This window comes from Ipomoea triloba, chromosome 13, assembly GCF_003576645.1.
Source record: "Ipomoea triloba cultivar NCNSP0323 chromosome 13, ASM357664v1".
Classification (NCBI taxonomy): Eukaryota; Viridiplantae; Streptophyta; class Magnoliopsida; order Solanales; family Convolvulaceae; genus Ipomoea; species Ipomoea triloba.
Window position 1 is genome coordinate 25,478,950 of NC_044928.1, and position 59,208 is coordinate 25,538,157.

The 59,208-nt window shown below is 32.1% G+C and overlaps 4 protein-coding genes across 9 annotated transcripts; 1 reads left to right on the plus strand and 3 right to left on the minus strand.

Moving 5' to 3' along the window:
- Positions 1-17,222: 17,222 nt before the first annotated feature.
- LOC116002751 (auxin-responsive protein IAA4-like) lies at positions 17,223-18,670 on the plus strand. The gene is made up of 3 exons (XM_031242916.1): positions 17,223-17,584; positions 17,678-17,983; positions 18,073-18,670. The coding sequence occupies exons 1-3, from the start codon at positions 17,379-17,381 to the stop codon at positions 18,146-18,148; spliced, it is 588 nt and encodes a 195-aa protein (XP_031098776.1). The 5' UTR covers positions 17,223-17,378; the 3' UTR covers positions 18,149-18,670.
- Positions 18,671-21,591: 2,921 nt separating this feature from the next.
- Positions 21,592-30,888, minus strand: LOC116002499 (alpha-mannosidase I MNS4). Of its 2 annotated transcripts, none has more exons than XM_031242646.1 (17): positions 30,692-30,888; positions 29,957-30,076; positions 29,777-29,869; positions 29,223-29,309; positions 29,002-29,092; positions 28,466-28,521; positions 27,894-27,966; positions 27,024-27,133; positions 26,455-26,505; positions 25,607-25,695; positions 25,289-25,370; positions 25,079-25,192; positions 23,951-24,030; positions 23,560-23,695; positions 23,134-23,204; positions 22,766-23,000; positions 21,592-22,328 (listed from the first exon to the last, which is right to left on the minus strand). In XM_031242646.1, the coding sequence occupies exons 1-17, from the start codon at positions 30,815-30,817 to the stop codon at positions 22,083-22,085; spliced, it is 1,860 nt and encodes a 619-aa protein (XP_031098506.1). In that variant the 5' UTR covers positions 30,818-30,888; the 3' UTR covers positions 21,592-22,082. The 2 variants fall into 2 exon arrangements, with proteins under 2 accessions (XP_031098506.1, XP_031098505.1); XM_031242645.1 differs by having other exon boundaries at positions 21,592-22,340.
- Positions 30,889-31,616: 728 nt separating this feature from the next.
- LOC116000961 (rRNA-processing protein efg1) lies at positions 31,617-35,692 on the minus strand. Of its 2 annotated transcripts, none has more exons than XM_031240842.1 (8): positions 35,419-35,692; positions 34,207-34,336; positions 33,961-34,088; positions 33,397-33,535; positions 33,146-33,260; positions 32,619-32,682; positions 32,236-32,517; positions 31,617-31,864 (listed from the first exon to the last, which is right to left on the minus strand). In XM_031240842.1, the coding sequence occupies exons 1-8, from the start codon at positions 35,566-35,568 to the stop codon at positions 31,859-31,861; spliced, it is 1,014 nt and encodes a 337-aa protein (XP_031096702.1). In that variant the 5' UTR covers positions 35,569-35,692; the 3' UTR covers positions 31,617-31,858. The 2 variants fall into 2 exon arrangements, with proteins under 2 accessions (XP_031096702.1, XP_031096701.1); XM_031240841.1 differs by having other exon boundaries at positions 32,236-32,523; positions 35,419-35,691.
- Positions 35,693-37,321: 1,629 nt separating this feature from the next.
- LOC116002073 (putative ion channel POLLUX-like 2) lies at positions 37,322-47,432 on the minus strand. 4 transcript variants are annotated; one of them, XM_031242080.1, is made up of 24 exons: positions 46,976-47,426; positions 46,210-46,286; positions 45,671-45,786; positions 45,176-45,462; positions 44,905-44,976; positions 44,593-44,668; positions 44,385-44,483; positions 44,155-44,309; positions 43,970-44,074; positions 42,243-42,329; positions 41,758-41,842; positions 41,519-41,666; positions 40,742-40,818; positions 40,584-40,664; positions 39,968-40,156; positions 39,774-39,887; positions 39,517-39,609; positions 39,294-39,420; positions 39,126-39,202; positions 38,461-38,508; positions 38,297-38,366; positions 38,147-38,220; positions 37,645-37,755; positions 37,322-37,559 (listed from the first exon to the last, which is right to left on the minus strand). In XM_031242080.1, the coding sequence occupies exons 1-24, from the start codon at positions 47,056-47,058 to the stop codon at positions 37,446-37,448; spliced, it is 2,565 nt and encodes an 854-aa protein (XP_031097940.1). In that variant the 5' UTR covers positions 47,059-47,426; the 3' UTR covers positions 37,322-37,445. The 4 variants fall into 4 exon arrangements, 3 of the variants coding, with proteins under 3 accessions (XP_031097940.1, XP_031097942.1, XP_031097943.1); XM_031242082.1 differs by having other exon boundaries at positions 45,176-45,467; XR_004094369.1 differs by lacking the exons at positions 37,322-37,559; positions 37,645-37,755 and having other exon boundaries at positions 38,186-38,220; positions 38,461-38,516; positions 46,976-47,432.
- Positions 47,433-59,208: the final 11,776 nt, after the last annotated feature.

Here is a 59,208-nt window from a genome sequence, read left to right on the forward strand (position 1 = left end):
CATTCACACATTCAAAACTCTATATTCACAGGTCCTATACTCCATATTCACAACTTGAGAACTCCACATTCACACATTACAGGGCTACAAGTTGCTAGAACTTCTTAACTCTATTACAGATTCACACATGCATAACTCTACATTCACGATTTCTATACTCCATATTCACAATTTGAAACCTCCACATTCACACATTTCTGGGCAACTCTACATTCACACAATCATAAATCTACATTCACGATTTCTATACTCTACATTCGCACATTTTTGGACAACTCTATATTCAGCAATATGTTTACTAATTTTTTAAAAAAAAAAAAAAAAAAAAAAAAAAAAGAAGAAGAAGAAGACAAAAACGACATAGTTTTGGACCCAGGTCCACCTTGCAAGGTGAACCTGGGTCCACAGCATAATTTACCGTAGTAGGCACTAACTCCATGCCAAATATTCCCAATTTATTTGTGCATAGGTCCAATAGAATTTGATATTACCCAGGACATCAAGAAACGGCCCAAGTCACTTGCCCAATCAATTAAGGCAGCCTAGACTGAAGGGAGAGAACTAAAATCAGCAGATACCAAATTGATCCAAAAGTTGTATCCAACTAAAATCTAGAGTTCAAATCCATGTCTCAATGTTCTCGAAAGAGTTGTTCGTCAAATGGGGTTCGATTGAGACTTGATTATAATGGTCAAAATTGTATACACCCTTTACATTCGGGAATTAACTTATTCACATATTTCTACATTTCATTTTATGTATATGATGGAGAAAATTGATTTCTCCCTAATAAAAGACGAATAATATAACATGCTTGTAGGAATACATAAGTAATCAGGACATAAAGGATATTTAACGTGAAAACCACAATTGTAATTCCCTTTCAATTCCCATGGATACCAAATACTGGAATTGAAATTCCCAATAATTCTATTCTTATAAATCAAACACTGAAATTTAAATTCCTACGTTATTCTCACACTATTCATCTCGCATGAAATTGTAACCCCTTTCTCCCTAAATCTTTCCTTGCAACCAAACACCCCGGTAAATCAAAATGTAATATTTAGGGGTTGAACAGTTACTTTTGAAAAAAAAATGTAATACTTGTCGGGATAAATTAATTGATTGTTACTCATGAGGGAAAATGTAATACCTATAATGAAAATATGTACTTTTAAGTCAAAATATAATATTAGGGATTGGAGAGTTATTTATGAGAAAAATTATAATACTTATGAAAAATTACACTTATTTTACGAGTGATGATCATGATACAGTATCATAGGAGATTTTGTCATGCATATACGTATACTTGAAATAATAAATAAACAGATAGTATGTATAAATAAATAAATAAAAAGTGTGCGTGTTTATATATGGGGAAGTTGGGAACACACTGAATATGAAGGAATTGTTATATTAGGAATATATTATTATTGTAATATATATTATGAATATATTATTAATCTGAGTATAGTACATGCTTAAAAGTATCTCCTATAGTTAGGACCTGTTCAGGACACCTCGTGGTCTAAAAAAAAAAAAATTTACAACAAGAGCAAATCTTATATATACAAGCCAAATTCCAAAACCAAAGAAGAGTACAACTACAAATAGAATTGTGCTACGAATAAACAAAATGAGCACAACTTGCTGTAGAATATTGAAAGCCTAAGAGTCAAGTGGAAGGTGGTCGAAATATGACATGTAACTTGTGTCGTAAAAATGTATATCTCTAGACCTAATTAATTATCGAATCTGATCTCTACTCCTTAACCTATGAAGGTTATTTAAATCATTTCTTTAACGTGTTAGTGCATTAGTTAATAATAAAGTCCCATACTATGATGATTTGGTTTGCTAAGGATAAACAAATTGTAATCACCTTAAAATCCCATACTATGATTTGGCTTGCTAAGGATAAACAAATTCTTGTAATATCCTAATTATTGTCACAATTAATATGGTTTGGAATTAGGGGTATGATAGGCCCATCCAGTTGAGCAGGTTTGTGGTGGTAGGTGCATGGACGCGGACTCTAGTAAACTCAGCCAGCGCAGCTATCCAATTCCAGGGGTTAGGGCCGGGCCCCATTTTCACCAACCGTTAGGCCATCAACAAACCAGTCCACTGAGCCGGCGTGTGCTCTACTCTGTGTTTTGACTCTCCACCAAATATTCAACACACACTTCCTCTTGTTCCCTAGCTAGCTACTTCCCTACATTTCATCTAATTACACATTTACTTGTTTTTTTTTTTTTAAGAAAAAGACTTAATTCATTAAATCATAATTCAAACAGTTTACAAGATAAGAAGGTGGAATGTCAAACCATTCTCCGCAACCTAATCGAGAAAAGGCCTCCCTCGCAACAGTGTGGGCGGCACAATTCGCAGATCGCTTAACAAAGTGGAATTCAACATCGTCAATCAAATATGCCAATTCTTTAATGTCATTAACTAAAAGACCAAAAGCAGAATTAAAGGATAAACTATTAATAGCATGAAAAACAATTTGGGAGTCCATCTCAACATCAACATTACCCATTCCAACATCTTTGAACCAACTTAGGGCCTCCCTCAAACTGACAGCTTCAGCCTTCTTAACAGTATAAGCACCCATAACACGCATGTTCTTTCGCTGCCAAAAACCTTCCATCATCATCTCGTAGAACCCATCCAAATCCCATTGCATTGTTAGTATGATCAAATGCAGCGTCTACATTACACATTTACTTGTTTCTTTCTTGAATTGTACATGAAAAATATGATTAGGGTAGCTAGTTGACTTATTGGCTTTCTTGGATTAAGTCGGTCAGTATGAACAGTTTAGACTGGTTTATATCCTTGTCGCCATCCTTTGTTAGTTAGGTTTATAATGTGAAGTTTACCTAGTACACACCCTCGGATAGTGGCTACGGTCTGCAGGTTTTCCTCATCCCTCAGAAAAAAAAATATAATTAGGTATCCTAGAAATGTCACATTATATGATTAGCCATTTTGGTTACTGATTGTGTATTTTTGTAAATTAAATCTTTAATTGTGTCACAATGTTACGTTTTTATCCTTTATCCTAATGTCTTTTATTAATTTGTTTACTTTTTTCACCATTTTGGAACGTGATCTTCAGTGTTATAAATCAACCAAGTGTTTACCAAAACACTAAAAGTTATAATTAGTACTGAAAATGTAAATTTATTTTTTATACTTGTGTAGTAATTAATCTATGCCATGTTTCGATGGTAAGATGTTGGATTCAACTCTTTAAGTAATCGCCCAATATATAATCCCTATTCCAACAGTTGTTGGTGGCCTACTCTAATATCAATAATTGTCAAGATCAAACATTTGTCACTATATAAAAAACTATAACCAATAGTCAAGATGTAATTTTATTTTCTTATACTTGCATGCGTAGCAATTAATACCACATTTCGATGGTAGAATGTTGGACTCAACCCTACAAATCGCTGCCAATATCCAGTCTATCTTAATGTTTAAAGTTTGTTAAATTATACTTAATCTAAACCTTTTTAGAAAATAGTTGATAAGTGTGTAATCCTATTATCAATTTAATATACACAATTTAATTAAAATAGCATATATACATCCTTTAATTTAATACAATCTCTCTATATGTTGAAATTTTGGATCAAAACAATAATATATATATAAAAAAGTGCAAGAAAAGAAAAACTAAAGGATGAGATATATTTCTTATTGTACTTGATTATATAAAACCATAAAACCTTGAATGAATACCAAACCTATCTAATGAGGCCTTTTACAGACCAAAAGTGCCGTTAAATAGCTAAAATCAGGATTTAAACCTTAACATGCCTGAAGACTAGCAATATAATATGACAGATAATAAAAAGTCTTGACTAGCCTAAAGAATATAATATAATAGGACTTAAACTTTGAGAGAATTAGAATTAAAAACATAACTAACACTATCAACTGTCAAACGATTCTCTTTTAACCGTTTAAACTACAAGTCATTTGCTAATTGGAACCAAAATATTTAAAGATATGGTCGTAAAGGAATATCACAAAATTTGTGGGCACTTTCTTAAATTAATTAATGTATAGTGGTCCTCTATCTACAAAAAATGGAATATGATCTAACAAAAGGATTTCATAATTTATACCCGTGGATTTACGCTAAGAAAAAAGTTTCACCACAACTGAAACGCATTAATTTTGGCCTTACATGAAGTAAAAATTTTCACTAAAATCTTTTACGTGATGTTCGCATTTGATTAATAAGTATATATATATATATTTGTAAATGGGATCGGTCAATTCACAATAATTCATGAAAAATTATTGCCACGTAAAATGATGAAAAATTTTGGTGAATTTTTTTGTTCCAATAACTTTATACTTAATTTTGCATTATTTCACTAGGGATTCCACTTGAATATATAACAATGTTCATTGTAATTCTAAAATTTCTAAATAAATATTCTTTTTAATAAAAAATTATTTTGATAATTATAAAAAGAAAAAAAAAAGCTGATATAAAGTTTGAGCATTGGAATAAGAAGTGCACCAAACCCTACATATATATACATGCCCATTATCATGGCATGTGTTATGCTTCTTGTTGTTATTGTTGTTGGGAGTGTGGAGTTCCATATACGCATTTCAAAGAAATGAGTTGGTTCCCTTTGTGGACTACTATACAATACATGTACATGCCTATCCAGCTAGCTTGTATTTGTCACTTTGTCTTGGATAAGGATAGATGATATATATCCTCATATCTTCAAATATAATTTAATTATTATTTAATTAAAATATCCTTCTTAAATGAATCCAATGTACTATGACACATTTTTGTGTGATGGTATTTTAGTATCTATCTATATAGGTATCTACTATTTGAAGATGTGCACTAAAAATCACACAGAAAAAGTAATTGCATTATGAGGACGTTCTGCAATGGTCGACTGAGAATCATACTTTACTCACTCTGTCACTCCTCCTGACAATGCTTAACTTTTTTGTTTGGATGACAAAAGAAACCTACCATCCACTACTACTTTAACTTATTGATCTTATGTTGAGAAGAGATATAAATTAAATATAGGGAAGATGTCACTTTTCATTTGTCATCACTTATTCCTAAATTTTAGGAAATTTAAATAGCATTTTTGTCTCTCAATTATACAATCGTCATTCGATTATCAACAAAGTTATTTGTTTAACATAATCCTAGCAAAATTCATTACGAAAAAAACAAAACAAAAGTCACTTCGCACACTTTTGAGCGATAAAAACTGAAAAGGGATGATATGTATATATAATTGAAAGACGAAAATTGTTATTTTCTAATAAATATATATAAGCAAATGCAAATAATGTATGCATAGAATGTATACCTTCTAAAGTGGCTTTATTTGATTAATAGATAACAGCAGGTTAATTAATTTATAAATATTAACAAAATATAAAATATTTTAAAATTATGTGAGCGTGTGTAAAATTATATTACAAATTTTGTGAGTAATGAGTATTTTTCCAACACGTACGTATTTTATATATATTATACTTATAAAGTGGTCTCACCGACCTGCGGGAGTGGGCATATATGAAGCATGATGATTTGTGTTATGGGGCCAATTGTCTCAATTTTACAGCCTGCCATTCTTGGGACACCAATTGTGTATCCTTGATTGTGTTCCTTTTTGCAAAGACATGACTAGTCCTAATTTTGAGAGAGGAAAAAGAGAAAGGATTAAATCATAGATTATATTAGAATTAGTGTCGAATTGTAATATATTTTTACAATTATATTGATACATGTAATTGTACTAGATACTATTTATATGTAATGTTAAAATTAATATTATCGATCTTGTCATTTAGTAATAAGATATTAGGTCGAGTTAGAGTAATTGTGATGAAAAGCCTTAGTAATCACTAATCAGGTTAGCGTGCGTGTTAGATTCATCCTCACTCAAGATGCCTGATTGACCTACTTACTGACTTGAGTCTATTACAACAATCATGTATTTACATTGACAACCATGCATATTCTCGAGAAAAATTGTCTTTGGACTCGTGTCATCGTCCCACTAAATCTATTCTAACGACTATGTGACATCTTAGCTTATAAATATAATTGAAATGTAATAAGAAATGGGTCAATACTCTTCTCAATTGGATACATACAGTTCTTTGGCTCATCTCAAGTGACCAAAAACCATTTCTTTCTCCCATTGCGTTGTCATTTACATTCTCTGGCTATAATTTTGTACCTAACTTAGGGTTTATGTTATGGGATCATAAGTGAATAAATACTAACAGATAGTTATACTTATAGTACTGTATATATACAATTAAACATATATACATGATTGTATTAGCTACAACTCAGTATTATTCGTGATAATATCATCGACACAATGACACCTTAGAGGAAACTAAAAGTGTGTGTGTATATGTAGTGAGAGTATTTTGGTCCAATTAATTAGGTGAGTAATAAAAAAAAAAGTCCTATTTTTTAAAAACAAAAATACATATATATCAAAATAAAAGGTATATATTGAAGAAGCTAAATCACACATGCATTCTTTTACTTTACAAATTTTATTGTATATACAATTTCTTTATGTTTCAATTTAGATGCATAGCACAGAAGTCATTGACCTAATTGAAAGTGACATTTACCACCAACTAAATCTATAGTGTGTGTTAAAATAATCAACTTTTCAAAGAGAACTTGTAAAAAAAGTAAAGTACTAAAAAGGAAGAAGTTTGGTTCACTCCAAAAGAAATGAGACTCCAAAAACTCTTTTAAAAAATTAGAGTATCAAATAATATAATTTTAATAAATAATAAAAGCAGCATTAGGCAAAAGCAGAAAAAGAATGAGGCAAAACAAGAACATGTATAATAATGTCTTAGAAAGGGTGAGAAAAGTTAAAGGGCCAATTCAAAGGAAATGCTTTATCTATTGGCTACATTGTAAATGATGAGCCTCAAATGTATATATAAATATTATTGTATTATATTACATACATCAATTAGTGCATTATATTCCTTCTGTCTCATTTGATATATTTTATTTACTATTCATTAGTCAAATCAATTATTCATGTAATTTTTTTAATATTTTCTTATAATTTTTAAATTCGATTTTTTGTATTTATTAGTAATTTTCATATAATTATTTTAAACATGCAAATTAAATCCACTAATAATAAACTAGACATTACAAAAATAAATTTGTAAATAATTTGAGTTAAAATCTCATTATCCTAAGATATAAAATGGGAATGATTGAGTATTAAATATGGAAAATGACACTTTTTAGAACTTTAATTGCATGTGTTACACACCAAAAATGGATGTGAATTGCATGTTGATATGTTCTTTCGCACATCAGTCTTAAAATTAAAAAAAAAATTAACAAAAAAAAATCTAGGTGTATTGCAAGGATTGCAAATTTTGCAATCTTTGAAATTTTGATATCATCACGTACTCTTGTGGGGACTAATTTTTTTTTTTAATTTAAATGTTATATTCGGTATCATATTATATTTTGAAAGTTCATTGTAATTGTAAACATATAAAGAAAATAATATTGGTGAATGATAAATGTGATAATATGACAGGGAGGGGTAATTTTAGGGATGTATATAGAGTATACCCAACTAATAAGAAACAAAAAGGAATAATTTTCTTATTAAATATAGAGTAAAATCATATCCTAACATAATAATATTATAAAATTTATTTGTAACACAACTGTGTAACTCTCCATGAAGGGCCGCTACCCCAAGTTAAAGTAGCCCCACGTTACGACACACACGTACAAATGACTGGTCGGTAATGCAAGAAATCTGTTTCAACTTTCAAGCATTAATGTTTGCAATATAATGTGGAAATCCAAAACAGTACAGTACAGCCCACGGACAGCCAAACACGTCGCATTTTTCGTACTAATTAAAGTTTTGTTTTTGTTCCTTAAAGCATTGCCTTGCCGGCAAGTTCGTAATAAATGGCAAAAGCCATCCAGGAACTCTCCTTTCTCCCAACTTGCATTGCTTGCCTTTCACTTTCACTTTATCTTTAATTTGTGCACTACATACGTGATCATCATGATGTTTAGTGTCTCTTTTCTCTCTCTCTCTCTCTCCATAACAAACACACATGCACATACATTGCCATGTCTAAACTAATTTATTTAATGTAACAATTTATTAGTAACAAAAAAAATACCATTTTACCATAATTTAATAAAAAAAATTATTTTTCTATATATAGTCAGCTGCTAACCCAAAACAAATTTACATGTCCACCTTTAGGTGTTGGATCTATCAAGCAACATTGTGTCTGACCTAGGGCAATGTCCTACTCTGCTTGACCCAGCATGAACAGTAGAGTTAATACTTGACTCGTGAGTTGTGTTCTACTCATCTGGTTACGTATGAGCAATGAATGAATGTTGAATAAATAAAACACTAGAAACATAATTAAATTGACAATACTTATTTTAATGTTTAATATTTTAATTGGGAATATTAGATAACTACTTACTATGCAATTAATGTGCCCAAATAATATAAATAATATAGAATGGGTGTCATATCCAAAGCATCTTGACATTTCTTAGCTCACACAAGTTATCAATTGAATTCTGCATCTATGATCTAGTCCATTCCCCCTATACATTCTTATACTTTATTAGGGGTTTTATGTTGGACCATCGTTTATAAAATTAATGTGGGTTATTTAAAATTGAATTGTTATTCATTTACATGGAGAAACTAACACTTAATTTCAAATTTTCAATACTTCATACTCCACTGATAACAATTAATTTTTTTAAATTAAAAAAAATTACTAAATTCTTTCCACTCCGCCAATTACTATGTAGTGTGATAGCATTCCCGATTATCCTTCTAAATGGGTGATCGATGAGGTGGTCATAGGTTCGAATTCTGGTGGTGGGGGTTAAATTCTTTGGGTTGAAAATGTTTGAGAAAGTATAAAATGATACTAACTTGTAAAGAATCATTCACAGAGTATTATATATTGGTAGTGTACATTATCCACTATAAAAAAAATGAATTTAGTTGATAACAACATGCAATGTTCGAGGAAATGAAAGAAATAAAATATTGATTTACTAAAGAGAATGGATTAGAAGCCCATCATATTCAACTATATTATTCAATTCAATGCACGAATATGATAATGAAACTGCATTATGTTCTTTGCGTACAAAGTGAGCTCAAAATTATTGTCCCGTAAACTAAACAATGATCCCTTTGGCAACACTATTTAAGAGAATTAATTGGATTAATCAAATTGATTACTGCCAAAAACTTTATGGTTTAGTGGCACCTGATTTATACTTCCATAAGAATGAGAGTGAGTTCAAATCTTAGTGGAGGCGACTGTTGAGATATAACAATTTTATACCTTCAATTAACATTTTTTGTACATGTAAACATATAATTAACTTGATAAACTGTCAACTGCATGCACAGAATGTGTCAACTACAGATGCCATCAAAGATTTATTTTACATGCGAAAAACATAAGTCAAGTTTACTATGTATCGTATCCTTAAGGAATAAAGGAGAAGACATGTTTTTTTCTTTAATTCTTTTAAATAAAAAATTTCTCTAATTATTCCGGTAAAGTAAAAAAAGAAATATTGAAAAGAAAAAGAATGGGACGGCGTGTGCGCCCGTGGGGGGTAGGAAGGAATCAAAAATAAATTTCGCAGCTTTCATAATATATATTATATTATATATATTCTACGCGGTGCAATGATTATTGGCAGTCCAATTCGTAGAAATTTCCAACATATTTCCATCAGACAAATGGTAGTAAGGTTGGTCGACGAAAAAGGTGTTTGGTTTTTGACTGATTGATAACAACAACACAATATGGGCCACGGTATAAGACCAAAAGTTAGGGAGTTGTCTAGGGTTATGTTTGATTAACGTTAACACGTGAACAAGGTGGCCCTGTCCTAACCAGGTTTGTGTAACATAATAGTGAGTGTAACGTAAGTCCTCCTCATTGTTGCCCAACTGTTTTACATCACAAAACACCCCACACATTTTCGTATTCAATATGTTTATGTTTACCTAATTTCCTGTTATATGGTTTGCCACTTTGCCAACTGCTTTAACTTCCGTGCTTGCTAGGAATAATTAAGATGGTAATTAGTAACGCAACGGATCAGGTATTATCAAATATTCAATTTTATCGTCGCAAAATTTAATTTTGAATCAATCTGGAATATAATAAACCAATAGTAGTGAAAGCATAGTACCAAACTACCAAATACATGATAGTATTTATATACTTGCATTTATATCTTTCTTTAAAATATATATTTAATGGCTTTCGAGATATGAGTTCATATACCTTATAAATAGTGTTAAATGGGTTGTTGTTGATGCTCTCAAACGTGGCTTGGTGTGGGAGGGAGACTTGAAAGAAAAACAGATACATTCCAAGCATGGCTGACCGTGTTATTAGAGAAGATTCCATGGATGTTACGCGTGTTAGTTAGACTTTAAGAACATAATATCCTATAAATAATAAGCTCCAGTGAAGAACAATCAGAATAATAATATAATCTTTTTATGCTTTTTTTCTATATTTTATATCTACCTATTATCTCTTTATACGGTCTCTCTCTATATTCTCTCTATCTTGTTTCCCTCAATATTTTAACTCCCTCATATTCTTCTTTTTCATTCTCTTCTTAGAGTTAACACTCACTTGAAGTGGTTCTTGTTTGGTACGGGATCATATAAATTAGAGTTTTGGCTTTAAAAAATTTGTTGCTTACACAAGACTTTGATATTGTTGAGCATATATACTATAAAAACATAAATTTGCAGACCAATTATTAGTTTAGACTTTTAGCTGATGAAACACATTCTTCAATTTGGTATCAAAGAAAACCCATGCAAGAGGTCAAAGACTTTTAGTTGAGATGATGATTATTTTACATTTATACTTTAGATAATGTTACTTAGATTGTTTTACGTTACAATCGGTTTAACATTTTCATTAGATAATGTTACTTAGATTAAACATGTATCATCTTTTATAATTTTTTTTTATTAACTCATACCTCAAGGACATGAATTATACCAAGATTTGTTTGGAGTATGATTGTGTAACATGGTTGAGGCCATCCCTAAATATAGAGATAACATTTCATCTAGTCCTATTCTTGAGCAATGTAATAGGTTACTTAGTTTCTTTTATAATCATATTTCTCATTTTACCTAACTAGGGACACTAGCTCTCAGTCCGATCGACATACTTGGGTTGATATCCCTCCGTTTTGTATTATGCAAAAAACTCATAATGAGATAGACTGAACAATTCATTATAGTTAATAAATACGAAATCATTATATTTCTTTACTCTCAGTGGAACAAGAAAAAATATATATTTTTCTAATCTTCAGTCAAAGTCAATAATAGAAAATGAAAATATTTTTTTAAATGGTTATTTCTCAGAAAACATTTTTTAAAAAATATTTTCTGAATTTTTAAATGAACCCCTAATGTAATATTATTTTCTATTTCCATCTATGACCTTTTATGCTCTCAAGGGGATGATGGGCTAAATTTGAAGAAGAACGACAAGGGGACAAAGGAGTTGAATAATATGGCAATAAAGGTAAAGAAAAAGAAAATGCACGTTACTTGTCTCAAGCATTTTACATCAAATCGCATTTTAAATAATGTAAGTTATTTCAAATACAATTGTATAATAATAATAATAATAATAATAATAATAATAATAATAATAATATTATTATTATTATTATTATTATTATTATTATCATTATTATTATTATTATTATACAATAAATACTACATTCTAAAGAATCATAAGCGTTTCAAAAATAATAAATTAATAAAGTTTAGAAACCATGGGCGATAAATAAGTTATGATAAACATAATTTTACATCTTGGTTGTAGTTGTCTATGTTAGAGGGGTCATCAAGTTAAAAAGTCAAATTTAAATTCTCTTTTCTTGCATTGATGTAAAGGAAGGTTCTTTGACCTTATGTCATGGATTTAAATTATATATAAAACGTGTTAAGTTTTAATTCAATTTGTATCATATTATAATTAAATAATTTGCGGTTAGTTAGTATAAGCATACGAATAGTAGTTGTAATTGAAATAGTGTTATTCACAGTAATACTTTAATAATTCTATTTGTACTCAATTATATTGATTAATTTTCAACGGAAAAATGGTTTGTATAATTGTATCTTCTAGAATACTCATAATATGCCTAACTCAATTGACCCAATTATGTATAATTATTGGTAGGGTCATTCAAACAGTCTAAGGCTCGAAAGCTCATTAAAAATTTAAAATCAATGAAAGTCATGTAAGTATAAATTGTACTTATTGCATTAATAGAAAATCGTCACTGTCGTAGTTGTGATCACCTAATTATGTTTTATAGGGAATATACGTTGGTGTAAGCTAGTCAATTACATTTCAAACTTATTACTGTATTAGTATGACTTTCGTACATTTCTGATTCCCAACTAGATTCGACTGATAAAATGAACCGGTGAGACGTCATTACTGTGTTAAGTTAAACTTTGTACTTTGAGCACTATTTGAAGGCCCTGCTTCTCAAGAATAAGAGAACGCGAGGAGATTCACCGCCAATCCAAATGTGACCAGTCTCATAAATCGGCTATGCAAAGTGTTGAGCACAAGCAAATCACATCAAACATCTTATCAGGTAGTCAAACCTATAATAAGGACACTTGGCTCACTCCGTCTAGCCACCAAACCACTACAACATGTGGAAGACATTACGAATGACCGGCATGTGTCATCACGCTTCCTCTATATAAGGTGCACTTATTGCCCTTGTGAGGGAAGATTTTCGGCCAGCCTTCTTATTATTACTCACATTCCTGATCAACTCATATTATGTTCCTTAGTGTAATCTTTACTCATTTGTTTTCCGAATACCATAATATTACAGTAATATAATTTTGTTACAATAAATAATAGTTTAACATATTAAAGAGGATTTAGACTCTTAGTAATTTTACTATTATTATTACTCTTTTTTTATAGGTAAATTATACTCAAATATTATACTTAAATACTTAGCAGTAATACTAATCACTAGGGGTGATCACGCAAATGAGAGCAGACTTGGGGTGCATTCACATTAAATTGGCCAAAGGTGGATTCAAAATTTTCCATTTTCATCCGTTAGAGGTGCAAATCCAACCCGAATTAATCTGTCAATAGTGGATTGGATTTTAGACCCTAAATTTAAAAGATAAAATAAATTATAATATAAGAATTCAAACTTTTGAAAATCAAAATAACAGTAATTTTTCAAACATCCCATTCCAAAAAAATATATATATATCTAAATATCGAATTATTACCAATTTAAAAAAATACAAATATTGAATTCAATAATTCAAACAAATTTAAATTATAAATCTTCATTCATGAGAGTATATTTGGGGTGAATTCACGTCTAATTCTCCAAATGCAAATTTAAAATTTCTCATCCATATATGCTAGACGTGTACGTGAATACAATCTAATTCGTCAATGGCAGATTTGCCATATCAGATATTCAGATTGAAAATTCTAAATTTTAAAAAATAAAATAATTTATAATATAAAAACTCAAACATTCAAAAATCAAAATAATAATAATTTTTCAAACATCCACTTCTAAAAAAAAAACTCTAAATATCAAATTATCAATTAAAAATACAAATAATGAATTCAATAATTCAAAAAATATATATAAATCTTCAAATGTAGTTTAGTAACGGATTAACAAAGAAGATAATATATAATAGATTTTGGAAAGGCAAATATGCATCTAATAATACACAAATGAAGCGAATTATTACTAATTGGATCAACATCACATTCATTTTTAGCTAATGTTGATTGAATCAAAGCGTATTTGATGAATATATCATATCAAATTAGAGGTTTTGACGAATCTATACTCACCCAATTATCCCCTAGTGATAATTAATTTATTATTTGATTTTCTTCAATAACATATTTTAAATGTATTTACGTAATATAAATTAATACCTCAAGTTTGACAAAATTATTTATAGTCTATTTAAGAAAGCCACCAAATAAGATTTATTCTAACTAGTGGGAAGTCCTAGTCAATTCACTTGCATAGATATATATATGTGTGTGTGTGTTTTCACATGTGTATGTAAACGTTTGTGGCAAATATAGGAAGCAAAAATTATTAGAAGCAAATGAATGAATTATTCCAAGCCTTAAAATATATATCACTGTCCCATCTTTCTAAACCTCTATAGGGGACTATATATATATATGAAAATGAATTATATTATTATTTGCATAAGATTATGTAAGAAATTCATTTATATAATTAACAAATAACTCCATTTATTTTTGTCAATAAAAGACAATTATGTTCTTCAGTAAGTTGAAAAATTAAAGTATATACGAACAGATACTACATTGTGACAGATTCAGTAATACTCAAAAAAAAAATTATGTAAAAATATCATTTACATAATTAATGATCATTATATTAGTGTTAGAAATAATTTTTTCTTTCTCATTCTCATTTCGTCAATAAAAAATCATCTGAATAATAATATAGTCTTTTTAAATATACAAATATTATTTTCCTAAAATATGTGATGTCTACTCACTATATCTTATTATCTTAAATCTTTGCCAAAAAAAAATAAATAAATAAATAAAATCTGAGTTCCAAAAAGCCCCGCCATGCTTTGCCCATTCCCAACGCCCATTCATCCGGACCCGTTCACATGGCAGGTCTCCCCCAATCTTCAAAACCAAACCCCAGATTTCATACCCATTAAAATTTATTTAAAAAAAAAAAACCTCAAATTAAATTGTAAATCAAATTATTGGCCCAAAAGGATGGTGGTGTGAAGTATGATTTTCATATATAAAAGTTATTAATATTCTCCTGGTCGAACCTGATTTACTTGTGTGGTTTGCGAGTTATTATGCAAGAGTGGAATTCCAAATAATTTTCATTACATTGTACTCGATAAAAGACATATCAGTTTTGATCGGCAGTTGGAATTTTATCATAAATAATATACTATCACGCAGTTAAAATTTTAAATAAATAAAGATTTTATTAATTTTGGGGTAATGGTGTTATCCTTTTCTTTTTTGAGATATTAAAAATAATGTGATGGTGGATAATTTATAGAATTATAGTACACTATTATTGTATTAAATTTTCATTAATAAAATTGTAGCATTGGATTCTGTGAATATTTAACTTTCCATTGGCTTTAGTAAATGAATGGAGTCAAATGTTGGCATGCTTGCCTAAAGAGTAGTGATATGATTAAAGATGAATATTTGCTAGTACTTTAAACTTTTAATGAGACAATTAAATTTTCGAAATAAAGGAAATAACTTTTTTAGAGTTGTATTTTCTTATTTTATTTTTCTGACAAAATTACAAATAACTATATATACCACAATATAATTACTATATTTTCTTTTTTTTTTTTTAAATACCATAAAATTCTATTTTCTAAAACCTTTTTGCTCAATATTTTTATTTTCCAATGATGAGGGAAACCTGTAACTATTATCCATGTAATCAAATAGTTTATGAATTAACAATATTCTACTTAGTAATCAAATATAATAAAGAGCTACTCAATTATTATTACATCAGAAAATAACTAACATTAAGATATCATAAAAAAAAAATCATTATTATTACTTTTATATATAAAAACCTATAATTCTCATCAGCTGTTTTAACCAGTCTTTCCATATTAGTATCTTTTCTTATGACCGCTCAATGGTTTCATGATAAGTTGCTACCTAATGCCTCAATAGAATGGTATAATTATAGACCCATCGGATTGGATTAGGACAATAACATTTGAGTTGAAGCAAGCAACTCTCTTTTAACAATTTTGAGTATATCTAATTTATTCCTTCATTACAAGTTGGCATGCATCATTATTTTTCTGAAATTTGAGATATGAAAGGTGATTATTATTTGTTTACGACGAAATCCTTAAAGTTAATATAGATAAATTACCCATTTTGCTTTGATAAGTAAATTTAAGCATAATACTCAGCACATAAATTTTTATTTAATTGTCTAAGTACATTGACTAGAGTAAAAAATAAATAAATATAATGATAACAGAGTAAATTTACTAGGAGATAACTTTTAACTTAAGGTCTCATAATTCACGAAAATAAGACAAAATTGATACGATGAACTAAATTCTAAATTGTTATCATGAAAAATTAAGTTAAATTATTACTCACAATCAAATAAAAAATATTACTACAATAAAAAATAAATAAATAACTCACTCTTCTTTTCATCATTTGGTGATTTTGCTATCACGTCAACAACATTGATGCTGATAATATCAGGTATAACTGCGACAATCCCAACCAAGTTAATCGAACAGTTACCTTAATAATCACAAGGTTCTAAATTTGATTCTCTATGAAAGTGGTTAATTAGCCTTTTTTGGTTTGAGATGACCAGTTATGAACAACTTAGGTTGGTTTACTCTATTGTAGTCCTTTACCAGTTAAGGTCAAAAGACAGACTTCATCCAAAACATACATTTAGATGGTCACTGTGAATTTTTTTCACAAATCAAAATATCATGTACAACCAAATATGATATACTTAATTTTTTTGTATCGAATATTTAACACTAGTACTAACAATATGTCAATGCTTATTACAACTAAAAATATGATATAAATGATTGTATTTATTTGAAACTATTAGAAAATCGCCTTCATTTGATATTAAAACAGTAATAAAATAAGTATAATATATAAATATATAATATGAGATCCTGTATCCATCAGCCATTTCGTCAGCAAGAGGTAGCTTGGTAATTGAATTGGTATGAGGATGAAAGAACAATAATCCAACGATCCAGATTTTGGTCCCAAACGCATCTTCCCCGTTGAGTTCCCACAAGGCTTTTCCATCTGGGCGGCTGGGCCTTGTCCCACTCTTGTCCCCTAACTGTTAAAGCACTTGCCTCAATCCTGCTGCTTATTCTGCCGACAACTTAGCTTGACTTTGTCACAATTTTATGCAACTTTTTTATTATTATTTTTATTATTAAACCCCTCTTCTCTTCATTCATCACCTCTAATCCTTTATATATCACCATTCCCACCTTCCATCATACTCATCATATTTTCTTCAATAACCAGAAACACCAAGAATTCATCTTTCAATTTCAAGTTCAAGTTCATCAGAAGAGCTTTTTGGAGTTTGTGGCTTTTGGGTTTTTTTTACTTGAATTCAAGAAATCATTTTGTTGGGGAAAATGGAAGTTTGTGTTGCACATGAAGATGGTCTGAATCTCAAGGCTACTGAGCTTAGACTGGGTTTGCCTGGAACAGAAGAGGGTGATGACAAAGAAATGGTATCAAGTGCCAAGAACAGCAACAACAAGAGGGCCTTACCAGAGCCAGCTGAAGAAGATTGTGAATCCAAATCTGAGTCTGATGCCAGATCTTCACCTGTTTCCAAGTAAGTAACATGGGCATCAATTCTTCATGTTTCTGGTTCAATCAAGGCATTCAAAATGTGGGGATTAAGTAACTCACCGTACTGTAATTGCAGGGCACAGATAGTTGGGTGGCCACCTCTGAGATCTTACAGGAAAAACACTGTTCAGACAAAGAAATCTGCAGAGACAGGTGATGGTGGAATGTATGTCAAAGTGAGCATGGATGGAGCTCCTTACCTCAGAAAAATTGACCTGAAAATGTACAAATGCTACCCAGAACTCCTGGGAGTTTTGGAGAACATGTTCAAACTCACCATAGGTGACTACTCTGAGAGAGAAGGCTACAAAGGATCAGAATATGCCCCTGCTTATGAAGATAAAGATGGTGACTTGATGCTTGTTGGAGATGTTCCTTGGGAGTAAGTTCTCTCCTCTTTCTCTATCCCTCTAAACCTAAAACTTTTACCCCTAATTGTGTTCTAATTTGGTTCTGTTATGGCTGCTGCAGAATGTTCTTGTCATCATGCAAAAGGCTAAGAATAATGAAAGGACAAGAAGCAAGAGGCTTGGGTTGTGGAGTTTGAGAAAAATGAAAATCCATAATCCCAAACTGAGCAAAACTATCAATCTGTCAGAACTGGAGTGGAGTGGAAAAACAAGGTTATCTCTCTCTCTGCAGGGAAGAAGAGAGAATTTGGAAGTCTGGGTTCTCATCCATATCAGAAGAACCTCGGCCTAGTTGTTTCAAACATCCTTTTGTATCATCAAAAACAGTTTTCTATTGGACTTCCATTCAGAAGTGCAAACAGCAGAAACCTTAATTAGTCATATAATGCTTTCTTTATTTGTTTCATGTATAAGTATTAGCAGGAGAACCATGGTGGTTTCAACATCCTGTGATGTTTTCTTGTTCTTGATTTTGGAATAATCCCATCAATTACATATATATAATACATATATACACACACAGAGTATTCACTTTTGAAGAAATTGTATAAAGAAACACATAGTATCAATTTGTTCATTGAGAATTTTGGTTTTTTCTCAATTATGCCTTGTACAAACTGTCTCAATCTGAATACATGTTTGAATGGGACTCTTTACCAGAAAATTTTATAGCACATTGAACTTCACAACCTGGGAATATGATTTGGAAAATCCTAAACAGCAATATCATACTCACTTAAAAATCAGATCTTAAGATAATAGTCACAGATATGCCTTCTGGTTCTGCAGCCAAATTTAGACATAGATATCCCCATCCAGAAGATTAAATCTGAGGAGAGTAAACAATCATTCTAATACAATATGAAAGGAAGATCAGTGGACGTCTATGCAAGATTGTATCCATACCAAAAAAGTATCATATTTGCAGAGCATTACTAGGGGTTGGGAAGGGTTCAAACAACATCCATAGCATTTGTTAACAGAAGCAAACATACTTTTTTCTGATGCTACATTCATTAGAAACATCTATACTCATATGTATGTATGTATGCATTGTAGCTGTAGAAGTTTTGGGTTGAATTTCACTCTCAAATCCCCTTTGATCAAAGTTTACTCGAACCCAACCCATTACCCCTACTCCCAAAAAAAATGTTTGTTAACCAACAATTCAATTGGTAATCAGGTGGTAGATTATGAACAAGGACACATGATCAAGACCTAACAGCTGCAATGTAGGAGTTACACCCAAGTGGCGGCAGAGTCACCGTAATTTATCACTCCGTCATCTTGTCGGACCAAGGTGTGAAGCCCTGGGGTGAGGAAACTTTACCTTTTGTGAGCGTTAATTGAGAGAATTGCATGTTTATTTTAATTTTTTAACTTTTGATTCTCTATTCTCTATCTTTTTTCTTTTTTCTTTTTAATTTGAAGAGACGTATAAGTAAATGTATTCTCTATTTTCTTTTTTCCAACTTTCTGTCTTCGAGAAAATTGAAGAATTTCTCCAATAGTAAACACACTAGGTCTTCTAGTGACTTAGATTTGATTTTTCCTCCGGACCAAGTTTCTGACTAGTAAAATACATTCAGCAGCACATGCCACATGATTATGGTCAAAGTCAGAATCAGAAAACAGAAGCAAGCCCCTGTTTTGAACCTCCATCTATTGGTCAAAAGTTTCACCATTAATGAACATGCTATTCCTGCACAATTGCCTTGCCCTACTAAACACAACAAATAATATAATTGAGACACAGACTTCCACTCCTAATGATTCATGTGGTTGGCTCTTAATTATACCATTATTTTGATCCCTTTAGCTATTATTTGACCTTAAAAAGAAAGCATCCAAAGTTCTCCTAACCAAACTGTTAGCTAATGGATCGACAACAGGCATTATCGAATAACTACACCTTTCTCAAGAATCTTTTGAGCAATGAAACAAATATTTCTTGTGCTTGCAAACATTGTACTTCATTCATTATTCCAAAAAAAAAAAAAAAAGTTTTGGTTATTAAGAAAATTTTCCTGGAGCCCTGTGCTTTATAAAATGACCAAAGGTTACTTAAAAGGCTAAAAAGTTAATCGATTTTATAATATTAACGGAATTTTATTTTTTTTACATAAAATATCTGGTATCTCTTAGACTAATCTAGATTCAGTCCGTGTCACACTTGCAAAGTTTAATTCTTACTCAAGAAAAAGCTGAACCAAGCCCCTTTAACATGGCACACCTTTTATAAAAGTGGACCCTCAAATCTTGCAGTTACATTAACAATTCGCTTACCAACTATCCCAAAGTGCTAGGTTATATTAAAAGAATTTTAAGGAATCAATTAGCACTAATGTTTTATTACACCATATACAACCAAGAGTTGATAGTAACAAGTACAATCCAAAAAGTATAGATAATTGTATCTTATATAAAATGCACTCATATTGATTAACATTGTTAAATTTCTTATAACCAACAAGTTGTGGTTTAAGTGAAAAGAGCTTGTGTTTCTCAAGCATAGTCTCAGACTCTCAGCTTCAAGCCACAATAGGTATCGAGATAGTTTCTCGAGATAGATGAAACTTAATATAGCTACTAAGTATAGTGGGTTTGTAACTAGATTAAAGAAAGCGCTACATTTTAAAATATAAGTCTCCACTCTCCAGTTCAAAGTAATAAGCTGACATGCAATGAACTTACACACACAATTTCACAAACACATGGTGGGGATGAGAATTACGAAGCAATAACATAATGGTCAGAGCAGGGCAAAGAAGAGACAGGATGCGACGAATAATCTATTTAAGAATTGGAGTTTTAACCTTACTCATGATGATGCAATGCACTGAACTGCTTTCCCCCTTTTAAAAAAATGGAGATCTCTCTCATGTGCAGGCCAATTCGTTGGAGTCAGAACGCTTCCAGGAGCAAGATTTAGCATGATTTCTTGGTTTGATGAACTCCTCAGTCTGCACACTGCAAAGGCTTTGGAATATTTAGGAGCCTGCCTGCGTGCCTGGATGCATGTAATCTAATCTCTCTATTGTTAGCAATTCTGTCAGATAATGCTTGGTGGGTTGGGATAGGATATGTTTTTTCTTGAGCAAAGAGTTAATGCAGTTGGTATCCAAGGCAGATTTGAGCATTTAGTTAGAACAGTGAGAAAGATGAAGAGAAACTCAGGAAGACCCTGGACTGGTTAGGCCAAAATGGCATACATGCTTCAGTATGCCCAGAATCTATGACCTTTTTGGCATGGAGTTAACTCTAATACCGAATTGAAGATTCGAATCTATGACCTTTGACACGGAGTTAACTCTAATACCGAATTAAAGATTCGAATCCATGACCTGAGATTAATTCTGATATCAAATTGAAATATGTGTATTTCAACTAAAAGTTTAAGCTGATAGTTGGATTACATATGTTTATGTTTTATATGCTCAACACGGCCTCCACCCAACAATGATGGAAGATGATTGTTCATCTTGCCATCTTTCTACAGAAACATAAATGTTGGATAATACATTTATAAAAAAAAAAAAATTTTTTAAAAAAAAAAAAAAAAAAAAAAAAAAGAGGAAGCTAATAAACATTATTTTGAAAATTTGTTTTGATTTCTGTTTCTAGCACTGCTGTGAAAGCCAACAAATGTTATAATTTTACTCAAATTAAAATCACAACTATGAAAGATGACATCCAGCTTGCTATCTATTTTACTTAAATTGTACATTGAACACCAGATGACCCAATAATCAACTTATCAGTACCTAAACTTGAGAATTTAAAACTCACTATGGTACAAAAATCCATTAAGGAAATCAAAGAATCGGGCGTTGGCCTGAACGACTAGTCGCGTGTTTTTCCTTTTGACGAGAATAAGTCTATTCTCAGCCTCCGAGTCCAATGATGTCCTATAGCGGGATTAGCAGCACCAGCTCTACAATCCAGTATTCGAAGCTGGACAAATGCGTGTATCTGTCACTTGAACAGTCTGCATCGCGCTTACTAGTTTCAGAAAGCTAAGCTCCATTCTGATGTAGCCTTGTGCTGGCCTTCTTCCAAACGCTTTAACAGCTACCCAGATGGTCTTTCTTCATTCTCAGGAAGAGGCGCTCTCTGGTTCTCGGTAGGTATCTTTTCATTATCGTGATCATTTTGAGCACTTGTTTGGGAGTGTTCGATATCAGGGTTAGTAACCAGTACTAATGAATGTCCCTTAGTCGCTGGAGCCTCGCTTTGGCTTGATTGCTCATCCTCCTTTACACTAGGACTCGTAGAGGCCACATACGATATGCCAAATCTTTGCCCGTGAGTAAGCCCCTGACACAGTCCCTATCAATGAAACAGTTGTTTTTACAGCACATAAGGAAACTATAACTTCAAATAAACTAAATGTTTGCCGGTCTAGATATGCAAGAGAGATCATAATGAGCAGTTGAAACAAGTCTTCAGATAATAATTCAACGTTGCTTTGCAGAGCTAAATTTTCCAACTGTATGAATTCCACGAGACAGACAAGCTTATAGTTCAACAGAAAATTTTGGTCTTTGTTCATTTTTCCTCGCGCAACATACTTAGAGCCTTTTTAGCAATCTTAAGCTTGACTTTTAGAGTGGAATGAATAGCATTAAACCAACATGAAGCCATATTAGGTGGATAAAATATTGTTTCCATCACAGTAAGATCCATATGATGAGTCCTAAGCTTGGGAAAGATAACATATTGATAAATAAATCTTTATGCAGCGAGTTTCTGACCTTAATCAAGCCAGACATGGGCGGAGGTTTTTGATAACTGGGGTGTGACAAGAAACTGGAAGCGGTGGAATGGGGATAGGATCCACTAGAATTGATTTCTGCAATGTGTGAAGCATGAATTGTCGGTTCAAGATCACTGGTCCTACAGTACGCTCCAAGGTATGAACAATGCTCGTGTACTAGAGATATTTGAGGACTCGCAGGCAACAAGTGACCTTCAGTGCTGAAGACGTACCTTGAAAAGCAAAAGAAATTCCCCCAAAATACAATTGAGTAAAGACAGCTTGTTTACTGGAGAAAGAAGAGTGAGGGTACATGATAATGAAAGGATTTTCTAATAAATACAAGGGCACTAGATAAAAGTTTACTTGTATGGGCCATTTTCAACTAGGTTATCTGGACCGGCAGCCAAATCAAAAAGCAGCCACAAATATTTGACCTGCAAAGTTTATAGAGATTTAGAAACATAAGATGATAGTGAAATAATGAAATCAGCATTTATGTAATAAAAAAAAAGGCACAAAAAAATTAAATTAGGGAACTCTATATATGCTCAAGTCCCAAAGTTCCATAAGTAAGCAGTCATTCATTGCCATAACCCAGCCCTTTTTTTCCTTTCTTTTCATATTCTTTTTGATCCACTATCCGAGTATACTCCATGAGGTCTTGTCTCAAAAGTGTAAGTCCAAAGATAAATAGAGACTTTTTACAGATTCCTTCTTTAAGCAAGCTTGCAAGGCAAAACAAAATCACTAATGTTTAAAGTCTGGTTAAATATGATATGAATTTCTTACAGTCTCTGCCAAGAAGAAACTCTCCATGTGATCTTCTTGTTTGTGAAACTCAACATCAGATATATGACAATATCCACAATTGCATCGTGCACCGTATTGCAAGCTCGCTAGCATGTCCCTTCCAGCATCAAGATATCTACATCGAGGGGTTAGATAAAGGTTTCAGATTGGAAGAATACCAAGATGCTAACCATGAAAGTTGAGACATCTTTTAAGAGGAGCTGAAATAAATATTTGAATTCTGATTCTGACAAGATATTAGTGCATAAATAATAACCTACTGATGTTTGCCAATACTTGATTTTTATTAAAAATATAATATGCTTGTAGGAGAGAAAGCTTTTCTCAATTATAACTGAGGAAAATCAGAATTTAACATAGAAGAACAAACCTGGGATCCCTGGTAGCTTTGTAAAGCCAATATGTGCTCTCGATTAATTCTGGACGCAAAGGGTAGCTTTTCTGGCCTGGCTGAGACAAAAAATCATATGTCACTATATAAAGAAAACTACAAGATAATGATGATACAGAAAGCATCTATCTAAAAAATATCAAAGAAAATATAGTACCTTTCAGATCCTACATAGAGATAGAGACAGAAGGAGGAACAGAAATGACAAATTGCTTAACTTTGATTTTCATAGTCTCACAATGATCACATGTAGAAAATCGAACTATGAACCTACACTCCCATAGGTATCTCATAGCATATAAAAACTAGACTATCATAATTGAGTTAATCAAGAAGTCCAGTCTCATATCTTCACTATATATATATATATATATATATATATATATATATAGAGTTAGGATCATATGAGATCACTTGTTTAGGTAAGATCGTGAGATCAAATCTTGTGCATCCATTTAATAATTTAATGGTCTAGATTGATTTAAGATGCTAAGTTGAAGTGTGTTCAAACGGAAATAAAATGTGTGCGAATGGTGATTAAGTGTGTGCGGACGGTGATTAAATGTGTGCAAAGGGTGATTAAATGTGTGCGAACGGTGATTGATGTACAAGATTTGATCTCAAAATTTTTTAATGGTCTAGATTGATTAAGATTTCAAGTTGAAGTGTGTGCAAACGGTGATTAAATGTGTGCGAACGAAGTGTGTGTGTGTGTGTGTGTGTGTCAATCAGTCTAGACCATTAAAAAGTATTACATGGATGCACAAGATGTGATCTCACGGTCTTACCTAAGCAAGTGGTCTCACTGGAACCCTACCCTATATATATATATATATATATATATATATATATATTATTTCCTTTCTATCAGAAGCTACAGCCTACAGGGAGCATATTTCCTTTTGTCTAATTCAGTATTCAAAATAGGCCTGAGACTCTATATAAGAGGTCTCATGACCTATCCAAATTCCTCTCGTGTACCAAAATAAAATATATAAAAGAAAGTGTGACAGATTCCATTAATCTAAATTTTGTGTGCCCAAGCTCTTTGATAAAAGGATAACCTGTAAACAAAATAACTAGAGATTATAAGAGCAAAGAAGATACTTGAACATTGAGTGTTGCAAGGTTGAAGCCCTCTGGAGTGAAACCATATTTTTTCCACACACTAAAGAAGGCAGCATGTGTTCGAATGGCAGGTTCGATGTCCCCAGCTAAAACCTTTCAAATACCAAGTATTGTCAATTTTTCGGGAATGTAATGAACAAAAGACATTTTCCTTATTTAGGTAAGCAACAGCAGTTATAATAGAGTTACCTGAAGACCCGGCCAGAATGCTTGTAGACTGTTGAACAGTGGCCACACAAGAGCAGCAGAGTTCATATTTACCTCTACATACCTACAAATAAGATTAAAAAATCAAAATAAATATATAAACTCTGCTTTTATAACTTGAAATAATAAATAAGCTCAGCTTCAAACAGGATTAGGAGCTTATCCCAGATTGGATGTATCCATAATATGCAAAAAAAATTCAATGATTCTGCATAGAGCCTAGTCAGCCGACCCTCCTAACACTAGCAACTCAAAATGGATAAATGACCTTACATACACCTCATAACCTCAATTATTTACCAGGGATCACTATATAGATAGTTCATTGCAGCTTTATATGCTTCCTGGAATATGAATAGATACTCTTCATCTCCAAATAACAGATGAGCCTAAAAGTCAATTAGAAAATCAAGGAACCATTAGAATGCATTTTGACAAACCATAACAACTACTTTTTCTGGATTGAAGAAAGAGCAGTATATATCAGTTACTGGCAAACAACTGCAATTAAAATAGATAACAGTAGCTTATGAAATATGACTAGGGAAATTCCAACATTGGCAGTGTTTCACTTCTATAGTAACAAAAACATGTGCAGAAGGATTGCTTTGGAGATTCAGTAACAGGGGAAATATATATATATATATATATATATATATATATATATATGTGTGTGTGTGTGTGTGTAATATACATACATACATACATACATATATATATATATTTATATATAAAGCTTTCTGACTTTCAAATGCAAACCAAATTCCTAGTTGCCCTTGTCTTAGCGATAGCAAACAAAATTTGATTATCCACAATTGGAATAAATAAAATGTTGCGAATTGTATTCCATTCCAGTACAAACAAGGCCATGAAATCATAGCTTTATTATCACTGGAAAAGCTATCTGATTCTTACCATCCACATATAATAGGAGAATGATGCTAGAGCCCAACCTGCCAACTCACTTCAAAATTTTAACAATTTGCAATGTGTTGTCTTTATTCATACATATATATCAATATACTCTCTAGGTTAAGTTGAAGGACTAGATTGACTAATTCAAAAGTTATCCTTAAGTAGACCTTAACTGGTAACTTGCTAAGATATGAGATATCCGGACTAGTACTTCTCTAGTATAGAGAAATCACCTTCAAAAGGTACTCATAGAAAGAGTCTATACTTGTACCAATTCCAGCATCCTGCAAAGCAAGAAAGCAGGTTTAAGACTAATAAGAATATGTCAAAAGGGAAGATTAAAAAAACAAAAAACAAAAAACAAAAGAAAGGATGAAAGCTAAAAGATATAATAAATAAAATGAAATAAAAGCAAATCCTAGCTAGTTCTCAAGATAACAAACAGGAAAAAATAAAGTCTTGAATACAGCAAGTAAACTTTAATCCTGTTGTTGCATGGTAGGCTTCAGTAATCAGTTGATTTTCTTTAGGTCATCAATGTTACTTGGGTGCTTCAGTAAACATATTTATCAAAATATCAAAGAACAAAATAAAGTCAATCTAAATAGCCAAGCAACTCCTATATGAAAAAACTTCATTTACATATTTGTCACCTTGACTTTAACCAATTGGAAATTCAAATCTAGAGTCTTATCTTTGATGGATGGAAGTGGCATTACAGATCAAGCATAACTAAATTTTCTATAAAAATTACAGAAATTGGAAGTACTATAACAAGGTTGTTAGTATAAGAAAGTATGACCTTTTGTGTCCATTCACCAGTAAAAACATCAATATGAGCACCAACTAGATTAATCTTTGATCGGCGAGCCCATAGCCCCCGAACTGCATTCTTTGCAACTTGTTCAAAAACTGGATATTCATTGAGAAAGTTATATGCAAAACTTCAAAATGATTCAAAGGGAGAAAGAGACAAGTAGCATAGAAGGGATGAGTAACAAAAACAATATGTTCACTTGGCAAATTTATGCAAACAATATTACCGACCAATTTGACTCTTTCTAAAAGATGTCTCGTCACTTCAGCATGCATCAGAAGTAACCTTATTCTTTTAAACATTTATCACAAAAATATACTAAGAGGATAGTATTTATTCTTTGGGCTACATACTATTGGCTCTAAATACCATATTTAGATTGGAGATTGTAGTTCATTTTTTTCATCATTAAAGCAGTATTTTTAAGTCATTTGTTCTAGTTTTCTTACTCCAAGGTCTGTTGCCTTATAGTACATAATATATGCATATTCTCTTCATAAAGCTACCCTACATCACCTGCTTATCTATATCCCTAACCTTCTAACCAGAAATCACATGCTTATCAATGCCAAGATCCAAGGTCTGTTACCTAATAGTACATAGTATATCCATGGCCGCAATGTCATTATTATCCTCTTAAAGCTACCCTATTTACATGCATAACAATGTCCTTAACCTACTAACCAGGAATCTAATGTTCAACTTATATTATATGATATATTCATGCCCAGAATCTGGCAGTCAACATTTAAAATGAAAGCTCACAGCATACTTTGACACTGGAGTGTGGTAGAATAATATACTAACTTCAATACCAAAATTGTCAGATAATAATCAAATTGCAGATATACTTACCGGGATTATTTGTCAAGCGGCTAAGCACACCAAATTCTAGTGTAAGAGTCCCACCACCAGCTGTGGATGTTACCTAGACCCCAAGAAATCTAGTTATAGGATAATGTATACATCAATCCTGGGAGCAACACACATACATACAAAGAATAGAAACAAATAAAGGCATCAACTAGTTGCAATTTACATTCATAACACTTAACTCTCATAATTCAAAAATTTGTTGCATATATAAGTTGTTTGTGCCATATGCAATTGGAAGTTGGACAAATAGAAACATCAAATCTGAAGAACTAGAGATTGAGAGCTTTTAAGGTTTCTTCTTATGAGACTTAAATTTTGAACAATTACATTTGTTCATGTCAAAGTCTTCAATTTACATGCTTTGCATATTGCTAGAGTAATCTATATCACAAACAAATGCAACACTTCAATAAGTGAGGGTGAAGGACAACACAAAGTGTTTTGCCTTTGCAATATTATCTATTTGTGCCAACCTATCCATCCTAAATCAAATAAGGTCAAACATTCAAAAATATAAATAAATAAATAAAGAGAATAAAGATAATATTTGCCTTGCTTTCATTTTCATCAACTCCATGCAACAGATTTACAGAACCAAATGGTATTCCTGCATCACAAATATTATAAGCATGTCAGCAGTCAGATAGGAGGGTAAAATTCTAAGACATAGTATACTCCCACAGTCCAAAGGGGTTCATTATTGGCATGTTTGGAGAGGGCATGTATTTCTAAATGTAGGCCTTCATTGGTTTGCATATAGTTGAACAGTTAAATTAGCACTTTACTACTTACATGTTCGCTGAAGTAACTGTTTCCATTAAAGAAGGAAATCAAGCCTTAAAAGTATTTAGAATTAGAGATTGATTGGTTTCTAGGGATGGTTACATTTTCAAAAAAAAAGGGATGGTTACAGTTAAGAAGTGCTTTTGTCTAGCAAAGAATAGCAACTAAAAAGGAAAATATAAAACAACCAATTAAAATAAAAATTGGCAAAAAAAGAAACAAGAGCAGAAGAATATTCCCAGAAATTGTAGTCAAACAATATACTCCGTATTAATGTGGCCACCAAACAACTTTGTAACACTACCTGTAGGAGTATCAAATGCAGGCAACATTCTCTGTGCTAAATCCACAGCCAAATAAAGCAATTCATCATCATAGGAGGAAACCTTCATGCCCTGCAGTGTAAATATTTTGGCAAAAATGTCAAAGCTACTAACATCAAGGCATATTAATACACAAAATTAAAATTGACAGGAAAAAAGAGCAAGAGAACAACTACATTGATAGCTGGTATGCTTGTAATACCGTATTGTAATCACTTGCAATGAGATGAGCAGAAAGCAGGCCTCCAAGAATCCGGATTGTAGTCTCAAAAACTGATACTGTCTTGTTCTGTCAATATCATGTAAACATGCATCAGTCAGAAATTTAATTTTTGGGAAAAAGCAAAAGGGACATCACTCTGGGCACAACTTGCTCAACTTCTCAGCTCATACAAGAAAACCTTTGATAGAATACAACATTGAAGTAATCAACAAATAACTAGACTTTTAATGGAAGTTAAAGCAAAATCATATCAACAACGTTATGTTATATCTATGTGAGAATGGGAAAAGCTTAATAACCCACCACCAGATGCTGTGGGCTCATTTAACATGCTTCCAATTTTAGTAATAAAAATAAGGATAACATAGTAGAGGAAATTATAAATTAACTTCATTAGTTAATTAAATTTATCTTTCTTCATTAGCTTTGAAATTGGGGGATCCCAAGGTCATAGAAAATTGATCTTTCCTAAATTTGTTTTTTTTTAACAAGATTCACACTAAATTACATCCTTTAGCAAAGTCCATACTCACAATATCAAACCGAAGATTTTTACCAATCCATTCAACAGAAGTAGAGAAGCGCTCCTGATCACCAAGTAAAGCTAACGTGTCCAATGAGTCAATCTGCAACAGTGCATATATAGCAACATTAGTTATGACTTCACTAAGTCTTTACACACAACATTTGATTAACCACAGCAGTTCTCTTACAAGTGTCAGGGCATAGCCACCAAGTGTATCTTCTCCTTCACATGATAAAGGCTTTAACTCATCACGTGGAAAAGCATGCTCCATGTACCCATTAAAGGCATGAAAAAACATTTCGCGCACCTAAACCATGAACGAACTTTTTCAATTGAAATTGACCACTTGACATCTCATTACAATTTACAAAGGGAAAATAAACAATGTTGTGAATGATTTTTTTTTCAGGAAAGAATGATGCTAAAAGTCTCTCAAATACTCTGCAGCCAATAAACCACATTAAGAAAGAGAATAACTGAACCCAAGGTCAAAAAAGTTAAGATCTAAATATTGGTTCTTTCTCCCTACTCTACATTATACCAGTAAATATAAATAAATAGTAATTCTCAATACCTAATTTATTGTTTTGGTTATCTATATGCCTTTTCTTCTACACTCCGCATGTTCCCACGCAAACCTCAGACAGTTCAGTCAAATGCAAAATAACACGCCCATTCTCTAACCAAAAAGATAATCTTGAAACCTCAGACAACTAATGATTATCAAAACAATACCTTTTCTTCAGAGATTAAACATAAACAAAAGGGAACTAAACTTGGGTTTTTGTTGCCAAAAGTAACGTAAAATAATTTCAATATAAATTCTTCGAAATCCAAGGCTAAAATTAATTGGGGTAAACTGAAATTGAAGAAATAGTTTGATCTGAGTTAGAGTGAGGCAGTGAAATCGAGGGAGAAGTACCTCATCTCGGAGCTCTCTAGCCTCCTGAGGAGTGACACCCTCGGAGAGAGTGTTGCCTACGAAAATGTCGGAAAAGGTCAGCAGACAAACGAGGAGAATCGGGAGCTGTGACTTCGGAGCTTCCATAGATCACTCGCACGCTCTGGTCGTCCCGTTCGCTGTACAATTTCAATGATAATCCAAACTTTTTCGTGTCAATATGAAAATGGTATGTTCAATATGTAACCAAGTTCTACAGTCTACTTCTGTTGCACAATTAATTTCAATTATGAGCTAAAATGTCAATTTCTCTTTATATTTTCGTGCTTTTAGTTAATTTTATCAAAATTTTGCAATTGGGTTCTTTTCGATAAAATAGTAATTTTAGTGTATTAATTATACCTTGTAAATTCAGTCTATAAATTATTACGTACTATACATAAATATTTGATGTATATAAAATGACAATGGCAGTCCACCACTAACAAATTATGTTAATATTAATAATTCATTTAAATTTTTAAATTATTAAGGAACACAAATTATATTAATATTTTTTTTGGTAAGTTCACGGGATCTTTCTCTATCCGTTTAAAATGACGTTCACTCTGGGAAGCACAAGAGTTGGTCCAGGGAGAATTGTCACTTGTAAGAATCAAACCTGGGTTCTAGGAGCTCACTTGCCACTCGAACTACCCCATTGGGTTCACAAATTATATTAATATTAATAATTCATTTAAATTTTTAAATTATTGAGGAGCACCTTAGTCATTTTTTATTTATATTTGTGTAAAGTAACAATTTTAGTTCACCACTAACAAATTATGTCAATATTAATAATTCATTTAAATTTTCAAATTAATGAGGGACACCTAGGTGTTACAACAAGAGAAATTATTTTGTTGTTGTTATGTGTATAAAACATTCAGTAGCAACAAGAAGAAAATGACTAATGTAGAATAACTCCAACAAACATGGAATCCTCTTCTGCAATAATAGTACAAACGAATTAAAGTAATCCTCAAAATGATTAAAAAAGAGGAGGGGTGGGGGGGTGGGGGAGATGAGATTCGTTATCATCAGATAGAGGAATTGGGTAAAACAATGAATGCTTTGGTTAGAATTGAGCTCTCAAAATCTTGTACAGACATCCTGCAGCCTTGTACTTGATGCAAATGTGAACTTCATTCATGTCTGTATACAAACAAAAAAAGAAGCAAATGTAAGGAGATGTACAACAAACTGAAAACTGGAATCCAAAACCAGCATGATATTTGCATTAACTCAAGAACTTGCATTCACCAAACATGTTTTGAAAGAAATCCATAATAGACAAGTTCCTTTACAAATCAGAGATATAGATGATCAGATTCATGTATACAAATGGGGCACATTACACATTATGAACAGCAGATTTAAAAACGCTTGCAGCAGGCTAATGCCAAAACAGTTGTCCATTAAACCAGAAAAGGTGTTTTAGATATCATCTAACATCCTAAACATTTCTCTAAAGACCAGGACTAGTTAAGCACTAAAATAACAATTTTGTAAAGAGCATGTTATACCTGTTGCTTTTTCTTTTTTGGCCTCCTCTTTCTTCGCGGTTTGTGTGCATCAGAATTTGAACTTTGATTCCCACTGTTGCCTGCAAGTGAATCCAAGGAATGTCCTTTTCTGAAGGAAGACCTATTGATGCTATCTGATGTGTTGCTGGATGATGACACTTCACGCCCTCGGTAGGATGATTTCTTACTTGAAGATCCTCCAAACCTCGATTTGTTATGGAGTGAACTAGAGAAGGATTTGCTAGATGGCCGAGGAGGAGGCATTAGAGCACGAGCAGAAATCTGCTTCTGCATCAATGCATTACAGAAAAAGAAGATTAATATATGTAAAACTGTCAGGGCATATTGTTTTAGCAGCAAAATAGTATTGTTCAATGGATGACCTGATTCCTTTCATCACTTGACATGCCTGACGCAGCTTTACCTGAGGCACTAGAAGCCTGCTCCCTTTGATAACATCAAGAATGTAATAAAAACTTATAAGTTCAAGATCAAAAGGCAAGAGAATTACTATCCAGCTATTGAATGAAGGGTTCTCTAACTATTCTATTCTTTCTTCTTTTATTTTCTTTTTTTTTTCCCAAAAAAAAAGAGGAATAAATAAAGGCTTCATTGATAAAAGCAAAGTGTCAGAGCTGATTGACTAGGCAAAAAATCTGAAGATTTGCACAATATTTGCTGCATTACAGCACAATGACCAAAGAAACTTGAAAAGTTCGAAAGAAACTAAATTTTATGTGCCAATGATCTCCATTGACTCTATTCATTAAAAAACAAATCAAACAGTAATGCAATGACATAATACTAAGCCTCTTTCTCAATCATGACTATTGACAATTGGCAGGAAAATGTAGTTTCTATATGAAGCAACTATAATCAAACTGTAAATTCTTCAAACTAAGTATCTAACCTTGTACTTTTATCAGTCCATTCATCATCAGCATCAGCTTCATCACTTGAGCTTCCACTCACAAAGAAATCATCATCACTTAGATCTAGAATCCCATCATCTTCACTCCCTGTCTCTGGTAGCAGTAGCACAAGCTAACACATTAGTTCCGCAAATACAAAAACCTCAAGCAATATCAGTTGTGTCATTTACATAAGTCAGAACTCAGTTTACAAAGGTGAGCTGCAGATTTAAGCACTTCAAGGGCCTACCTTCCAAATCCTTGCCACTAGCAGCGGCAGCAACTAAGTTGGCCTTAATCTGTTTGCGCAGTTCAGTTCGTTTTTCAATAATCCCTTCATCATCACCTCCAGTGAACAAGGATACATATTTCTCAGTTTTAGGAAAGAACTGCAATTAAAGTTAAAGATTTCAATGTAGATATGGCCAGCTAATAAATCAAAAGGATATACACCTTGAGCAAATAAACTGATTCTACCAACTATAATATGATAAACCGCACTTCTAAGAGTTCTATTCTATGGTATTCAAAAAAAGTGTTCTATTCTATGCTATCAATGTGGAATTGTAATCATGGATGTAAAGCACCACATGCTGGCACATTGTTACACTACTTTCTGGACTATGCAAATTAGACTAAAGTTTGAAAACCCAAAAGGAAAAAAAAAAAAAAAAAAAAAAAAAAAAAAAAAAAAAAAAAAAGGCAAGCAAACAAACAAACAAACTGCAAAGAAAAACTTGCTTCAACCAGCTCAGGAACAGTGTAAGAAAGCAAACTTCACAGAACACCAGAAAGAAATTGATAAACAGCATACCCTAACATATTCAAGGTCTTCCTTCAGTTTAGCAAGTTGCTCAGCAATCTGCGTTTCCTGAGCCTGACCAGAAGAAGTGCGCTGCTGTTTTTCCAACCTTCTTATTCGTCTTTCAATCTTTCTTCTGTCTGACAACAGAAATTTGAAGTTCACATTCATTCAGAACCTTTAGACATAATATTCAATGTATGCAACACCAAGAGAAAATTATCAAATGCAAAAAAAAGCAATGAAACTGGTCATTACCAAAAAACTTGATCTTTCTGTTTCTAAGGAATATTTTGCGCTCCACAGCTAGACGATTGTGAATCTCTTGCTGTTTCTTGAAATCTTCTAACTTTTTTTCTTGAGCCTCTCTAACTTCCAGGGGCAGATCCTAGAAAAAAAGATTATGTTTAAATGCATTATAACTCAACTGAACCAACCATTAGGCAAGACCAATATATCCAGAGACGTCATTTAAGATATGTTCAAGATTTCTCATGGCATATAAAATCTTCTAATAAGGGTAGGCACTTGGGCATTGGCATATTTTAATATGTACATTTTATTGATATCACTTAACAAGTGCAGCAGCATAAAAAAGAACTTCCATTAGAAGGAACTTAACAATCCAATAGTTCCTCAATAGTAGTCACAAGTTCCATAATATCTACCTATATGAGATCAGTTTTCAAACCCTTCAAAACGTCTGGTGTTGACTTCTTTCCAAAATGACTACATCATTCAGTGTGAAATTGTTACCAAGAATATGTTACCATACCTTTTTCACTCAGCAAGCTCTCCAAATAAAAAGAGACCCCTTCATGCATACTCCATTGGTATATAAAATTGTAATATTTTATTTCAAGTATCATGCATTGAGATTTTGGTACCTCACTTCCCAATTTCACTCTGTGTTTATACCCCTTTTCTCCTTCTATCAATTTCAATCTGTCCATCCTTCCCCAACCCCCGCCCCCTTGCTTTCCTTAGAAACCGGAGATAAGAAAATGACTACCCCACCAACCTGCTAAAAACTCCCATTTTTCCAAAATAAATTCCATAGTGAAAACATGGCACATTGTGCTCAAAGGGAAACCAACCTAAAATTCAACAATTCATCTGACATCATCCGGATACTTGATCAATAAGGAAGTGAAATCCACACGCCAGAATACCAAAGTTGAATAACAAAGACAGAATTTTAAGCAATTACTGATGCACTTATCAGCTTAAACCTAATTAACAGCTAGAGTTCCTTTTCCTATAGCAAAAACGGGGCAGTAGGGGAGGGGATTGCAAAAACAGCAATATTTTGAAATTCTTACTCTACAGTCTACCCTCAAATTCCTTATCCAGTAAGCTGCCAAGACATAAATAAACTCAATATGAAAAACGAATACAACACTATATACAGACACTAACACATACATAAACACAACCACACACTACATAGAGAGATAGAGAGGAGGGTACTTTGCGGAGCATGCGCTCGACGGATCGAATTTGGTTCTTGAGAGAGACAGCCTTGGACTTAGGTTTGGACTTCTTCTCGGGGCCGAGTGATTTGGGGCGGCGGCTGCTCCTCTCGGAGACTCTCCGCTTACCGTACCCACCGTGCACCATTCTTCTGTAAAATATATAACAAATTAATATCGATATATATATAGTGAAGATGTATGAAAGGTCGTAGAGGTGTTGTTTTATTGAGTCGACAACTCCGACACAAAAGTGCCAAAGGAACGGTGACAGCCTTCCATAGGTTTTCGGATATCCAGTTTTGATCGAGGAGCGGGCAGCGGGCAGCTCCAAGTTTTAAAATTGCATAATAAGGACATACCTTTTCAGAAATTACTAAAAGAGAGTTTGAGAATTAAAATATTTTTAAAAAATCTTTTCTTTTCTTTTTTGCAATAATCTAGCCTATTTATAATATTTGCTCAACATTACATCAACATCCTTTGGTAGGGTAATAGTAATAATATCAGAAGATACTTGACAAAATTTTTTACTTTTAAAAACTTATTAGTTGATAACTATTATAAACAATGACCTTGTGCTCTAGTGGCTTAATTTGGTTCCGTTAATATACAAAGAGTCAATATCATCTGACCTCCCATTTGGGTGAGTCACTTCGTGTCTTGATTTTATTATTGTAATTGTTGTTGAAAGTGAATTGCAATTGTAAAGAGGTATTAAAAAAATAATGAGTTAATTGCAAATATAATGATATGATACTAATGTCAAATTTTGAAAGTGATAATATTGTAGACAGAATAAACTTACAGGGTGTTTGGTTGGTAGGAAGGAATTAGGGTGGAAAAGAATTATAATTCCGTGGAATTGCAATTACATGAATAAAGTAGGAATTGAAATTACAGTGTTTGGTATACAGAAATAGGAGTACAGGGAATTGAAATGTAAGAAGTGACAAAATGACTAAAATGTCCTTATGTTGTGGTAGATGTTGTAGTAGTAGTAGTAGTAGTAATAATAATAATAATAATAATAATAATAATAATAATAATAATAATAATTCTTTCAAATAATAATAATAATAATAATTCTTTCAAAAAATAATAATAATTTTTTCAAAATAATAATAATAATAATTCTTTCAAAATAATAATAATAATAATTCTTTCAAAAAATAATAATAATTCTTTCAAAATAATAATAATAATAATAATAATAATTAATATAATAATAATTATTATTATTATTATTATTTCATATTAAAAAAAAAACAAAGGGTATAGGAGGAGGGTCAAAATTGTCTTTACAACAACAAATTGCTCCTCCTCTCCACCGAATTGCAATTCATCATTTGGAGGGAATTGCAATTCTGCGAAATTGCAATTCCCTCCAACCAAACACTGCAGTTTGGAAATTCACTGAATTGCAATTCAGTGAATTGTAATTCCCGCCAAATTACGTCCAACCAAACAGGCCATTAGTCTTAGCTCCCCTTGTTACATCGTCATTTACTTAAATAGGAAATTTGAATTTATTTATAAATAAATAAATTTAAAAAAAAAAAAAGAAGAAGAAGAAGCGAGTGTAAGATTTTTACAACTTCAATATGTGAATCACGCAATATTATAAAATAGAATGTAGAAAGATTTATTTGATCTCCATCATTTTACCATTAAAACTTTCTTTCATATTATTTAGATTGTATCTTCCTTCTTCATTGTGCCCTCTTTATTCCCACATATAATGATAGCAAGAGGAAAAAACACATATAGTAAGAAACTAAAATATTATTACTAACTTTGCTTTTTCAAAATTGTATACCAAAGTGGTTGGATTTTGCCAAGTGAACTTTTTTTTTTTTTTTTTTTTAAGAATCACAGACTTATATTTCTATAGTATAAAATTCAAATGAAGGGTAAAATGTATTAGAAATTAAGGGGAAAATAATCAATAAAATGAATGGGAATAATTCAAGAAAACAAGGGCAGTTTCCTGGGATTACATGAATCTATGTAAAGTTAAAAACTTTAAGACTCTGCTTCAATGACCACAGGCTGTTCTCCTTCAAGCTCTGATATGACTATCAGGGAGTCACCAAGTTGAAGATTAAGGGGCTCTGACTTGGGAATTGGGTTCAGAACCTGCAATGATCATATCAAGATATGAGTTTGAGATCCAAACAGTAAAGTATCCTCCTCCAAACAAGCATATATGTGCAAATTTTACGTTTTTGTTGTTCTTGACATAACCAATGGCAACTTCTCTTCGCAAATATGCTCTTTCACTGAGCTCGGCAAATGAAGGATTCTCCCCTTCCTTCATGTAGAGGCCGATATCCTAGAAGGGGAAGAAGAAAAGCAGCATAAGTCAATAAAGGATCCGGGAATGATATGATTTTTTGGAAAGTTGTAATTATCAGATCAAGATATGAGTTTGAGGTCTATACTTCAGGAATCTTGATGAAACTATTTATGAATTATGATGTTTTTTTGAGTACTACTTACTCTGTTACAATGTAGTATCTGTTCATAGCTACTTTCTCAACCTACTGAAGCTTTAAAGACTCCCTTCCATGAGGGAGTGTAAACCGGGTGCCACTAGACCACAAGGTCTTTGGCTAAATGTTGCTCATGAATTATGATGTTAAGAATTCACGATGGTTCATATTGAGATCCAGTTCTTTCACCGTCATGAAAGATATCTAGAACAATGGCAAATTAAGCTTTACCTTGATGTATATTTCATCCCCATCGGCATCTAAAATGTCTTTCCAGACCTCATCCAACTCACAGTTTTCTGCAACTGTGAACAGAAGCAAGTCAATCATTAATGTTGGACACATTGCACGAAGAGACGTGATAAAGAAAGGATTTCAAACCTTGAGCTGTCACAAGGCTCATTACTTCCTCCGCCGCAACGTAAGTTAAGGACGGCCTGATTCTTGTAATCTATCAGGCATCAGATAAAGTAAATCAACCCCGCTTGATAACAAGGAAAATAAAAGCACAAGTTAGCAGAGCATGAATTAAGAAAAAACAATACCTGTTTCCCAAACTTGGAATCAACCATTTCTGCAACTAGGTTTTGCACCTGCAATGCTCCAAAAGCAAAGTTTTCAACCATTTAGTAGCATAATTAACACGAAAACACATAAAAATAAGAGTTTTATGTAAAATAGACTGTGTTTTGGATGCTGGAATAGAATATACTGAACTACAATTTCATTCTATGTTATAGAACCAGGCTACAATCTTTATTAAGTACACAGGCATTATAATGCTAATTTATTGAGTGGCATATCTGATAGATTAAATAATATGGTAAAGGTTATGGCATAACATGTAAAGTTTCAACCAAAAATCTTGAACACTAGCAAATGACACTATCAAGTCTATAGAAACCTAAAAGAAATGCAGATGGGAAAATGAAATGTGAATTATCCCAATTTAAAAAGCCAATTACCTAGCAACTGGAAGTAATCCAATAGCTATGTAGGCACTAGCATCTTTATTCTTTACAAACAAGATTATGTCCCAATTGCCACCAAATACACAAGAAAAATTACATAAAATTCCATATCTTCTGTTACCATAACCTCCTTTCTAGTAAATGATTGAGAGGAGGTTTTGACAAAGTAGAATAGATTTTTTTTAAAAATAAAAAGTGGAACTCTGAAAGGTAAAATGATAACAGCTTATTGTAGATACCTTCACCCCAAGTTTATTGCAAATGTTTTCAGCAAGGAGAAGAGAGTATGCAGATTGCTTTTCTCCCTTGGATGGATCTGAACAGATGAAATATATAAGATAAATGTATAGTAGTATAGTACTGTTATGGACCTGTTAAAACTTTAGGATAAAACCTCATTTTGTTACCTCCAAGGAGCCATTCTCGATCAGATATCACAACAATGGAGAATGTGATATCTTCATCTTTCTTTAAAGATTTTTGAATGCTTACAATTGTGTCCTTCAGAGTGTCATAGTCCATCGGATTTCCAATCTGCAGCAGAGTGTTGAAGATTTAAGAAACTGTTGAACTATTCTAATATATGATTGGACAAGTAGTGTTATTTTATTACATTGAATCAGGAAATACCCTGTGAGAAATTCGCACATTCCTTAGCTTCCCATGACCAGTAAGTCCACTAGCTTTATTTCTGTCATCCAAGGGAACATAGGACAAGACTTCCTACAAATTTTGCAAAAAGATGACATAGGACTTGATTATATTAGTAGCAATAACATGATTAACAATATGCATTCCTATAGTCTCACTAAATTTGGCTAGAAAGTAATTCATCATGCCATTTGATTTGATATAACAAAGACTACTAGAAGAAGAATGGATCTTACCAATACACTGCCGGGACCCAGGTAATTGTCATATTCTTCAATCATTTCAACAACATCCGGCCGCCATCCCAGCATTAGTATGCACTCTTTTGGTCCCAAAGACCAATCTGATGCCTGCGTTCAATAAGAAAATTTAGACAAAAAATCTGTTATGCATGTTGACAGATGTAGAGACTGTTACTCAGGCATTGGACCTTAGAACCAAATCTTGTTCGTTTCACGATGTTCTCAAGCCTTGCTTTTCTAATGTCCATAGTATGATTTGTAAATCTACCATCCTTCTCCACATTTTCAGAATCATCCTTACCGTAATCGCATTCTTCTCTATTCAAACAATCAAGCTGTAGATGCTTCTTCCCATGTATGGGTGCAATAAACAGAATCTGTATAATTCAAGTATTAGTAGGCTATTTCAAATATGAATAGATGACACAATTCACATTTTCCTTGATATTCACAGATAAAGCTTATGACTGTTACGTAGAAGCTTATGATAGTAATCCTGAGACCCATAAATAAAGGTACAAGTTTCAGATTTGGGATTAACTGCTGTAGTTTCTCTGCTTAACTTGAGAGATCAGTTTTTTGTCATTTTATTGTTCCAAATATCTCAACTAAGATAATTGCAGGCCTATAAGAAATAAATTGTTTCTTCTCAGAAGAGTAAATTTCTAACCGAATCGGTCAGATACAGTCAGAAAATTCAAAAGGTGAAGGGATCTACATGACTACATCAGAAAGGCCTATCAATTATTTTTGTGTTGGTTGACAGAAAAATAGAACAGTAATATGCAGCAAATAGGTACATACCTTATCGCTTTGTTCTAATACTTCATCATCATTTGGGTGGAAATATATCTTCCCTCCTCGATACAGACCACAAACAACTGCCTAAAAAAGGTTTATCAATTGCTTAAAAAAACATTAGAGCCTGAAACATGCAGAAAGGTTCTTAGGAGAATAACTACCTCTTGAAAGCCACGTCTCAATTGCTTATATCTCAATCCTGCTAGGTCGGGGAAACTGCATAGATTAAACACATTCTCTGCAATATGAAGCACACTTTATTAGAACTTCTAGATAATAATTAAGAAATCCTGAATTATGAATAATACACTAATATAATAACATAAATAGTGGTGATGCATCATTGAACATAACATTATAGCAGTCAAAGTTAGAACCTGAGTGAAAATAGGCTTCGAATTCAAGTGCAAAAGCACCACATTTTCCAGTTGTGAACTATGAAATAATGATCTACCACCAAGCATTTTCTATGAAATATTAAATCACATTTTAATTCAGAAACATAAATGGTTGAATTCTTTAGGAGCTCATGGTCTGGTCCATGAAACCTCCATAAATTCCTTCACTAACTTATACATTTACTTTATTAGGAACTAGAGACATCTAAATCTGAACTCCAACATTGCTGATGGGTTTACAAACCAGCAAAGCCTTAAAAAGTTAGCTTGAGAAATTAACTTAATTAGTGAACACAAATGAAGTATAGAAAAAGCTAAGTGTAGTTGTATGTACTGTGCTCTTTAGTCTTATTTTCATACAGTTGATTACAAAATCAGTATAGTCTTGAAACTTAAGGAGGAATTCATGAAACTTTAAACAGCATGCTTAGTCTCACAAAAAACATGCAGAGGTTCTCTATCAAGTTAAATGTATTATATATTGACAAACTTTATTGAAATATGAAAGAGTGTTCATTTTAATAATATTTTTCACAGTACTTCGATAGTTAAGCAACTGTCTGTATATTTTTATAAGTCCCTTCTGGCGAGAACACTGGACAAATAACTTGGATGTAACATTCTGCACAGGATGTACTTTCAATCCTGAAATTGATTTTAAAAGCTCACAAGTGTTGGAACTTGAAACCTGCATGCAATAAAGGCAGCAACAAGTGAGCTGTTTGCTAATGATAAGGGGTATATGGGGTAAACAAAGTAGTCATTAACCCGTGGCATACCTCAACTATAGTGGGCACAGAGGCCATTTCTGGAAGAGGTTGAAGAGCCAGTACAGATAGAAATGCATCAGTATCAATTTCGTACCTAAGCCAATCAAGAGCATTCAAATAATTAAACAGAAAATCAGTGAATTTTAATTTAAATATAAAAGTTGCTATTACTTGATAGGAAGGGATGTGTTTATCAGATGCATCACTTCTGATTTGTATCTCTGTCTGTTTTTTTTTTTTCTTTTCTTTTTCCAACCATTCTTGTATCTCAGTTTGGCAGCTACTTTTATGGATTATTCTACAGCTATACCCTAGTTGCATTTATCTGTCAGTTTTTTCAACCCAAAAACATAAAACCTCAATTGGCCTTTTTGAATATTCAAGTAGTGACACAAGAATTTCTAGTTGAGAGCAAATAACAAGCAATCTCTGATATGAACATAAGAAAGGAAGAAATATTAACCTCAAGTATCTAAAGTCTATGAGATTCTTACCGATCTCCTTTAGTTGGCAATATAACAATTGCGCGCGCCTTATTAGCTGCTGCTCTTTCAAATGATCTTGTCAAACTTAGACTGCAACTGTGACAGGAGAAAGTCTCAAAGTAAGACTCAAGTTGGACATAGTAAGCTCAGAATTAGGATCACTGTCTTAGCATCCAAATTCATTGGCACACAAGTGATGGGCAGGTTCTAGTGGCTTGTGGAGATAATAAAGGCTCCTCTTAGCAGGACCATGCACTGGGTTAAACCCAATAGTCCAATACCTTCCTTTTCTCACTTCCCCTCCTCAGGCCCTCTTCCCATAAAGAAAAGGTTAGAAAAATGCAAACTGAGCTGGGAATAATAAAGAGAAGTGTCTTTTTCATTTATACATGGAGAAAGACATGTGGAAAACCAAGCTTGGAATTTGCATTAGAAACTGACAGGACAAATAACCTTTCATCACTTTCTTATGCTATTTTGCAGCATAATTTTTGTTTGTATGATTTATTTTTACATGTTTAGGGTTGGATGAGAATGACCAAGTAAAAACTATCTTAGTATATTTTCTTTAAGGCCACTCAGTGAACAAAATAATTAGCCCGTCAAACAGTCCTCCAGTAGTGGGGGTTTGCAAATCTACTCCCCAATATTTGCCCAAGCCCCGAAGTGGCAATTTCAGTTTGTTAACAATCCCACATTGATAAAATAAGAGAGAAAATATGGGTTTATGAGGCTATGGGTTAGACTAGCTAATAGGTTGGATTCAATCTTTCAGTGTGGTTTGGCCCATGTGCATTATAGCCTAGTTGAGTGACCCTAGCCCAATCTTCAAATTTAACATGGCATTAGAGCCTGTTCGGTCTACTTTGTGTTCACCCGGTTCCATAATCCCGCTTGTTCGGTCCACTTTGGGGAGGGTCAAGTCCAATTTCAAGTGGTCAACAGGTTAGACTAGCTAATAGGTTAGATTCAATCTTTGAGCGACCCTCGCTCAATCTTCAAATTTAACACAGTCCATAGCGCCATTAAAAACCCTAATTTTGGGGGTTATTTTGGTAACCCCTAAAAGATACACATCATTGGCTAAATAAGTCCCTCACTTTTTAAGTATATTATATCCTCATATTTTCTGAAAATTCCAGACATGCCCTAAAAATTTTCAAGACACTGATCATCCTCTTTCTCCATGATTAGGTTGAAATTCTAACTTACAGATCTTTGGGAGGCCAGAAAAAAAATGATGTTTTGAGATCAAAAGTCTAAAAACAATAAGAACTTTGGCTAATGTTAGAGATGATGGAACATACTCCTAGGTTAAAATGCAGTTCTGATCAGCTGTAAGCATTGGCCATCACCAAAAGGCCAAGAATGAGTGTTACAAATACACATAATACAAGTGCTATGAAGTATGTAGCCAAATAAATTATTCAACATTTTGTATTTACAATAATATTTTGTCAGACTTAAGCAGTTGATATATTTCTTAGTAAAAAATAAATGAGGTATTTACTAGCCATAGATGGGTATTTTCACAAAAAATAGCCCCTAAAATTAGGTTTCAACAGCTGGCAGCTGCCATTTAACAGCTATGGCTTAAAATTGCTGCTTTGGGAGTTTGGGTGAAAGTTGGGCAGTAGATTTGCAACCTCATATACTTGGTGGAGTGGTTTGGCTATTCAGCTCTAGGCCTCTAGTTGATGGAATAAAATACTTTTCAACAAAAGTTTATAGTTTACCTTTTTGAAAGAACATCAATATGATTGAGATCTTTTGCCATGGTGTCAACCATTTTGTCCATCTGCCTTCTAGGAAGATCAGACAAAAGAAGGATCCTCTGTCGTCTGCAAGAAAATATAATACACACTCACACATGGCACTGTTTAAACTTGTCATAGTATGAACATATATGCAAAATTATTACCTAGCTGTAGCAGTACCTAAGCGAACAGCGAACTCATGATACTTATTTAGCTGTTTTAGTACGAACATCAGACGACTATTAACTCCACAAATAATAATATGATCAGTTTCCAAAACTTGCATCTGTGCTCCCTCTCTAAGTTTGTGCATGTTATCCTGTCCAAAAGGCTTGTCAGGGAAATGCTGCGTAATATTTACTTCAGCAAAATATAGCATCTTTCAAGACCTAACCCTGAACTGTTCTGTCATGGTACTTAGCAGGCGAGAATAGAACAAAATGCCCCATATAGCGAGCACAAAGCCAATCACACGTTCAATCCGTGTTCTTTGCTGCAGTAAATGGGGAGATTGTTTAGTAATAATAATTGACCTGAGCATTGTTTTGGCATTAAGAAGATTACATTCTATCAAAACATGAAATGACAATGATGTGCCATACTTTTAGATGAGTAGATGATGAACATAGGCATGCCCAGGCCTCCCAAAAGCAATCCTCAAGAGAATGTGCATTGGTCCTGCATTTCTCCATGGTGCAAAATGCAAATTTTGAAGTCAACAAAGACATGCATTGAAACTAGCTGCTTAAATATTCAATGTAACAAGTTAACAACCAGCTAAGTTACTGTGTAAAGGGTTTGATGGGTTCTGTGTAGGGCACTTAAGCCACTTAAAGCCCTTCAAAACTTTACATATACATACAAGTTAATAGCCAATATCCAATGACTACTAAGATTTGACTGAAATTGTATACCTGAACTTAAAGAAGAGGAAACCACCAATCAGAACAAATACAAAGCATGAAACAAGAAGCACAACAAAAAACCTGCATAAATCCACAGCAGATCATTCACCTTATTATTAAAAACAAGAATAACAAGCTGTTACTTAGTTTAAAGCACACTGCACATAAGGATTTATTGGAAATTCACCAATGAAAAGTATGCAAAAGCAAATAGAAAGATTATAAATCATGTTATGTGTGAAAGAGGAAATTTGATGGAATTAGACATTCTCTCACTTACATGGCAACATTTTTCTCAAGTTGTATGTTGAATAAATATATTAGCCGTGAAAAACTCCATTTGAGATCTTGAAATGAAGGCAAGGACACTTCCAATCCAAGAGGTTTTGGTTTGTTCAAGGAATTAGATATACAAGCAAAAGGAAAACTCTGTGCACCAAATGCTTGAATTGCATAGAATAATAGTTCTCGGAATACGGTTGTCTTCATATTCATAGAATCCAGTTGTATCAATCTAGAGGCGACATATGATGGCAATGCTGCTACTATGTGTCTTACTGGGGAGCCCTGTGCTTTTGGAATGCAAATATATATCAATAGCCATCCCAATAGATACTAATGAATAATATATATCAAAATTTCACAATACAAAAGAATTTTCTTAGAGGAGAGTTGGAATAAGAGCAGATAGAATTTAAGTCTTAAAAAGCTAAGCCAGAGAGTGGATGGCTTAACTAAACTAGTTTCTATAGAGAAACACAACCGGCATGCAAACCTGAGAATTACTATTAAGATCCATTTTCCATAGCAAAGAATTGAAATATCCCAAGGCATTCTTAGTCAGCAAGCAATCCAACTTTCTGCATTTCATCTGATAATTGATATTGGTCCCTAGTAAAACATAATTACAAAGACTAAGTAGAAATAAAATAGATGATAAAAAGGCAATGCAGTGAGTCTGTCCAACACACATATGCATGTAAAAAATGGTAAATTTGGATCTATGTAACCAAAGACAGTTAGAGAAAATAGAAAATTCTTTCCAAATGATATTTGTTGTAGCAAATAGGATGCTCTGGAAATGAGTACATTAAGAAAAGCAAGGATCTAAATACATTAATCCAAAAGAAGTTCAACATATGAATGAAATATGATACATGTTTGCAAGGATCTCAGCTGCTAAACATCCTTTGTAAAACTATTCACAAAACTGTGCATCTTGAGGAAGTATGACAATAGTGCCAATAATAAATACAATTTGAATCATAGGCAATTAATGACATACTGACCATGGATCAGTTAACACTCACTCACCATTGTTGCTTATTGGTGAGAAAGACTTCCGTGAAGCTGAAGGTGGGAAGCACCGGCAGGGGCATTGCAATGACTTTCTGAAAAATATTTACTATCAGGATAGAACACTCCTTATCCCAATCCTTTTCAATTAATATGGCAGAAAAAAAAAAAAAAAAAAAAAAAAAAAAAAAGAGATGATGCTTTCTAAAATTTTACAACTGATATTCTGAGACAACACTTGGGAGTATAGCCAAAATACAAATCAATAGGAAAGCATATTTTCAGTATAAGCATATAAAGGAAGATGATAATCTTGGGATTTAAGAGCTAGCAAAGCTGAAAATATTCACAGTATTTCTTCCCAATTAAAATATGCAATGAAAAAAAAAAACATATAAATTTCTATGGTACTGATAACATAAAGTGGCAAGGGAGTGGGGATGGTTTGTCTCCATGTATACAGGGGAAGAAGTATACCAATAAAACTCACAAAGTCAAAAACAGAACTTTTGACTAATCCATATTTCAAAACTCAAAATTAATATACACACATAAACACAAACACCTATCCTACATACGAATGCATTAACAAATTACAACCTCAACAACAGAACACAACTCAAAATCTCAAATATCTATCCATCCAGTCAAGCAGCATACTTAAATACCTACATAAACACAACAGGATACAAATACACGTATACATACACATGATCATAATTAAGCATGCACTGATCATTTCATTAAATGCTAAACACTGATTTGAAGAGTGGGATTGGGTAACCTCATAGAAGGAGATGTCTGATAGAATCTTGGAGTGGGTGGTGTGGGCATCCATGTGGTGGGCGGGCAATGCAATTGAATCATTCCTCTGTTTCACCTTTGTTCCCCCCTTTCTTAATTGAAAATACCATTCACTAGGGTCGAAGATTTCGAGGTTTCAGACTTTCAGTCCATATATACACAATTGTTCTATATTAAAAACATTTTTAAAAAATAAATAAAGATAACTGTATACAAAGAGTGTTCTTTCTTGTTAAACCAAAACAAACAAACAAACAAAAGTTTAAAAATTTTTAATCGCAGTACTTCTGTGAACAGAAGATTTCAAGATTTATGTTTGATTGGTGAGGAAAGAAAGAGAATGGGGTTAGGGGTTGGGACAGACATGGAATAGGATGCTTAAGATGCAGAGCTACTGGAATACAGATCAGCGGATACTGATGTGCCATTGTTGGGTCGTTTGAACATATTTGCTTATTGATATATGCTATATTTGCCACGCCATCATCACATCACATCACATCACAAAACAAAGTACTAACTGCGAAACTTGCAATATAATGTATTATTACTAAATTATTATACACCGTATTATTATATGCAAACAACACTACTTAAATTAATGACTTAATACCCATTTTGGTCCCTCAGCTATAGCGTAATACTTGATTTTGTCCCATAGAATTAAAAGTACCTAATTTAGTCCTCTAACTTGTAAAATATACTCAATTTGGTCCTCCGTTACAATTTCCATCCATAAGCCGTTATAAAGGGAGGCAAAATCGTCATTTTCAATAGTCGAGGGACCAAAATGGGTGCTTAATAGTCGAGGGACCAAAATGAGTATTTATTATTATTATTATTATTATTATTATATTTAATATTTAATATTGGGACAATGTCTCTTAGTTTAGTTTTATATATCAACGCTAGGGATATGTAATCTATTAACCGAACCGTTTTAACCAAAGTTTTTAAAACTTTAACCGTTAACCGAATCGAATTGAATTTTTTTGGGATTAATCGGTCGATCAATAGATTAACCTAACCTTTTAAAGCTAAAGTTCTAAATCTTAAAAATAATACCTATAATAATAAATTCAATTAAAATAATACATATAGTAACAAATCCATAAGAAAATATGCAAAAATAATATCATAAAAACATTACAAATTTATAGAAATTTTACATATTAGATTATATATTTATTTATTTAGTTATATATATGTTTAAAATTTCGGTTAATGGTTTGGTTGACCGACAATTTCGAACCCAATTAACCGTTAATTGAAATTTTAAAAAACCTTTAACGAATAACCGAACTGAAAAAGTTCAGTTAAAAACGGTTAACCGACACTTTCGAACCCTATTAATCATTAAGTGAATTTTTAGAAAACCTTGAACCATTAACCGAACCTAAATTCGAAACCAATTAACCATTAACTGAAATTTAAAAATAAAAATAAAAATTTAGCCATTAACCCAACCGAAAAAAGTTCAGTTAAACAATGGTTAACCGTTCGGTTTGGTTAATGGTTAAAGGTTTTTTAAAATTTTAACTAAAATCTAATATGTAAAATCTCTATAAATTTGTAATGTTCTTATGATATTGTTTTTTTATATTTTCTTATGGATTTATTATTATATGTATTATTTTAATTAGATTTATTATAATAGGTGTTATTTTTAGGATTTCGAACTTTAGCTTTAAAAAGTTCGGTTAATTTGTTAACCGACCGATTAATCGAAAACAATTTCAATTCGGCTCGATCAACGGTTAAAGTTTTAAAAATTTCGGTTAAAGTGATTCGATTAATAGATTACACACCCCTAGTGTTGATATACAAAACTAAACTAAGAGATATTGTCCCAATACTAAATATAATAATAATAATAATAATAATAATAAGTACCCAATTTGATCCCTCGACTATTAAGTACCCATTTTGGTCCCTCGACTATTGAAAATGACGGTTTTGCCCCTCTATATAACAGCTGGTGGATGGAATTTGTAACGGAAGACCAAATTGAGCATAATTTTACAAGTTAGAGGACTAAATTGGGTACTTTTAATTCTATGGGACAAAATCAAGTATTACGCAATAGTCGAGGGACCAAAATAGGTATTAACTCTAAATTAATCGCACGGTTCGGTAATTATTATAATACCATACCAATAAGCCTTCAATTGACAATAAATTTGTGTAAAAATTTAGTACTAATCGATGTTGCATGTAACATCTACAAGTTCAAATTTTTTTTTTTTTAGTTTATATTGATCTGTGTGGACGGGGACAATCTAACTAAATTGGTCGGACTAAAACCTGATATTCATAAGATTACAAGTTTAACTGAACAACTCTCAGATAGTGATTCTTAGTTTCCCTTATCACCCAAAATATCTAATATTGAGTTGTGTAGGATTATTTTCAAAGTACCTTGTATAAATTAAAAATTTTCATTATTCAATTTATAGTGGTACTAGGTAAAATAGATATTAATGGTGTTCAACTCCTTACTTTTTAAAATATATACCCAAAATAATATACATACATATATATTTTCATACACATGCATGTATGTGCAGTGTATGCATACGTGTATGTGTAGCCATGTACATATATGTATGTATGACTATCTCAATGGGGCTCTAATTAGATGGATTAGTCGAATACTCGAATCTCATTAGTTAAGGTCCTTATACTTCTTAAGATGCCGATTAAAAAACAAAAAAGTCTTGTATTAAATTGTCCTGTGATATTTTTAATTAAAATATATATATATATATTTTGTTTTTATCAATACAAAGTATTACACTTTAGTTTTTGTACTCATAAAAACATATTTCCATTATAAGGGAATAACTCATTTTTCAAACAAATAGATAATGAAATATTTTGAATTAAGAGTTGAATATTATTTTTTTAAAAAAAATTGAGAACTAATAAAAATAAACTAACTTATAGTTGAGAATAAAAATTGAAAACATTTTTTTAATACATACACCCTAACTTATTACTAGTATCTATTCAAGAGAATGTTTAACTCGAGCTTTCATTGTCTTTCACGCTCCAAATCTTGGACGATTCAATGAATTTATCTAGATAAAAGTGGAGCTATATATATCTTTCGGAGGAGAGAATGAGAAAATCTCAAATGATTCAATGTATTTGACAAGTCGCACTATATACCAATCCACGATGCATCTTTATCTCTGGGATTTTGGGTAAAAGGTGCTTTTGGAACACTAATATATAGGCATAAAATTAAAAGATCTCCTACATTAAATTTAAAATTTCACTTTGATGGGAAATGGACAAAAAAAGAAAAAGAAAAAGAAAAGTTTGATTGACTTTATATTATAATATATTGAGTATTGATTTTTATCGTATTTCTTTTATACATAGATTCTATGGACTATAAAAATGCCTAAATTAAAATTATAAAAATAATACGGAATGAATAATGAATATAGTAAAATCTACTATACTAATAAGAGCCAAAGAGAGTTAGGCCTAAAATGGGTAGAAAATGGCGGTCAAATTATTTAATTAAATGGATGGTTCAGATGAATTATTTTTTTTTTTTGAAACCGTTCAGATGAATTATTTAATCAAATAGATGGTTAAGATAATTCATATTAATATTATTAATAGAGATTACCTAATTTAACCTTACTTTTATGATTTTCCATTAAGTTTTCCGTTAAATATTCTCTTCTCCGTTAATATTCCGCTAACTTTTAACTTACCCATTAATTTCTATAAGAAAGGTCTTAAGTTCGAAACTCATCTCAATCAAAGTTGACATAATTAAGTTTCTCATCTCAATCAAAGTCTACAATACCTTTATTTGAAAAAATTATTCATTATCAAAAATTAAATTAAATAAGGTAAATAATTTCATTAGTTATATTGTCTTTATTTTCTTTCATGCAAAGATTTTTTACATTCAAATTTATCAATTGATATTCATTACATTGTCCATTATCTTATTTTTACAATATCTTGTAATTAAATATCAAAGTTATAGTACAAAATAATGTTATATATTTATTTACCAAGTATTTTATTAATACTATGAAAAAAAAAATTAAAATAATTTGAAGCTAATTATATTAACTACTTGGGGATTGGTTGACAAAGAGAGTACTCAAATAATAACCCAACAAATTGAAGCGGAATCACTCTATTTTACTCTTATTGAATTAAATAAATTAGTAGTTACACCAAAAAATGATACATATGTATTTCTTTAATACCACGAAAAAAAATAAAAAAGAATAGTTTGACACCAATCATATTAACTGCTTGGGGGATTTGTTGACAATGAAAGTATTCAAATAATCCATTACACAGCAAATTGAAGCGAGAAACTACCTTTTAATATCTTTGGAATACATAATATTTTAAATTTTCGAATTTTTATTAATTAATTTAATCTTTTTTCTTAAACTAGGATTTCTTTATCCACAATAACTCATTCAATAATAATGGTTGAACCAAATGAACCCCAAGCAGAACACCTAAAGGAAAGTTCATAGCTCTTATATCATAATCTCATTGCATGACATTGTCATCTATGCTACCAACAATATCCGAATTGCAAATAACACACTACCAACAAAAAGGAAGAGAAATTTAAAAAAAAAAACAAAAAAAAAACAAAAAGGAAGAGAACAAATAGTAAAGATGAAGACAATGACAATGTTACTCAAAAGAGAATTAAGAACACTTAGAAAAATTCAAGTTAAAAGTAGTATTTATTTAGACTATCATTTTTAGACCAAATATTTAGACTATTGATTTTACAAGGCTGCAAACATTTATTTTAGTAATCATTATAATGAATTTTCTATATTATCTTGGATTCATATACTTTGAGTTAGATATTTAAATAAAAAAATTCGACATTCAATTACCCATGTATAAACTTCTCCTATATAATCTTGCATTGATATACTTTCAAATATTTATTTAAATATAAACATTGGGCATTAACCCATTCGCGCAATGCGCGTATAAAACTAGTTATTACAAATAAGGCCCTTTAATGATGATTAAATGGGGGCCTTTCGCTCAGACTTAAACATAAAATATTTCTTATGAAAGATAAAGAGTAATAATGACATTAAATCACAAATTAAAGTACTTGGTAGAAAATATATATTGTTATAATTGGAAATTAAAAATGACAAAAATAAAAATAAAAAATCTGTATAGATGCATAGAGGAGATATAATTATTAGTGCCAAATTAAAGCTTAACATTCACATGGGTTTCTTGTGATGCAACTGAAAGCTAGCCACTCACACCACTATACTTAAGAATGCGACCTCACCAGTCACCACTATTTGACAACAAGTGACCTTATGGCACTTCTAATGTGTTAAAAGAGAGACGAAAACTCTTTCTACTTAACCAGATAGATACTGATAAAAAAAAGTGTTTATCCACTAGAACGTAACGCTTCCATTTCGATTTTTCTTTGTTTTTTCTAGCAGGGTCTCCCTTCCTTCTATTATTAAAAAAAATGTTGGGTAGTTCAAGTGATCAACTAATCAACATTTAATCTTATTTCCAATCAACAGATGAGGATTTGAACTCAAACCCCACTAAGGGAAGTCAATAGAGGACCATGACCAGGCCAATTTAGTAGTGATAATAAATGTCATTTGTGTTCAAAAGTGTACACGAGATCGAGTGGAACTTAAAATTATTTGGGCAACTCAGATTTACCACCTTCATAGACCTTGGGACAAATTTATGAGTTTAGGATATAGTCTGGCGAAATCAGAAAACCCAAAAATAAAAACAAAAATTACACCAGGTGGCACATTTACTAGCCTGTGATCAAATCCATATATCATGCATTCATGCCACATTTTGCTCGCTAGTATATTGAGCTTAATTATCAGGGTTTACTTAGCTTGCTCTATTTCAGGTAACAAAATCGGGCTCTCAAGGCCAGACATGAAATTAATGAAAAACTTTGGCATTATATATATATATCATCAGTGGTCAGTGTCCTGAGAAAGGGACCAGCCGACCAGATAGGACGTTGAAAGGTAGGTTCGATCTAGTAGGGATTCGAATCTGAGTAGAAACAAACAATTAAGTTCCAATGAAAACAATGTGGGAAGTGCTTGCAACTTCAATAGGTTTCCTGGTCATATCTCCTCTTCTGACTTCTATGGAGGGTAATGAACCAATTTGTGGTCCTGCTACATTGCGTGAGTGATATGGAAAGATGAATGATCAATCGTTATATCGTGGACCAGGGTCCACAGTCACAGAATTCGACTTTATAAGGTACAGAATTCATGTTCATAATACTATACACACATAAACACGATATAATGAACATGAATTTTGTTCATTATGAACATGAATTCTGTGTATAAACATTAATTCTGTAATTTATGAAGTTAAATTATGTATATTGGACAATGGTCCACGATATAAATTGCCCCTGATTGGTGACATGCATGTAGCTTTCTGGGATTTTTTTTTTTTTTAATATTTCATTCTCATCTGTCATCTCCATCATGGGAGGGCCATATAACTGACCAAAATCTTGGTACTTTTTGGAGACACTTGCCACGAAAATGACAGTATATATGAGCTGATCTGAGGCAGCTAGAATAATGCCATAATCATTGAGAAATGGGGACCAACTTAATTAAGGTACTTTACAAGATGACAAAAAACCCTAAACTAGAAACCCTACTTATCGTTTTTAAGTGGTGTAAAATGTACTACATACTACATACTTAGCAGATCAGAGACTATCCTAGGCTCCTAGCTATGATTAGGAATGCATATATATATATATATATGCAACTTAATTACATTGTTAATCCCAGTTTAGATGAAGCTAAGCTAGCTAGCTGGAACTTAAAAAACCAAAACATTAATTTAGGCTTGAAGTGAAAGAAATTAAGACAAATGATTCTTTGTTAGTTGAAGCTATTAATTTCATTCAATTCTGCAGGTAATTCAGCATGATTAAGAATCAATGACCTCACCACCGGAGTTCGATCATGTAATCACCCGTTTAGAATGGCAACAGATGTGTCGTCACACTGCATAGTAGTTGGCGTTGATGCTACAGTTTAATTTGTTGAATACGCATGTTTAGATGATATATATAAGCAAGCATGCATGCTGATGTTTTATCTGTCTTACAATATAATAGTTTACTTTCTGGAAGTTTTGCATCTGACTTGATGCTGAAATGGGATTTGGCCTTCAGCTTAATGCTGCTGCATGCCTAGCTAGGGTTTTTACACTTCTCTATCTGCTCTTAGTTTGTTTCAATATCGGGCAACCCCAGTCGAATTAGTTAGATTGTTGGTTTGGTATAACCACAAGGTTTCAAGTTTGATTCCTAATGGAAGCGGCCTATTGACTTTCTCGGTTTAAGCCGGTCAACTATGACTTATAGCTAGACAACCTAGGTTGGTTTACGTTATTATGGTCTTTTGCAAGTTATGATCACAAAGCCATCCAGTTTTCTTCATAGATTCACACATTCGGATAACAACTGCAAGCTTTCTAATAAATCAAAGTTTGTTTCAATATCAATATTTTAATAACTACTTAATCTTAACATTAGCATTGAAATGTGATTAGAGTGATCTTTACTCACACCGCTTTTATGTCTTTCTAATTGAAATTAATTTTTACAATTAGAAACATAATTAAATTACCCTAATCGATTCAAAGATAATTAATCCAAACCACATTCTGTTCTTGAGGCCCCCCTTATCATCAATTTTCACCCATGTTTAAGCAATTTTCCATGTTCTCATCATTGCTTCTAACAACAGATGAACCACAATTGTGAAAATCATGTTTCTAAACAATTCAACCACATATATGATGTGGTTCAGTGGGGGCTAGGTTTAATTTGGCCTTGGTCCCCTAACATTTTTGTAGCATATATGTACATGCATGTGCTATGACACACATTTGTGTATGTGTACTACTATATGACCCCCTTATATATACTGTTTGATAGTGAACTTTTCTAATAATTTAAAAAATAAAAAATCGTACAGTTATTAAGGTGTATGTTTTTATTTGAAAAAGTTCAGATCAATTAGAAATATATAATTTTTGAAAAGTTAAAAAGTTATTTCAAAATAAGGCCGGATAACCTAATTACTTTTCCTTGTTTGTGGTAATCGTATATATTGAGTCTTTATAATTTTCCCTTTTAAAATTTATTGTGTCTAACAAACCCATTATCTAAAATTACTTTTTCAATTAAAAATTTAATTAGTGAGAAAACAACAAACTAATTAATGTCATCCTAGATGTTTTCTATGCATATGTACTACATATTCACTCAATGTGAAATACTAAGAAACTAAATGCACAATATTCACAAAAGTGCATGTAAATTAATATTACATATTCAGTTTTTGAGTATTATTACATATTATATTTTTACTAATAATTCAGTTAGTTTGTGAATATTGAGTGACTCAGTCACAAACAAACTCAATGTATAATATTTACAAAAAATGCTAGTGAATACGGAATATTACATACCATGCATTATTTAGTATTGCACATAAAATGACAAAAACTTGTGTGACAATAATATTAGTGATAAATAACAATAATATTATATTGAGTAGCGCAGGCATGTATGTGGTCATATTTAAATGTTATCTCTAATATTTAAAAATTCAAGTGCTACTTTTTGAGTTTTAATTTGGATAATATGAATAATATTCATGGATGACAATGTGTAAAATAATATTAGCGTCATATAGCGTATAGTAGTATATATGTATAGTAGATAGTATGAATAATGATGGTAATGTTGCTCATGTTGGGAAGATAAATAGATACAAGCGATGATAGAATAGGTAGGGGTAGTAGATCGATGTATATAGATAAGTGGGTGGGTAGACCATGCAGTCATGTGAATAGATAGATAAATGAAGTGAAAATTTATAGGTAATGATAATGGTGATTATAGATGAAGTTATGTACGTTTTTATTATTTTGAAAATTTTGTAAAACAAGATAAAAATTATTTTCCAAACCTTTATTGGTTTGGGAAATGATAAAATAGTGCTAAAAAAACATATTTCATTTATGTTTTCTATTTTTCTAAAAAAATAATAAAAGAAATCAAAAACTAAACTAACACACATTGATAATTTCTTTGATTAGTAAACACACTCAGGTCTCTTACTCTAGTACTGCACCACCATACCAAACAGAAAAAATATGTGAATTTTTTGGGAAAAAAAAATTAAAAGAAAAGAAAAAAACTTCCTTTTCATTCCCGAAATCGTCGCTGTCAAGCCCCTTACGCACGAAATAAAACCTCTGTGCTATACAATTCAATAAGTCATAATAAGGCCTTTTGTATAAATAGTGTTACGGTGCAAATCCACTTTCCCAACCAATGTGGGACAAAGCTACTTAAGTTTTTTCTCACCCAAATTCCATCTCAAATAGGTCTACTTTGACAACCAATTTCTCATTCACCCATTATCCATTTTGAAGGTACAATATATCGATCTCTTCGTCTAACTACGTACGAAGAACCCGAATCCACATTGACCCGACCCAAATCTGATATAGACCCCACTTATATTTGTACCACAAAATGACCACTTAAAATGTCATTTTAGTGTTATTTTTCAACAGGAATTACCGAAAAAAATTTCAATACATCATTGTTTACAATAGTATTTGTTATTAGATGGTAACACCTACCCTACAAGTCTACAACTATATTGATGAGACACTCCACAATGAATTGAAGTGGCCAAAATGGGTAGGGATGAATGCTACTTCATTTTGAATTATATTCCTTCAATTCAGTATTTGTGGAAGGGATTAATAACACATATATAGGTTGGACCAATGAATGTGTCAGTATATGTTAGTGGGTGGAGATTAGGAAAAAGGAAAAGTTTTAATCATAAAATGTACAGTTTGTTGTCATTAGTGGAAAATGAGGACCACTGTAGAGGTGATGATTCTAGGACGGATGAATATTACCAAAATTGAATGGAATTATATTGATGATTGATTGATGGCATGATGGAGCAAGTAGCACTAAGCTAAGGCTCCACTCTACAGGGAAATAAGGTTAAGTAGATTTCATGCATGGGCCACTACTCTGATAGGTTAATTTATGTTGTGTGTCATGAGTTGTTAAATATTTGTCATGTATATATGTACATGCGAATCTCAAGCTATGAATAAATGACACTCCATTTGTATTGATTGTTATGTGTATAATTCAAAGAGATTAATAGAATTGTCGATGATAATGTAAGTTGTCTTGTTAGCCTCTCATCAGTTTGCGTGTATTTGTGGAGTCTTCAGATTGGTTTAAAATGTTGTTTTCTGCGGATTTTGTTGGTATGAAGTAACCTACATTTATCTAACTATATATATATATATATATATATATATATATATATATATATATATATATATATATATATNAATATGAATAATATTCATGGATGACAATGTGTAAAATAATATTAGCGTCATATAGCGTATAGTAGTATATATGTATAGTAGATAGTATGAATAATGATGGTAATGTTGCTCATGTTGGGAAGATAAATAGATACAAGCGATGATAGAATAGGTAGGGGTAGTAGATCGATGTATATAGATAAGTGGGTGGGTAGACCATGCAGTCATGTGAATAGATAGATAAATGAAGTGAAAATTTATAGGTAATGATAATGGTGATTATAGATGAAGTTATGTACGTTTTTATTATTTTGAAAATTTTGTAAAACAAGATAAAAATTATTTTCCAAACCTTTATTGGTTTGGGAAATGATAAAATAGTGCTAAAAAAACATATTTCATTTATGTTTTCTATTTTTCTAAAAAAATAATAAAAGAAATCAAAAACTAAACTAACACACATTGATAATTTCTTTGATTAGTAAACACACTCAGGTCTCTTACTCTAGTACTGCACCACCATACCAAACAGAAAAAATATGTGAATTTTTTGGGAAAAAAAAATTAAAAGAAAAGAAAAAAACTTCCTTTTCATTCCCGAAATCGTCGCTGTCAAGCCCCTTACGCACGAAATAAAACCTCTGTGCTATACAATTCAATAAGTCATAATAAGGCCTTTTGTATAAATAGTGTTACGGTGCAAATCCACTTTCCCAACCAATGTGGGACAAAGCTACTTAAGTTTTTTCTCACCCAAATTCCATCTCAAATAGGTCTACTTTGACAACCAATTTCTCATTCACCCATTATCCATTTTGAAGGTACAATATATCGATCTCTTCGTCTAACTACGTACGAAGAACCCGAATCCACATTGACCCGACCCAAATCTGATATAGACCCCACTTATATTTGTACCACAAAATGACCACTTAAAATGTCATTTTAGTGTTATTTTTCAACAGGAATTACCGAAAAAAATTTCAATACATCATTGTTTACAATAGTATTTGTTATTAGATGGTAACACCTACCCTACAAGTCTACAACTATATTGATGAGACACTCCACAATGAATTGAAGTGGCCAAAATGGGTAGGGATGAATGCTACTTCATTTTGAATTATATTCCTTCAATTCAGTATTTGTGGAAGGGATTAATAACACATATATAGGTTGGACCAATGAATGTGTCAGTATATGTTAGTGGGTGGAGATTAGGAAAAAGGAAAAGTTTTAATCATAAAATGTACAGTTTGTTGTCATTAGTGGAAAATGAGGACCACTGTAGAGGTGATGATTCTAGGACGGATGAATATTACCAAAATTGAATGGAATTATATTGATGATTGATTGATGGCATGATGGAGCAAGTAGCACTAAGCTAAGGCTCCACTCTACAGGGAAATAAGGTTAAGTAGATTTCATGCATGGGCCACTACTCTGATAGGTTAATTTATGTTGTGTGTCATGAGTTGTTAAATATTTGTCATGTATATATGTACATGCGAATCTCAAGCTATGAATAAATGACACTCCATTTGTATTGATTGTTATGTGTATAATTCAAAGAGATTAATAGAATTGTCGATGATAATGTAAGTTGTCTTGTTAGCCTCTCATCAGTTTGCGTGTATTTGTGGAGTCTTCAGATTGGTTTAAAATGTTGTTTTCTGCGGATTTTGTTGGTATGAAGTAACCTACATTTATCTAACTATATATATATATATATATATATATATATATATATATATATATATATATATATAT

Excerpts from the sequence above, each read along its gene's own strand:
- LOC116002751 (XM_031242916.1), top strand. The coding sequence starts at position 17,379 with ATGGAAGTTTGTGTTGCACATGAAGATGGTCTGAATCTCAAGGCTACT. Across the intron at positions 17,585-17,677 it reads AGATCTTCACCTGTTTCCAA|GGCACAGATAGTTGGGTGGC; the intron begins GTAAGTAACATG and ends CTGTAATTGCAG. Across the intron at positions 17,984-18,072 it reads GTTGGAGATGTTCCTTGGGA|AATGTTCTTGTCATCATGCA; the intron begins GTAAGTTCTCTC and ends TGGCTGCTGCAG.
- LOC116002499 (XM_031242645.1), bottom strand. The coding sequence starts at position 30,817 with ATGGAAGCTCCGAAGTCACAGCTCCCGATTCTCCTCGTTTGTCTGCTG. Across the intron at positions 23,696-23,950 it reads AAAGCTACCAGGGATCCCAG|ATATCTTGATGCTGGAAGGG; the intron begins GTTTGTTCTTCT and ends CCCTCGATGTAG. Across the intron at positions 23,205-23,559 it reads GTTTCTTCTTGGCAGAGACT|GTCAAATATTTGTGGCTGCT; the intron begins GTAAGAAATTCA and ends TAAACTTTGCAG.
- LOC116000961 (XM_031240841.1), bottom strand. The coding sequence starts at position 35,568 with ATGGTGCACGGTGGGTACGGTAAGCGGAGAGTCTCCGAGAGGAGCAGC. Across the intron at positions 33,261-33,396 it reads TAGTGGCAAGGATTTGGAAG|AGACAGGGAGTGAAGATGAT; the intron begins GTAGGCCCTTGA and ends TACTGCTACCAG. Across the intron at positions 32,683-33,145 it reads TGGACTGATAAAAGTACAAG|GGAGCAGGCTTCTAGTGCCT; the intron begins GTTAGATACTTA and ends ATGTTATCAAAG.
- LOC116002073 (XM_031242080.1), bottom strand. The coding sequence starts at position 47,058 with ATGATTCAATTGCATTGCCCGCCCACCACATGGATGCCCACACCACCC. Across the intron at positions 45,463-45,670 it reads ATCTTAATAGTAATTCTCAG|GGCTCCCCAGTAAGACACAT; the intron begins GTTTGCATGCCG and ends CCAAAAGCACAG. Across the intron at positions 40,665-40,741 it reads TGAGACGTGGCTTTCAAGAG|GCAGTTGTTTGTGGTCTGTA; the intron begins GTAGTTATTCTC and ends AACCTTTTTTAG.